Consider the following 72,089-nt stretch of genomic DNA (forward strand, 5'->3'; position numbering starts at 1 on the left):
TGTAGGAAATGCGACTGTTCAACACGTGTCAAAAATGTCCAATAATGCCCAACATCGCAACTCCCCAGAAAACCATATTCACCCAAGAAAAATGATCCTCGAATCGTCATTTATACTCCCGTCACATCCTCTGCTGAAATATTTTAAAAATACAATGCAGATTTGTTTGAGAACTTGACAAGCATTGTTTTGTTAGCACTGTGCAGATGGATTTTGATATTTTGACATATTTACCTTAATTTTAAACTGTAAATACTGTACAATCTATTGTAATTGGGTTGTAATATTAAAATATGTTAGCTGAGGATGCAAAGGGGTGAAAGGGAAAGGTCAGAGGGTATAGTAACAACAAGGTTAGGATTGGTGGAGGTGGTAGGGGTGTTGATGGTTTTTCTCTGTAGAGGATGATTGAGTTTTTTATCCTTCTCTGAAGTGAGAAACTGGAAGAGTTGGGAGTTGAGAGATCTGATGAGGTTAGTTATAGAAGGAAGTTGATGTGGAGCTGTTAGCTGTAAGAATTCCTTAATTTCTTTGATGTTGTCATCAAAGATAAACTGCAGTCAGCAAAGATAAAAAGAAAATTATCTTTGCATACTGCCCTGTCTTTCTAACACCTGAAGAAGGCTCCACGGCCAACACATTGTGTTTCCTTTCTTCTCTTTTCAGCATGGAATAACCCTTTACTTGTTCCTTTGCAGCCTACGAATGCTGACGCAGCTATTCACCTGATATTTAAATTTCCTATAATCACAAATATGAATGTCCACTGTAGGTATTTTTTTCCATGATTATTTATTCTGTCATTGAAGCATATTTTATGTCATACCGAAGTGTCATAATCACTGAATTTTTTTTTTTCATTTAGAAAGTAAGAAAATGATAAATCACTATGAATTGCATTTAGCCTGTTCTGATCTAGATTTTCTATATACTTTAACATGCCATGTTCACAATGTCACAACTCAGAAATGCAACAGTGAAGTGTTGTAATTACCAATGTACATAGTGTCGGAACATTGAGATGTTTTGGTAATGAGGAAGGAGGGACATGCCATGTTCACAGGGTCATATTTAAAAAAATGGCACAGTAAAATTTCCTAAAGTTCAGGATTTTGATAGTCTGTTCCATTGTCTCTCACACCTCAGTGTCAGAATTTTTAGATGTTTTTATAACCAGGGGGTAGGTTTATAGCAAGAAGCAGAAAGTGCCATCACCCGTTGCTCATCCTCGGTTAACCATATATTCTCATATGCCATGTTCTAAATGTCCCATTTATATTAAAAAGTTCTTGTAAAATGCAAGATTTTAAGACTTTTTATGATCAGAAGGCAAGGTCGTGGTAAATATGCAGAAAGTGCCTGTGAACTTATGTTTTGCCTTCGTCTTATTGACTTATTGTGTTTGTGTTATTGTGAGTTTTGAAAATTGGTTTACAATTTTCTGAAATGTGTTTCACACAGAAATGTTATTTGGATAGTCACTACTTACATATTCCCATTTACTGAGGATAAATACAGTAATCCATCCCGATTAGTACTTTTATAAATTACTGTAAAGAGCCATCTACAGGCGAAAGGCAGCATAACATCACAGCAGCAGCATTTAAGGCAGAAGAAGAAGCTGGCGAATAAGAAGCCAGCTTCAGCCTCGTTAATGCAATACCATTGGGTGAGGTGGAAAAATATTTCTTGCTCTGAATCCTAACATTTTTATAGGAGGTGTTCTAGTACTTCTTGCCTCAGATAAAACTGCCAATACATCACTTATTTCTACTCCATCAATAGCAGCAGTGTTATCGGTACTGAGTCCTAAATGTACGTCCTGTCATCATATAAAATGTCGAAAGTTTTGACTGCATTCAACTGATCAAATTTCTCTTCGATGACAGTTATAATTTAATCAAAAATACATCAGAAACAAATTTGCACTGTTTTGTTTTTATCCAGAAGAGCATCATCATGAGACTCAAAACATACCTGTTTTTTCTTCTTTCCAGGAGGAAGGATTGTTCAGATGCAAATATTGGTCCAAAATCAATGTACTCTCCTATCACTGTTGCTTCTTTAAATCCTTCATTTGAACGTTGATATTGAGGGATGATATTGTACAAATTTTGGTTTTCTTTTAAAGCAAATTTTATTAAAATATGAGCCTCTGTTATAGTTGTCTTGGAAGTTTTGCAAGGTATAATAGACCCCCTTGTGCCCTCAGCTAAAATATGATAAAATACAACAAAATGTATTTACATAGAACAGCATTTATGGTTACATGTATATTAAAATTAGGATAAATATACAAAAGTATTAAAATACAAATGTACAGTCCTAACATAATCATGCTGTCCAACTGTCTTTTTTGCTTGTCAAGTTCTCCAACAAATCTGTGTCATAATTTTAAATATTCTAAATAAGGATGCAACGAGAGCATAAATTAATTTTTCTGCCAGCCGTTCGAAGATCAAAGTCCATGGATAAATATGATGTCCTTGAATGTTGGTCATTATTGGCCATTCCCAGTGATATTGACTTACGTACTTAATTGTTAAACAAAAACATTCACATTTCCTGCAAATATCAAGTGGGTTAAGGTTTTGCTAAGAAATCCGAATAAGTAGAGATGAGGTTTACATTGCAATAATGAGAAGTGCATTTCTGGGTGGGCTCAAACCACTAACCTTTCAATTAACAGAGATTCACGTGTGTCCCTTTTCTCCATTTGCAAGCTTCTGATTAAAAAAAAGAAAATAATGCCTCTTTCTTACCAGCCTGCGATATACAATGCAAGATTTGTATTTCAGCTTTCACAGGCTGTATGAATTTCATGAAAAGCAAGTTGTTCCAGAAAGAAAATGAAAACTTGCATTAAACAAAATGAAGCTGCACATAATCATCCATAGTGATACATTTTGTAAGACAAGACAGGAAGAAAGGCACCGCTGGGATTTGAACGCAGAATCTCCTGTTTAAGAGGAAGCATGTTAACCAAATCAGCCAAAGTGCCATCAGTATATCAACACTGTGTCTGCGTCAGTGATTGCAGCTGACTGTCACTGGAGCACAGTTCATCGTGAACAAGTCAGCCTGCATAATGAGGGGGAAGAGACTGACCTCTGTGATGCAGTATCGACCAATACTAACCTTCTCTCCAACTGTTCTCTGCTGCATTCTGGATTAGCAGGTAAATATTGGTTTCCATGAATGTGTAGGGGTTTTGTGGATTTACTGGGACAATTATTAATTGTAGCAGTAAGTCACAAAATGATTCTTTGATGGCTATTAGAAAACCGACCTCGCGGGTTAACTCATTAACGCACACACACAGATACTAATACACTTATTAATACATAAAATGTGCATATAAACATAACAGATCTTAAGAGTGTGGGTTAGCAGAATACAAAAGTTATATATTAAATCATGAAGAGTTCCAAACCAAGAGGGACATACATTCAGTATACCATTCATTTAGACTGTTTCGTAAATGAACTGGGATTACAACTTCTACACTAGATACTCAAAAGCAAGTACATCACTCATAGGTATTAGATTGATATCAATTGTGGTTGAGGTAACAATTGAATTCTCGAGCTGTAATGCAGAATGTTGAATACTCATCCGATCTGTGTGGATTCAGATCTCCCGCGGACACAAAGAAGCAGTGGCAGGCTGTTGCTGTGTGCAATCGGCGCTCTCTGGCTCGGTGCCAGGCAGTGGCCGGTGCGGCTGGCGAGAAGGAGAGGAGGGAAAGATTCCTGCTGCGATGCGCTGCTGATGCTCTTTGAAGACCGGCGAGTTAGTGTTGGCTGAAACTAGCAGAGCTTGTGCACATGGAAAGTGACTGCGGGTCCAAGCCAGTCACACTCTTTAGATGGGAAGAAGACCAGTTCGTTCCCGATGTAGCGCTAGTCCTGAATCCTGAGATTCAGCTGTCGACAGTTCCGACCGTAGTTCACTCGTTGATCAGGCGAGCTTTGGCGGTGGAGTACCGGTGGTTCACGAGGCTGTCAGCTAGGCTAACCTGGGGCAGATCTTTTTGTTATGCATGGGCAACCTCTGTTCTCGACTCTTAGAACAAAGTTAAGTCCTGGCACTCGGACACACTGGCCGTCACGTGATTGTCCGAGCTGAGTCTGAGAATGTCCTGGAGGGGCACCTTCTGGGCATTGTGCTGCCTGTTTTATCTGGAGGAACTACGGTAGTTCAGTGGCTAAAAGTTCCGCAGGCATTCGAGACCCATGTGGAGTTACCCTGCCCTACCAGTTCCTGATTGGCTGATTGAGGTGGAGGATGAGTAACAATGACCTCTGACCTTAGGGTTGTAAACCTTGGGATGAGACTCTCCCATGGAATCTCCCAGACAGTAAGGCGCCAGAGATGACCATTTATTAGGGTGGCTGGTGAATCTCAGCCTTGGGAGCTGTTCCTTATCAGGAAACTCTATCAGCTAGAAAAACACCTTAAATGTGAACCAGATGGAATGGCCTCTCTGTATCCAGCTGCACTGAGATGAGGGAGAGAGGGACTGGCAAGGGAGCAGCAAACTTAATTCCTGTATTTTAAATAAGCCTTGCCTCTACAGAAGTGTCCTTAGAAGAAAAACATCTTCTATGATAGTGGTACAGTCCATCACGCCCCTCCTATAGCCTTTCAAAGAGAAAAAAAACTGACAACAAAGTATGTCTATGTGTGGTAATCAACCAGGTCTTACAAACATTCTTAAACCCTTCCACCTCCTTTCATTGCAAATGATTTGTACATGTTAGAAGGTTAATTTTGGCTTCTGATATTATGGTGGATTAAGAGTCCTAGAATCTTTGTAGAAGTACAAAGATGAAAGAAAGGGCAGTGTAATCATGGCCAAGAGAAGGCAAATGTTGGACTATCTGCTTGGAGTGAATGGAGCAAAACGTAGGCAACTTCTTGAGCAGAACCTGCTTCATCCTTCAGACTGGGGTTTCTGAAGATCTGTACATTTGAACTTTCAAAGTGACTAAAGTAAAGGAGTGTTCCCTTTTTACCACATAATTCTCACAGATCAACACTAACAGAGAGCCTATTTCCAGCCAGGATTCAATCACTGTCTCTCAGGCATCCCAGCAGTGGATTTCATGACTTCAGAAAGCCATCTTCACCAGTGGAGAACTCAATGCTCTGAGGTTTACTGGCAGAGTCTCACACTGGGTAATGTTAGATGTTGATAAATAATGTCCTATGGAATTCTACTATTGATAAATTCTACTATGGAACTGCGATGTGTCCTGAAAAAATCTTCTATGATAGTGGTACAGTCCAGCACAGCCTTTAAAAGAGAAAAAAAAACTGACAACAACAAGGTAAGTCTGTGGTGTAATCAACTAGGTCTTGCAAACATACTTAACCTCTTCCAGCTACCAACATTACAAATGCTGTTTACACATTAGATGGTTATTTTTGGCTTATGATATTATGGTGGATAAAGAGCCCTGGAATCTTTGTAGAAGGACAAAAGACGGAAAGAAAGGGCAGTGTAACCATGGCCAAGAGAAGGGAAATGTTGGGGAGAGCTTTTTTCATACACTTTTTATCAGTTTTTCCAGCCCAACAAAGATCAACATATATGAGCAGGCGTCCTGTGCCAAATCCAATCTGCCTTCCTTCCAAGCATACAGGAATGTGAGTGAATTAAATATTGACATATGAAAATACACAAAAATATGCAATCACACATATGCAGTTTGAGCAAACATAAGACAATAACCAAGTACCACAAACTACCAGGCATCTAGTATCATTAGCAGTTCAGGTGGGGAGCTGTGTCAGCATGTGTAGGCTGCAAAGGAACAAGTAATAGGTCTATTCCATGCTTAAAAGAAAAGAAAGAAAACACAACATTTCAGCCGTGGAGCCCTCACACCTGAAGAAGGCTCCACGGCCGAAACGTTGTGTTTTCTTTCTTCTCTTTTCATCTAGTGTCATTAGCCTTTTAACAGTTCCTGTCAAAATAAAATAGAAATGGATAACATTCTAGAGAGAGTTTGAAATACCAAGGTACAATTTAAACCATATTTCTTCCACTACAACCACAATATTTTGGAGAGATCGCTGAACCTCACTGTTCTGGCATGTCCGTTAGCCTCCGTCCTGCTTCAGCAATGAATGCAGCGGGGCACATTCTGAGGGAGATGCGGTCAATCAGGTGGCAGGAAAACCACGCTATGCTTTTTTTTGAGATCATGAAAAGGACAGGAAGCCATGTATATGTGTGCAGCTGGATATGTATTTGCAGGTGGCGTAGCAAATTCTGCTGAAGCCCCACTGCCTGGTGTGGACGGTAGCTGTGCATGTTGCAGCAGAATTGTGCATGTGAGATCAAGAGGGCATGTCATGTGTTTCAGCACTTCACTCCCTTCCGGTAGCTCGTGATTCCCTGAGTCCAAAAAATTTGTAAGTTCTTTAGATAACCTGTGGACTGATCTTTCACGATGAAGAATTCCTTAAGAAGAATAGATCTCGGCCCACCGTCCCAATGCCTCCGTCTCAAAACAGCAACCTCCCACTGCCCTTAGTCTGCAAGTCTTAGTCTTCGTTACCTATTGTACGAACTGAAATTTTGTGCTCATCAATTTAACGCTCTTTCCACGCCTTGCGCTCTCTGTGCCTCGCATATTTGTGGAGCTGTCTGCTCTTCTTTCTGTTGAAGTACTCAAGTTACGGGGCATCCTGCAGACTATGATGTGCTCACTGGCAGCTTTCAAGATTTGAAGGGAAACTACGAGCTTGATGGCTCAAGTCGAACGAATGTGATTGTTAAGCAATTGATGATCAAAAGCACGTCTTCTAACAATTTGTGAGAGTATTATCAGCACTGTTTTTACTCCGATATACTTTTCACTTGCTAAGCTGACAAATCGGACGAGAAAATGCCGGAGACGCACTCAGTGCAGACTGAGGTTGGGAAGGAGGCGTGGCCCTTCAATGCTTGACAACTGAAGGACGTTCTCTCCGCAACGGAGGAGCACCTGTCAGAAGTCGCAGAGGCTAAAGGAGAGCGCCTGGCTCCCGGTGCTCCAAACTCAGACCTGGAGGATGCGGGCATCGATCCCGCTACCTCTCGCACGCTAAGCGAGCGCTCTACCATTTGAGCTAATCCCCCTTGCTTCAGGCTTCTCTGCATCATGTCTTACCGCCTCTGCCCCTCTACAGGGCACCGCCCACTGCCCTTGGTCTGCAAGGCAGTCCTTTCAAGTGCGATGACGACGCTGGGACCTTCGTTGCCTATTGTACGTGCTGAACTTTTGTGCTCATCAATTCAATGCTCTTTCCATCAACTTATCTTGTCTTTTGACGCTTCGTGTTTTGCGTTCCTTTGACTATCGCCATATCGGATGACTGCAAACACTGAAGTTCTTGCTTACGGAGTGTGGAACATTGTTTTCAAGTGATCGCTGTTCTGCCATGTTGACGCCGAGTGAATCTTTCTTTGGCAACATGGGCAGGCTGATAGCAGCGCAAATTTCTTGACTTATTTCTGAATGTGAATGTTGTTTAGAAAAGGGATTTGGCGTTGCTTCTCCCCCGTGTAAAGGTCACGCATTCCAGACGTGGTTATGAGCGAACAGTTGCCGCAAGTGTCTGAAAAGAGCAAGAGAGGAAGTGGCCCTGCCCCGAAACTCACAACTTTCTGATGATGAGGTTATGAGGATGCGAGAGGTCCCTCATTTGTAAGGAATCCACAGTAACAGCTGCTGCCCTGTAGTCGTTGGTGCAGTGGGTGACTAAGCAGAACACCAGATGATATTAGAACGTTCCTGAAAATAGTGGAAATAATATCCTCAGTCAGAAATGAACTTGCATCAGTCGCTTGAATTTTATTGTAATATTTCCCTAAAATTGCTTTAAAGACACACCAGAAATATACACAGTGAAGTTTAATTAATTCTTGTTTATTAATCAGTGCAATTTAACAATGTATTTTAATGTCTATAAGATTCGATATTTCAGCTAATAGATGTAGAGCCTTAATATGCAATAGTGAATTTTCAGAATTCCTGGGGAGCAACAAGAACAAAAATTAAATACATATTTAAATTCAGTGTATGTCTTAAATGTGATCTGGCCCCTCTGACTGTTAATTTAATAGATTTGTTTAGATTTTCATTAGGATGGTACTCTACACTTTTGAGAGTGAAAAGGGATAGGATTTGGGGATTCCGAGCATAACGTTTGTAGGCCAGTGTAAGGACATGTCCTCTTTTTAAAAGTCATTATTTAAGACAGTTCTGAACAGTCTCACTTCTCTCACTCACTCACAAAGTCAGAGGAGCAGATTGTTTCAGGTCATTTTAGTTCACTGTAGTTACAGAGGTCTCTCCTGTGTAGCATTTTTGACTTATAAGTAAAACAGAAATTATATTTGCAAATTAATTGTATTTGCAGCTCTAAAAAGATAAACTTCAGAGACTTCTGTAACAGACCTTTTCAGGTCATTTTAGTTCAGTGTTGCTTCTCTGACCTTGGGAATGAGTCTTAGGAAATTCAGAACAGCGTGTTGCTCGCCTCTCACTTGCTCTGCGGACCAGTCCAGTAGGAGCTGCACAGTCACTATGACGTGTGCAGTCCTACACCGCCTTGATATCAACAGGATGAGCCTCCTCTTCCGTCTGCAAGACTATCAGCACTCTGGCTGTATATTACTGGACCACAGCCACAGGACAGAGAAGGGGCAGTGTTCCTAAGAACTTTCATGAATAATCACTTTTAAAAAGACATAGAAGGTTCTTTTCTTGAACGTACGCTTACATTTGCCACCACAACTTAATTCTCTGTACCCCTAAATCCCCAATATCCCCACTTTCCTTTCAAGTGTAGAGTCCTGGCACCCTTTCAAAGTGCTAGGCGGTGCAGTCGGTTACAAAATAAAAGAAATTCCTTTATTTAGGCATCGTCATTCCCCGACATTTCCTTGGCCCAGTGTACAACATTGGACACACACCTTCGGAAATGTCTAAGAGGACACATTTTGTGGATATCAGAGATGAACCGCTGTTAATAAAGACCCTGGCCTTCACAAGCACTTGAATATTCATTCAACCTCTGGGTGAAGCCATTTCCAATTGGGGCTCCTTCTGGCCAGTACCTATTCCTACAAGTAACTCCAGTCATTGGGATGCTGGAATGACAGATGACCCAACTGGTGATGTGCTTGCGTGAGCCTCAGTTAACTGGTGTAATGGGATACCAGATTACAGCGAACAATAGTCTGCAACTTTATTTCTTCTGCCACCTGGAGATAATCAGGGACTTTACCAAGCTCCCTCGGTAACAACAACATAGTGAGAGCTATTACAGCAATCTACAGCTAGTCCATATTAGGAAAGCAGGACGAATGACCAGAGACAGTTCATCACATCCTTTTACAGAATACATTTGGTTACAAAACAGATCATGACCCTTCTGCCCTTTCTATTTCCACATAGGATCCAAGAACAGTGTAAGATTGCAAGGCTTAAGGGGTTGTTTCAGACCTTGCACAGGGAAATGTAAATATAATTAATATTCATATATTTAGAGGTCTCAGGTTTTGCAGTCTTATTTTCCAATAATAGAAAAACACAGAGACAGCAGTTAATTAGTACAAGTACACATCTCATTTCATTTCAAGTACACCTGTACTTCACCGGGTGCCAACAGCGTCCGAAAGCGATGGTCGAATGGGGATTGATTTCTGTTGTTGTGGTACGTGTTGCCAACTAAAGTTCAAATGCTTTCTACAATCTTTGGCTGCACGTGGATCATGTAGGTCAAAGAAATGTGTCATGACTGAGGATGCCTCTTCTTCGTGTCTTCGAACAGCTTCCAGTCCATTTCGTCCAGCAGCCAGCCCGGCGGAAGAACATACTGGATTCTAGGGAGCCACGCGATGGCCCTTACACAGGCGACGACCAGGCAGGAAGAAGGTTTCAGCAGATGAGACACGGGTCTGGAGATGTCCACCTTCACCAGGTTACTCAGGCGCCCCAGACAGTGGAACAATTCCTGCCAACCTCTTTCTGTGGTGTTGATGCTGTGATCTATAATGAATTTATGAAGTCCAAGGAAATGGCCATTTTGAGTTGCCTTTGCTAAAAAAAATATTTATATTTATTTATTACATGGAATAAGATAACATAAGATCACTTTATTAGCCATATACAATTTCTTGCATTAGGAATTTGTCTTTTCGCATACCACAGCTTGCCTTCCATGAGACAGACAGACAGAGAGAATCTTGGGGTCAGAGCCCAGGATCAGCCATTGTACAGCGCCTCTGGAGCAGTTGGGGTCAAGGGCCTTGCTCAGGGGCCCAACAGAGTAGGATTCCTCTGCCAGCCACGGGATTTGGACCAGCAACCTTCCAGCCACAGGCAAAGTTCCTTAGCCACAGAGCCACCACTCTGTCCATAGGTTGAATACAGTTGTGGTATCGCAGCTGTAGGTAAGGACAGCTAATCAAGCATTTTAATTCATTTGAATGTCATTTCCAGGAACGTTTCAAAACAGTAGTATCAACCAAGATAATGTTTTCCTGATAGATAGGTTTAAACAATATTATTTTTTGAGAATACTAATACTACTAAGTTTATATATATTTCTAATAAAAAAACTTCAATTGCATTGAAAAATAAAATGCACTTTTGTTAGAAATAGAACTACTGTTTTATTACAACACAGTCCTAAATTAATAGGATAACAATTCTGGCATGAAGCTTATCAAAAATGAGAAAAAGCTCTATTTTATGATTTCCTATGCCTGATTAAAATAACTAAAAAAACTCACTTTATTTAGATATTTTGAATGTTTTATAAACAAACATAGAATGTATCCTAAGCAATGTATTTGAAAAATTACATGGAAAACAAAACATATGATAAAGTAGAGAGTACTGTTTCTGAGCTGGGATATTCTGGTATTCCTAACCAGAATATCCAACACAGGGTCGCAGGGGAGCTGGAGCCTATCCTGGCAAGTAACAGGCGTAGGGCAGGATACACCCTGGATGGCACACCAGTCCATTACAGGGCAGACGGACACACACTCACAAACAGCAGGGCTAATTAACCTACCAGCATGTGGGTGGAAGCCCACATCAACACAGAGAGAACATACAAACGCCACACAGAGAGCATCTTAGGAACTGAACCCAGGGCCCCAGCACTGACAGGTTTGATTTAGCTCTTATTTTTACACCATTTGAAAATCATACAGTAGACTTGTCATAACAAGCACTTATTCTGTTGTAGATCTATTCTAAACATAAAGGATCTCTGTACAACTTACCAAATGTGACAAGACTGTCATCTTTCAAACAGGAGTGCATTCAAAGGGACCTCAAGCATGGCAGAGTTTGACAAACTTTAATAATCATCTCAGCTGCCTTTTTAATGCCTTTTCCAAACGGCAGATGCAAGACTTCAAGGTTTTTAAGTTTCTGCAGTGCACAAGGTGAGAACACAGATAATTAGCAGCACTTATTTACTCATCTCTTTTTGGGACGGCCTATCCCTTCAGGACATTCAGTCTCTTTACTATACATACTGTACAAATATGCAAGAGGGGAGTGAGTCAAGACAAACTTGAGGTTCTTGTCTGGACCGCATTTCCCAGAATGCTGTGGGGTGTGAGCTGCTGCCCGCTGTCACAAGACCTGCTGGTGGAAGATTATTGGTCAGGTGTCAGATCACAAAGAAGGAAGCTCAAGCTTCCAAAAGTCAGTTGCTTTGCTTTCTGCCATTTGAAGTGAAATGGAAATCTAATAAGTAAATTGATTCTTAAAATGTAGAGAGCTTTAGGAAAATATATAACAAAGTACGCACTGTTTAGGTTACTTTAGAAGACAATGTACCAAAACAATATATGCTGTCTAGGTCATTAGATTAGCCGAAAGTAACTGATAAGCTTTGAAAAACAAATCTAGTGGTGCTTCTTCTTTCGTTTTTATGATGTAATCTGTTTTGTCTTAGGGAAAGGGGAAGTGTTAGAAGGGACAAAATGCTGAGCTTTCTCTTACAGCGCAACATCTTATAAAAACCCTGTACTGCTTGTAACAAATTGAGTCTCTGATGCACTTTGCAGAGTGGCAACAGGGCTCCCAATATTGCAATATTGAAATAAAGACCTTACTCAGGTAAGAACTCTCTCTCGTGGCTTCCTTGATAGGTATATTTCCATGACAATTTGGGGGCTCGTCCGGGATCACAAACCTGAGCGCGGATGGCTGCTGAAACTCCATCCGGACCCGGACAATTTTAGCAAATTGGATGAACCTAGGGGGATAAACTGTTTATCCTTCCAGAGACGCATCTGGAGAATTGGCAGCTGTCTGACGTCAGTAAATGATCCTTAAAAAATTAATAGTTTGAAAAGCGAGCCACAGGGGTATTCTCTTCGATGAGTCAGGGACTTATAACGGGTCTGGGACCCGGCAAGTCTGGGACTCGTGAAATGAACATATCTTAACACAGACGTGTGGTGTTTGCTCTGCGGAGTAGTTAATGTGATAAGGTTCAAGAAAGGCACCGTTCGGTAAAAATGGGACCGACCAGACGGCAGATCCTCTGCTAGGCTTTGTGCATCTGAGGGACCAAGAGAAAGACACAGAGGACAGAGCTGCAAGGTTCTGGAAGTGTTTAGTATGAAGAGACTCAGGGAAACACATGTTTTTTGTGAAGAGTCACAGAGAGAGAGAGAGAGAGACTGGAGTTAAGAGTTGTTCAGTTCTTTGAGGATGGCAATTAGCTTAGCTGCCCACTCCTGATAGTGAGGGACTGAAAAAGAGCTAGGTTTTTACTTTGGAGTTTGTTTTTTATTTCCCTGCATTATAAATAACCAGTGCTGTTTCTGAGCCTAATGTCTGTATTTGCGCATGTCTGTTTCTCTGCATTAGCCTGTGTTTAAAGACTGTTACAACAAGTCCAATGGACAGTCAAATGTTTTCATCATTTGGTTTTCCATCACAGGGCACATATAGATGCCAGCTGTAGATACTTAAATGTTTTATAGACACACATGCAATACAATATCTGTGCGATGTATTTAAAAAAACTGATAATTCTGTCAACCAAATTCATCCATCCATTTTCTAGCCATGTTATCCAGTACAGAGCTGCATGGCAGCTGAAGTCTATCCCAGCAAGAAACACGTGCCTGGCAGATACATCCTGGATGTATCTAGATGTGCACATACCTATATAACCTACCACTGTGGGAGGACTGTGGGAGGAGACCAGAGCATCTGAAAGAAACCCACACTAAACCGGAGAGAACATGCAAACTCCCCACAGACAGAACCCTGGTCCGGAATTAAACCCAGGGCTCCAGAACTGCTAATGCAATGACAGGCAATGCCAATGTCCCAGCAATACACCCCAGGGAGCCACCGTGCCACCCATGGACAGAGCAAGCTAATTGGTTTTAGGTCAACACAATCATGCCCAACATCCCAAAGAAATTGGAGCTGAATTGCAGAGCAAACAATCATTTTGCCTATATTAAAAAAGTCAAAGAACTTAAGATCAAATCATAAATATGTTACAGTCACATTGTCACTAAGACGAGCCGTTCACATGAAAGCTTCAATAACTCACTGAGAAGTGCCTGGCTTTTTAGAAGTTAGTTTCCACCTACTGAAAGCTGGCGTTACTTCACACAGTGTCAAACACTTCATCACACAGCTTCAGCACTTTCAGATTTGTTAATCTCCCAAGCTCTACAACTGAGAAAAAAACAAAACATTACAATTAACAGAGATCACAACGACAACTGTTAGAGTGATTGTTTACTTGATAAAAGACCTCTTACCTTTTCTCTTCTCTTATGTCCAGAAATAGAATACCTTCTGTACAGGTTGATCTGTGAAAAGGTTGTGCAAGGCAAATCAACCTAAAATCACAATTTATTTTACCTTTATTCACACACTGTAAAATCCGTCCTCCAAGTGAAAAACAAGTGGTCAGACGCTCTGAACAGTAATTGCAAATGAAAATGAAATAATAGAAACACTGGCTGGACATCTTCAGAATGAACAGTGAAATGTGAACCAAAGAGGACAGAAGGAGACTATGAGAGTGCAGAACAAGATACCCAGGCATGTTGTTGAGGATAATGCCCTGGATTCAAGTGTTTCGTAGCAAAAGCAGTTAACTAGTCATGCAAGTAACAGTCTTATATTTCTAGTTGATTTGGGATGAGCTGTAGACTTTTGTTTTTTTGACATGATTTTGTCAGTAATACGTGAAAAAGTCTAGGCCGGGGTGACTAGTTTTGATAACCTCTGTAAAACCCGCTGGTGTGGATAAGAACTGCTAGAACAACAATCTGGAATATGATGCATCAGAACACGGCACAGACTCATTGGCAGAAGGAAATGGCTCACCAAAACCTGAGAACCGGTAAACGCTTTGCAGCCCAGTCTGAGCTCCCGCAGGCTAGCGCAAGGCAGGGGGCTGATGATGCCTTCCTATGCAGGACAGGAGTCACTTTCCAATACAAAGCTGGACAAGAGTGGGAAATGCACGAAAAGTTGAAACAGAAACAAAAAACCAAAAACCACCCATCAGCAGCTTCATACTGTTACTGGTGCAGACGATGACTGGCCACTCCTCCTGAAAACCACAGCCTCTGGTTCTTTCACCAAGAAGGGCAGTGCAATCACGTTGCAATAATACAGAAGGAGTTTTCCCAATGTTGTAACAGAAAGAATAAGGTTCTGGATTACAAGACGAAGTTAATTGCATGCAAGGAAAAATAAAGCCGAAGTCTTGTTTCCCACAAGAAACAACAAAACCGAAATATTGTTCAAAGTGCTGGTACAAACTTTAGGTTTATATATCCTTTCCTTTCCGCTTCTGACATCGCTCGTTATTATGGTAAAGAGGGGAGGTCACGTGTTTGGCCAGTTCACAGCTTTTTGGCCAAATGATCAGGGATTAAGTCCCCAGGGGGTTCCCTAGCTCTCCTAGCTTGCATCTGGAATCCTTATCAGTTAACCCCCTTTCCTGCCATAAACTTCAGCTTGTTGTTTAGAAGTCTAATCTTCATACAGAAAGGACTTAAAATTAACCCCGTCTTCACATCTTACTTCATTCCCCCCTTATAAAATATGGCATACTGATGGCCCCACACCTCATCATCATACACACATTCTTTTCACATTTTTTTCTACACACATCTATTAGAGGCCTCAACCTGAATTCTCCCTCTTCCCCAATAGAGGTTTCACAGGGGTCTCAGACTCCTGCTCTCCCAGTGCCGCTCATCTGGCATCTGCACGGGTGTTACCTTGAGTTACTGGAATTCTTTATTTATCGTGTTATTTACACCTTACTTCAACTACTTCAGTCGGCAGCTGTAAAACTACAAATCAGTTCAGAGACAAAGGTCTTCCTTTCCTACCATAAACTCCTGTTGCTTAGAAGTCTAATCTTCAAGCAGAAAGGACTTAATTTAACCCCCATCTTTACTTTTACTTCACCAATAATAATTACTGTATATTGATTTGACCTCAGCATTGGCCTTACCTTGATTCATTTTGGTATTGGTATTCTTAATTTATCTGCTTGGGCCTTTTCAAACAATGCTGTGACAACTCCCAAAGTGCGCTCTATTCCTTCGGCCTTTCACTTTCCATCAGCACTTTTGTAAGACTTACATTTTGGTTATTTGTAAGCTTTAATGTAGCTTCTACTTGGCACATACTGTCGAATTTATAAAGGGAAGTTTGTAGTTGATTACATAAATGAGTTTGGAAATTTAAGATGGAATGCAGTTAAGGCAGATATTTAGATTCATGCAGCAATATTTTTTGCATTCGTATTGCTCCAAGGAACACATCTGTGCGGTCATGTTAAGTGTTTTTAAAGACAAAATGGTTTGATGTTTTAGAAGAAAATGCAGTCCAAACACTCATATTTGTTTGCTCTGGCACAATATTTTTGGAATCATGTTTTGATCAGCTTCCCAGTCTTGGTCAGGAGTAGCCATTCATTCCAACAGATCTTTGTTAGTCTGACTCATCCATCCATCCCTTTTTCTAACCACTTATTCCAGTTCAGGGTTAGGGTTAGCCTTGTAGCGCAGTGGCCCTGGGTTCACTTTCAGTGCTGTCTGCATGGAGTTTGCATGTTTTCCCTGTGCTCATGTGGGTTTCCTCCAGGTGATGCAGTTTCCTCCCACAGTCCACTGGCAGTGCTGGTAGGTGAACAGACTCCGATCTGAGTGTGCATGTATGTTTGTATCTGTCTGCTCTGCAGTGGGCTGGCATCCCATCCAGGGTGTATCCTGCCTTACCCCTGTTGCTTGCTAGATAGGTTCTGGCTTCCTCACGACCCTGTAGTGTATAAAGCACTTTAGAAAATGGATGGATGGATGGATTAACCTGATATTACCTAATATAGTGTCTTCCTGTTGTATGGTAATATTCAAGTACAGTTGCCTTAGAGTAACCACCTTGCTGAATCCAACTGGTAGGGCACACAAAATTCCTGGAGATGGACCCAGTACTAATTTCAGTTCCTCCAGTTTTGAAAATGTGTCCATTTGACGGAGTAGTAATTCTGGAAAATTAGAAAAGGCGGTTTATTCATTAAACTCTAAACTACTAACAGCCAACTTTCTGTAGTAAAACCGTGTTCAATATTCGTGATTTCGCTTCTTTGCACAAAAGTGTTATAAGGTTATACAATGTTATAAGGCACAGCTGCGTTAACATGACTTAACATGATTCTGGAGCAGTGCATCCTGGGTAATGCTTCAATTGTTCAGTTTCCTTCAGGAAAGCGTTAGAAGTGGCTTGTATGTGGACCTGTTACCAGAGCAGTGCCTGTGCGCGACTCAGTGTTGTGTTGCCAGATAAAAGAAATATTATTAAAACAAATATCTTCCATGAATCCCTAAACTATCAGTTTCAATTTACTTTCCTGTCAGTTATTCCTGTGAGGTAATAAGCGTCATTACAAGGCGATAGTGCTGCATTTTTGAACAATAATAAAAATAAGATCTAAAAGGAAAGAAAATGCACACAACAATGAAAAGAAAAACTTAGTCCAGTACATGGTAATCTGTTATATAGCAGTGATCTTATTAGTTTGCACATACAATAATTAGAATTATAGGGAGGACGGAATGCTTTTCTGAAGTTTTCAGAACTAATTTTCTTTAAAAATACTAATAACTAATATCACTTATTTCTGATATAGTTATAACAAAAATAATTATGGTTTTGTGAACTGTGGAACCACACATTATTTTCCCGCAAGGCATTAAGTTCCATGTTTGAAAATTCACCATCTGAGGAGACCTCAAGGCACCTAACCCTCATAAATACCAAAGTGTTACTGTACACTGTACTAGTACACTAGAGGGCACAAGTGAATTTCAAATTGGCTTCTTTACGAAAGCAGCTGTAGGTGTGTGGAACATGCTGCTCAGTGATAGTGTTGAAGCCGATACCCTGACATCATTCAAGACAGCTAGATGAGGTCCTCCAGTCAGGAAGGGAGGCACTCCTTTACACAAAGGGATGTGGGAGCATGGAACAAGCTAAATATCCAAGTTGTTTCACAAATGGAAACTACAGGGAAGTACATTTAAAAATGAGCATGGGAGACAATAGCTCACACAAAGGGTGGTGGGATAGTTTTCTTTCAGGAAACAAATGGATGACATCCTGGGATCAATTCAGTACTAGCTACCAAATAAAAAAAGGTCAGAAAGCTGTTGTAGTGTGCTCTCATGAGGCACCAGTTCTGTAGGGGTTTGGGCATTTACTGGGACAATTATTAATTGTGGCAGTAAATCACAAAATGATTCTTTTTATGGCCTTAGAATCCAACCATGCGGTATAACTCAAACAACGCACACACACAGGTACTAATACACTAAAATACATTTATTAATACATAGAAGGTGCATGTAAATCTAACAGATCTTATCGTGAGGGTTAGCAGAATACAAAAGGTATATATTCATTCAGTTACAAAGAGTTACACATATCAAGAGGACATACGTTCAGTATATCATTCATTTAGACCGTTTCTTGAATGAACTTGGTTACAACTTCTACATTAGATACTCAAAACAAGTACATAACTCTTAGGAATTAAATTGATATCAACTGGTTGGGATAACAATTGAATTCTCGAGCAGTAATGCAGTGAAGTTGAATACTCATCCAATCTCTGGGGATTCAGATCTCCCCCGGACAAAGAAACAGTTGCAGGCTTGTTGCTGTCCAATCCGTGCTCTCTGGCTAGGTGCCAAGCGGTGCTCGGTGCGGCTGGAGAGATTCCTGCTGCGCTGCTCTCTGAAGACCGAGCTAGTTAGTGTTGGCTTTAACTAGCAAAGTTTGTGCACAGGAGAAAACTGACTGTGGGTCCCAGCTGGTCAGGAAGAAGAACGGTTCGTTCCTGATGAAGCGCTAGTTCTGAATACTGATTCAGCTGTCCACAGTTCCGACCTGTTCACGAGGCTTGCTGCTGATGCTAACCTCGGGTGGGTCCTCTGGTTACTCTCTGGCAACCTCCGCTCTCGACTCTTAGAACAAGGAAAGTTCTGGCACTCGGACACACTGGCCGTTACATGGTGGTCCGGGCTGAGTCTCAGGATGGTCAGGAGGCGTGCTGCGAGAATGTCCTGCACTTCCCAACTGTTCTGGCCTGCGGGCCGTCCTGTCCTGGAATCATTCGCACCCCTGGAATTGTTCTTTTTGGAATTCTTCTTCAGGCCCTCTGTGTTGCCTGTTTTTACCTGGAGGAACTTCAGGTCCTTCATTGGCTGAAAGTTTAATGGGCATCAGAGACCCACGTGGGTTACTCGGCCCTACCAGTTCCTGATTGGTTGATCAAGGTGAGATGTGAGTAACTCACCCCTGACACTTAGGAATGCAGTCCAGATGTCCATCTGGCACTCCCTAGACAGATAGGCGCCAATGGATGACCATTGATCATGATAGCCAGGCTTAGCTAAGTGCATCCCCATTTGGGAGCTGTCCCTTATCAAAGAAACCTTAAATCAGCCTGCATGAATAGCTTATCTGTGGCTGCACCACAGAGATGAAGAGAGAGATGGGGCCTCACTGGCAAGAGAGCGCAAAACTTAATTCCTGTATTTTAATAAGCCTTGCCGCTACAGGTGTAACAGTAATAGTATCATGAAATCTTTATTCCTCCCTGCAGTCTCACTCTCTAACAATGTAAAATAAATGCATTATGACATTATCCATAAACAAATATTTCTGGTAGTAGCTGATACATTAATGCTGCACACTGGTATCTTTCCGGGAGTTAATAGGATGTGCATATAAACTGTGCATCATGTGATACCTGTCAGTTACACCTTCAACAGGCTGACAGGGTTAGCTTGAGAATACCAGCAGAGTTAGAAGATGAGTGTTAGTTGTTGTGAAGCAGGGTTATGAAGTGGTGTAGCTTCTTCTACACTCTGTTGTGTTAAATCCTGCTTGACCTTAAAATGCCTTTTGTCTTGTGTTTTTGTGTGTGTGAATTACCTGAGTCAGGGTAGTGTCAGCAGGGTCTTGTCACAGTAGATGAGTGTATATACAGTGCCTTCAGAAAGTATTCACCCACTGGAATTTTGTCGCATTTTGTTCCCATTACACCTCCACATTTTAACATTTTTTTCCTCGTTTTAAGAACACTAAATTCAACACATTTATGAATCAAAAATATTTTTTATTCAAGAACATTTGTTTTTCAAAATGAAAGATTTACATTTCTCATTTACAAAAGTATTGTATTACAAGAGATTGTTTGTGTCTGCAGTTTCTCCCATTTCAGCCAAAAAGCTCTGCAACTCTGTCAGTGTTGGAGCTGGCCACTTTTGGTCACTTTTCTGACAATCACCATTCTTGTCCGGTTGCTCAATTTGGTAGGAGGGCCTGATCTTAGTAGTGTCTGGGTTTTGCCATGTTTTTTCTATTTAGTTACAATGGGATTTAACGGTGCTCCTAGGAAGGTTCAAAACTTTGCCAATCTTTTTATAACCTTCTCCAGTTTTTTTTCCTCCTAACAACTTCATCTCAAAGTTCCAAAGGTAGCTCCTTGGTCTTCATGACAGCAGGACTGATCTGATCTGCTGTTTTAGTGAGACCTCACAGTCAGTGATACCTATTGTGCAATCAAGCAATTGAACACCGGTGAATTTGAAATGAACACAGGTGTACCTTGTTAATGTATTTAGTGTGATCTCTCAAGATAATTGACCCAAATTACGTTGTTGAAACAAAGGGAGTGAATACTTATCAATTAAGTAATTTTCCATTTTTATTTTTAATAGATGTCTTCAGAATTATAAATACTTAATTTCATTTGAACATTATAGAGAATTGCTTCTACAGGAGTGGAAAAAAACATTTAAATATGATTTAATTTGACTTTGCAACACAGCAGAATGAGAAATAAACAATGGGGTGTGAGTACTTTCTGAAGGCACTGTATATATAGCTTGTCCTGTCTGCAGTTGCATTGAAAAAAAAATTGAAGTATTACTAACGGTGCCAAAATAGATTTTCTTATTAAAAGAGATTCATACAGTATCTTATTCTTTATTATTTACCCTTTATTGCATAAATATTTATTGTATTTGATATATATGCTCTCTTATCCACATAAATTAAACTCTGTGACAAGAACTATTTCTGTTTTAGTCAACTGTAAATAAGAGTATAGTCAAAATTTAACTGACCAGACGAACTCAAAATTGGGTGACTACAAAGTGACTATGACTAATAGACATTTTGGGAACAAGTAAAGGTTTGTTCCATGCTGAAAAGAGAAGAAAATAAATGTCTCGGCTGTGGAGCCTTCTTCGGATGTCACATGCTGACGCATCTACCCACTTGAACTAAAAGACATTTTAGTTGACTTGACTTAGACTATGATTAAATAAAAAACCTGGTGACTAAATTGGTGTTTTTAAGTCACCTGACTGGAACTCTTCCCACACTGACTGTAGCTGAATGGTCTGTCTCCTGTGTGAATGCGCTGGTGCTTTTTTAAGTCATGCGATTGAATAAAACTCTTCCCACACTGACTGCAGATAAACGGTCTCTCTCCTGTGTGAATGCGCTGGTGGGCTTTTAAGCTACGTGACTGACTAAAACTCTTCCCACACTGACTGCAGCTGAATGGTCTCTCTCCTGTGTGAATGCGCTGGTGCTTTTTTAAGTCATGCGATTGAATAAAACTCTTCCCACACTGACTGCAGCTGAACGGTCTCTCTCCTGTGTGAATGCGCTGGTGGGCTATTAAGCTACTTGACTGACTAAAACTCTTCCCTTACTGACCACAGCTGAATGGTCTCTCTCCTGTGTGAATGCGCTGGTGGGTTATTAAGCTACTTGACCGACTAAAACTCTTTCCACACTGACAGCAGCTGAACGGTCTCTCTCCTGTGTGAATGCGCTGGTGTGATTGTAAGTGGCTTTTCAGACTAAAACTCTTCCCACACTGACTGCAACTGAATGCTCTCTCTCCTGTGTGAATGCGCCGGTGGGCTATTAAGCTACTTGACTGACTAAAACTCTTCCCACACTGACTGCAGCCGAATGGTCTCTCTCCTGTGTGAATGCGCTGGTGGGTTATTAAATTACTTGACTGACTAAAAGTCTTCCCACACTGACTGCAGGTGAACAGTCTCTCTCCTGTGTGAATGCGCTGGTGGGTTATTAAGTTACATGACCGACTAAAACTCTTCCCACACTGACTGCAGCAGAATGGTCTCTCTCCTGTGTGAATGTGCTGGTGGGATTTTAAGGCATGTGACTGACTAAAAATCTTCCCACACTGACTGCAGCTGAACGGTCTCTCTCCTGTGTGAATGTGCTGATGTTGTTTTAAGAGGTGCAAGTGACTAAAACTGTTCCCACAATGACTACATCTGAAAGGTCTCTCTCCCGTGTGAATATGCTGGTGTCTTTTAAAGTCACTTGACTGAATAAAACTCTTCCCACACTGACTGCAGCTGAATGGTCTCTCTCCTGTGTGAAGGTGCTGGTAGGGCTTTGAAATGCTAGAATAACAGAAACGCTGCTCCTCCCTGTGCCATAATGGCAGTTTGTCCACTCCATCTGAGCAAGGCCTTGAGTGATTCTTCCTCATCCTCTGATTGTACTGGGGTCTCTTATTCTGCCAATGCTCCATGGAATGGTCTTGCTCTGTGTGCTGAGATTTGTTTTCTCCACCATGTCCTTCAGTGTGCTGCTCAGCAGTGTGAATCATCCGGGGCTCCTTCTCCAGCTCTCTGAGACTAAAACTGTCTAGTTCATTCAGTTGTTCCCCTCTTTGCCCAAGAACAGACCTACTCTCCAGTTCATTAAAACTTTTAACAATTTTCTCAGTAACCAGATTATTAAACCTGTGTGTAAAGCCATCAGATACTAAGGGATCATATGATTGTTTGAGTCTCTGCAATGACAGTCTCTCCACTTGAACAGAACAAGGCCTAATTATCAAGCCCTGTAGGAGCTGCTGTTGCTCCTCCCTGTACTGACTCCTCTCTGTGTGCTGTGACTCAGTACTGTTCTCTTCACCAGGTACATCAGTCTGCTGCTCTGCAGCGTCAATCAACTTGGACTTCATGTCCTGTTCTGTAAGATTTAAAACATCCAGTTCTTCACTGTGCTCTCGTACAGAGACACAGCCCAGTTCATTACAACCTTGTGTAATATTGTTCGAGTCCAGATTATTAATCTTCTCTATAAAATCATCACATACTAAGAGCCTAGGTGTCTCAATCTCAGGCTCTGTCTTCATCATGGGCACAGAGTCCAGATCCTCGACACTCTGTCTGCTCTCTGTGTGCTGCTCACTGAGTGTCTCTTTCCCTTCTGCGACAGTGAGCTCTCTCTCCTGCACCAAACTGGAGCCCCACTCCTCCTCACTGTGCTGCTGTTCAAGAGGAGCCATTTCCCCAGCGTCAGAGAGAGCACTGGTCTCTGTGCCTGTAAATACAGGAAAAGAAAACAAGAACTTTATAATAATAAAAAACTTTATTTTATATAGCACCTTTAAAGGTGGCTTCTCAAAGCACTTTACAGAAGGCCAACAACAAAAAATACACAATATAAGCATGATAGATAGATAGATAGATAGATAGATAGATAGATAGATAGATAGATAGATAGATAGATAGATAGATAGATAGATAGATAGATACTTTATTGATCCCGTGAGGGAAATTGCAGTGCAACAGCAGCTTAACACACACAACACAGCCACAATGTAACGAATTATATAATAATAGTACAATACATACAATACAATACAAGAGTTACTCACAGTCCAGACGCACAAGAACAAACTAGAACAGAACAGTACACAGAAAATCATATCACACTCATATCACACATATGGATATAAATATAGATGTAACTGTAGATATAAATATAAATGTATTGCACAGGTCCCTGGCATATATTGCACAGAAAGTGGTTGTAAACGGGAAAAAGAAAAAGAAAAAGAAGAAGAAGAGAACAGATGTAGCAGTAGATGTGTAGATGCGTTTAATCCAGATACAGGTCACTGTCGATGTTGCCTCTGCCAAGACGCAAGGTGGATGCGTTGTACAGTCTTATGGCAGACGGCAAGAATGACCTCCTGTAGCGCTCCCTGTTGCACCGTGGATGAATCAGTCTATTGCTGTACGTGCTCTTCATTCCTGCAAGCCTGTCATAGAGGGGATGGGAGAAGTTGTCCATGATGGCCTCTAGTTTGGACATCATTCTCCTCTCAGCCACTACCTCCAAGGAGTCCAGGTCAGACCCAATGACAGAGCTTGCTCTCCTGATGAGCTTGTTCAGCCTTTTGGAATCTACTGCTCTAATCCCCGAGCCCCAGCACACCACTGCGTAGAAAATGGCACTCGCTACCACCGACTGATAGAACATGTGTAGCATCTTACTACACACATTGAAGGACCTGAGCCTCCTCAAGAAGTAGAGTCGGCTCTGTCCCTTCTTATAGATGGCCTCGGTGTTCTTAGACCATTCCAGTCTATCGTCGATGTGCACTCCCAGGTACTTGTACGAGTCCACCATCTCCACGCCACTCCCATGGATGTAGACAGGAGTAGGTTTGACCTTTTTCCTCCTGAAATCTACCACCAGTTCCTTTGTCTTTGTAACATTCAGTTCCAAGTGGTTTACCCCACACCACTCCACAAAGCTGCTGACCAGTCCTCTGTACTCCTCCTCCTGCTCACCCTTGATACATCCCACAATTGCAGAGTCATCTGAGAACTTCTGCAGGTGGCATGACTCTGAGTTGTACTTAAAGTCCGAAGTATAGAGGGTGAAGAGGAATGGAGAAAGAACTGTCCCTTGAGGTGCCCCTGTGTTACTCACTACCTGTTCAGACACACAGTTCTGAAGTCTCACAGACTGTGGTCTGCCTGTCAGGTAGTCAGTGATCCACGAGGTCGTGGAGGCATCGACTTGCATCTCTTCCAGCTTCCTCCTTAGAAGTAAGGGCTGGATGGTATTGAAGGCACTGGAGAAGTCGAAAAACATGATCCTTACAGTGTTGCCAGCCCTGTCCAGGTGTGAGTAGGCCCTTTGCAGCATGTAGATGATCGCATCCTCCACACCAACACTGGGCTGGTAGGCAAACTGTAGGGTGTCCAGTGATGAGCTGACCAGGGGTCTCAGGTGGGATAAGACCAGCCTTTCCAGTGTCTTCATGATGTGAGAAGTCAGTGCAACTGGTCTGTAGTCGTTGAGGACAGAGGGGCGCCCTTTCTTTGGTACCGGGACCAGGCATGATGTCTTCCAGAGCACCGGGACTCTTTCCAAGCGCAGGCTCAGGTTGAACAGTTGCTGGAGCACTCCGCTCAGCTGATCAGCACAGGCCCTCAGAACTCTGGGACAGATGTTATCTGGTCCTGCGGCCTTACCCTCGTGCAGCCTCTTCAGCTCCTTCTTCACCTGGTCAGTTGTGATGGTCAGCCTGGCCTGGGGGTTGGTGCTCATAGTGCTTTTAGTGCTGCAGGTGTTAATGGCGGAGGTGTTGGAGAGTGGCAGCTGTGGGGGATGGGTGGGTGAGTAGCCGTCGGGGGTTGTGGCTGTAGGCGGCCATGTTTGTGGGGGGATGGAGGAGGTATTGGGCAGTCGCAGCTGTGAAGGGTTAGGGAGCGTGTGGCTGTGGGGGGATGGGTGTTGCGCCACAGAGGACCCAGAATCAAACCTGTTAAAGAACTGGTTCAACTCGTTGGCCATCTCCAGGTTCCCCTCTGTTGCACCCCCAGCCTGTTTGAAGCCAGTGATCTCTCTCATACTGCTCCATACATCTCTCACCCTATTCCTTTGCAGCTTATCCTCTACCCTCCTCCTGTAGGCGTCCTTGCTCTCTCTTAACTTCTGCTTTAGCTCCCTCTGTACACGCTTGACCTCTTCCTTATCTCCCCTCCTAAAGGCTCTCTTCTTGTCATTCAGAAGAGCCTTCAGGTCGCTGGTAATCCAGGGTTTGTTATTGGAAAAGCAGTGTACGTCTTTGGTGGGGATGGTGTTGTCTACGCAGAAGTTAATATAGTCAGTGACACAGTCCACCATGCTGTCTATGTCGTCCCCATGTGGTTCGCACAGCACATCCCAGTCGGTGGCCTCCAAAGCACCACGAAGATCCTCCATAGCCTCCAGAGACCATCTCCTCACAGTCCTCATGGTCGCAGGTTGGCGCTGGACAATAGGCGTGTATATTGGTGTGAGCAAGACAAGGTTGTGATCTGATCTGCCAAGGGGGGGAAGGGCTGTGGAACTATATGCATCCTTAGCATTGGCATATAATAAGTCCAGTGTTTTGTTTTCTCTGGTCGGGCACTTAACAAACTGGTGGAAAGTAGGCAGAGTGGTGGAAATGGATACGTGGTTAAAGTCCCCTGAAATAGCTATAAAAGCGCTTGGGTGCTTTGTTTGTAGCCTGGCTGTGACTGTGTTTATGACGTCACACGCTACCTCTGCATTTGCCGTAGGTGGGATGTAAACAACAACAAAGATGGCACATGTAAACTCCCGCGGCAGATAGTACGGACGCAGTCCTACGGCTACCAGTTCGATGTCCGGGTTGCAGACTCGCTCCTTAACATGAGTATGTCCAGGATTACACCATCTGTTGTTTACAAGCACCGCGAGCCCCCCTCCTTTCCTCTTACCGCTCTCGGTGTTTCAATATAGTTGAGAATATAGTTAGATGAGTCAGTAGATGGTGGTACTAAGTCCAGTAGGAGCAGAGGGGTAAAGAACAGATAAATAAAGGCTCTTCTGAAGAAGAAGGTTTTGAGTCTGGATTTGAAGAAGCTTAGAGAAAGTGACTCTGATATCCTTGGGGAGAAAGTTCTAGAGCTTGGGGCAAAACAGGAGAAGGCCATGTCACCCACAGAGTGTAGAAGGACTGGGGGACAAATAGTTGAACACAATTAGAAGAGCGAAGGTTGTGAGGTGGGGAGTAGGGCGATAACTCAGACAGGTACTGAGGTGCCAAGCCATAGAGAGCCTTATAGGTAAGCAGGAGGATTGTTAAGCATCACGAAACTTGACAGGAAGCCAGTGCAAGGACTCCAGGATAGGAGTAATGTGAATACTTGCACTAGACAAACTGGAAATTACAGCATATTAACACTGCACTGACAGAGATGGGTAAATACAGACACACTGACTGGACACTGCAGCATATTAGCACTGCACTGAAAGGGGTTAATATAGACATGCTGACTGGACACTACAGTACATTAACACTGCACTGAGAGAGAAAGGGGTTAATACAGACACTGACTGGACACTACAGTACATTAACACTGCACTAAGAGAGGGGTTCATACAGACACACTGACTGGACACTACAGTACATTAACACTGCACTAAGAGAGGGGTTCATACAGACACACTGACTGGACACTACAGTACTTTAACACTGCACTGAGACGGAGGCATTTATACAGCCATGGACTGCTCAGAGAAGGGGGGTAAATACAGACAGACTGACAGACAGGACACTACAGTACATTAGCACTGCACTGAGAGAGAGCGGTTAATACAGACACACTGACTGGACACTACAGAAGATTAACACTGCACTGAGTGACAGGTTAATACAGACATGCTGACTGGACACTACAGTACATTAACACTGCATTGAGAAAGAGAGGGATTAATACAGACACACTGACTGCATATTATAGTACTTTAAAACTGCACGGAGAGAGGTGGGTTAATACATAGACACTGACTGGACACTACAGTACATTAACACTACACTGAGACAGAGAGGGGTTAATACAAACACACTGACTGGACACTCCAGTATATTAACACTGCACTGAGAGAGAGAGGGGTTGATTCACACACACTGACTGCACACTACAATATATTAACACTGCACTGAGATAGAGGGGTTAATACAGACACACTGACTGGACAATACAGTACATTAACACTGCACTGAGAGAGAGGGGGGTTAATACATACATACTGACTGGACACTACAGTACTTTGTAACACTGCACTGAGAGGGGGGGGGGGTTAATACAAACACACTGACTGGACACTACAGCACATTAACACTACACTGAGAGAGAGTGTTCAATCAATCTTTATTGACAGAAAAAATAAACAAAGTATGAATCTTGATTCTTAGAACCCCACCTTAAGAATTATTAAAATAAAATCATAATTGGAATATTAATTTTTTATTCACAATCCTGCACGTTTCCAAAACACCAACGCTTTTCAAATGTTCCACAGTCATTATGAGATAATATAAAACATATATTTTAACGACATCCTGCTCTTCACCAACCCTTCAAACATCCTCACCAAGTCTACAGACCCGGAACCAGAGATCTTATTTTTCAGAGTCTTGTAGATGGTGAGTTTGGCCTGGCCCAGTAGAAAGTTGGCGAGGAGGGTCTGAGTTTTTTGTTTTTTCGTATGACCCACCCCGAACATGAAAATAATGTAATTAAAGGCCAGGCCAAGGTTGATGAAGAGCCAAATCAACACGGCAAACATGGGCGACAGGTGGGGGCAGGCACTGTAGTAGTGGAACACCGTCTCCCTCTGAGCGCAGAAGGGACAGGCCCCTTTTGTTGAGGGGAAATCTGTAGAGGCTACCCCAGGCAGGCCGGACACCATCTGGCACCCCCAGATGAGCCCTCCAGGGAGTGTCAGGGAGTGCAGACAGCTGGGCCTGGTGTCTAGATGTTACAACTAGTCTATACAGACACTTCCCCTCAACACCAGCCAGAGACCTCTCCTATGAAGCAAGGGACTCAAGGAGAGATCCTGTCGGCCCGGGACTGAGTGCAGGAGACACTAGCAGACCAGGGAAAGGAGGCTGTGTGGTTGGAAGGTGGCGTTCCTCAAACAGACCCTGGACTAGCAGCATCTCCTCAAGAGGCAGAGCAGAGCAGAGCAAAGCTGACTAAGAAACCCGTCCACACACCGCCGCGAGTGTAGTCCCAGAGCGTCACATGCCCACTCCATGCTGCGCCAGCAGTCCTGATCCACGTCAAGCAGGTGGTGGAGTTGTGTGACGTTGGCGCGGACCAGTCTGCCGGTAAAGTCCAAGGAGCGGCCCAGTTCTGTGTCCATTCACGGATTGTGTACTAGTGGCTCTCAGAGTGTCCAGTATAGACTGGGCCGCTCCTCCTCTCTCCGCACGTGCAGATGCCGCCAGGCTTTCAGGAGACTCCGCTGGAAAGGCTGCAGTGGAGACAGGTCAACCCTGCTGGTGTCCATCAGGAAGAGAACAGAGTCGATCCCGAGGTGTCCTGCTAGACGCAACAGGGTGAAGGTCAGCTCCCTCCAGGACAGCGAGGCCGGGACATACAGCAGCTTCTGTACTGCCTGCATACGAAAGGCGTCCACCCGGCTCCGGATGTCAACGAGTCCTTGTCCTCCGTCCTCTCTGGGCAAATAGAGGACACCCCTCCACAGCCAGTGCAGTCCATCCCAGAAGAAGTCGAGAAGCGTGGCCTGCAGCTCCTCGATCAGTCCAGCTGGTGGCTCCAGGCACAGCAGGCAATGCCACAACATTGAAGCCACCAGGGTGTTGACAATCAGAACCCGGCCTCTGTAGGAGATCAGGGAGAGCAGCCAGCGCCAGCGGTCCAGGCGACCTTTCACTTTTTCGAGGAGCCCCTCCCAGTTCTTCCTCACACTGGCCTTGTCCCCCAGGTACAACCCCAGGTATTTGAGTCCTCCTCTGGTCCAGCTGAACCTCTCTGGCAAGACTGGGGGACCCGTCTCGCTCCACTCTCCCAAGAGTAGGGCGCTACTCTTGGCCCAGTTTACTTTTGCTGATGATAGCCACTGGAAATCATTCAAAGTTGTCTGTAGCGCCCTGACATCCTGTTCTCCTCCGACCACGACCATGATGTCATCAGCGTATGCCAACATCTTGACAGTAGAATCGAGGCAGCCCGGGATGGACAGCCCCTTGATGACCCGGCGCAGCTGATGTAGCAGAGGTTCAATGGCAAGGGAGTAGAGCATTCCTGAGAGTGAACTGCCCTGCCTGACTCCCCTCCGCACTGGAAACGGAGCAATCAGCCCTCCGTTGACCTTTAGCACACTGAAGATGTCACTGTACAGCACCTGAATCATGGCAACAAAGACAGAGCTGAATCCGAAAAACCTCATGGTTCTCCACAAATACTGATGTTCAACCCTATCAAAGGCCTTTTCCTGGTCTAACGAAATGAGACCAGTATCTAAACCCAATAGTCTGGAGGTGGCCACAACATCTCGAATCAGAAATATATTATCAAAGATTGTCCTTCTGGGTACACAGTACGATTGTTCGGACTGCACCACTGATCCCAGCACCACCCTCAGCCTGTTGGCCAGAGCTTTGGACAGGATTTTATCATCCACACACAGCAGGGCAACAGGTCTCCAGTTCTTAATGTCACACAGGTCCCCTTTCTTAGGCAGCAGGGTGACAACAGCTCTCCTGCAGCTCAGTGGCAGGTCCCCGTGCTCCAGACTTTCCGAGAACACATCCAGCAGGTCAGGTCCCAGCACGGCCCAGAAGGCACAGTAGAATTTGGCCGGCAAGCCATCAAGGCCAGGGGTCATACCATTACTCAAGACACTGAGTGCAGTGGAGAGCTCCTCCAGGGATAGAGGCCTCTCCGGCCATGCCCCCTCCTCTTCGGGGACCTGTGGAAGGTCTTCAAGGAACCTGCGTGTGCAGACCGAGTCCTCACTTGCCTCGCTGGAGAAGAGCGTCTTGTAGAACTGCACGGTCCTCTCCTGGATCTGCCCAGCCTCGTGCAGCCTCGCCCGGTTTCTTCTCTAGGCCAAAGAAGTAGCGAGTCGGGGCGTCTACCTGTGATGCACTCTGAACCCTAGATTTTATTAGAGCTCCCTGTACTTTTGTGTCCAGAAGGCCAATGAGTGATTCTTTTTGAGTGTGGAGGTTATCAATTAGCCTCCTGTCTGCACAACACTCCAGAGCCTGGTGGAGCTCCAGAATGTCTCTCTCCAGAGCCTTCATGGACTCACGGATACCTCTCGTGACAATTCCAGTGTACTGCTGGCGGAACTGGCGAATCTGCACCTTCCCAGTATCCCACTACTGCCTCAGGGAGACAAAGTGGGCTTTCTGACTCCTCCACTGCTACCAGAAGAACACAAGGCAGTCACAGAAGTGAGCATCGTCAAGCAGTTGGGTATTAAAGTGCCAGTAGGCACTGCGGGACCTCACTGATGGGACGACGACTGTGCAGATGGTGAGACAGTGGTCCGACAGGCCCACTGGACAGATGGGAGTACTGCTTGACGATGCTGTAATGATGTTACGGCAGTAGATGCGGTCCAGCCTGGCCAGAGAGAGGGTGTTCCCTCAGACCTGGGCCCAGGTGTACTGCCTCGTGTCCCCATGACATCTCCTCCAGATGTCAGTGAGGTCAGATTTGACAAGGATCCTGCGCAGCTCCCTGGCCGACAGGCCATGTGGCTCTCCGTGATTCCTGCATAATTCCTGTCCAGTGTGCTGCTCTCTGTGCAGTTAAAATCATCCCCCAGGAAGACCAGCTCTTCAGGCTGGCAGGTCACCAGCGCATTTTCAAGCTCCCTGAAGAAGGTGACCCTCTCTCCGCCGTCTGTGGATGCGTAAATGTTAATAAAAACAAAGGTTTTCTTCCTGTAAACTACTCGCATGAGTAACAGGCGACCTTTCACAACCTCATGGACGGCGATAGAGAGGGGCTTCAACCCCACAGAGAACAGCACCGTGACCCCCGCGCTCACAGGGGACCCATGATTGTACACAATGTCCCCCTGCCACTCCCGCTGCCAGGCAATGATGTTGGAGCTGTCGGTGTGGGTCTCCTGCAGGAACGTCACCTGCAGGCTGTTTTCTTTGATGACCTCCAACACCGCAGCTCGCTTCAAAGCCCTCCGGCACCCATTGGTGTTCAAACTCCCTATTCTAATGCCGCACATGTTTGCGGAAAAGAAAAAAAGAAACAACATAAAACACGAACAGACACATAGCACACAGATGGATAGTGATGTGATGTAAGAGACGGGACTCATTCGTGCTGAGGTGCATTCCGCGGTCCTGCCCTGATCTTACCCAATAAGCTCTTCAGGCACCGTCTCTCTTGATCGCTGAAGTCATTCGCACCTGAGCCTTTTCAGATGGTGCGTCGCGGAGAGGACAAAGAGCTCAGTGTCGGGAAAAAAGTCCTCGACCACAGTTCCCCTCTTACCTTGAATCTTCTCTAAGAACTCCCTGATGCTCTGGAAACTGTAGCCTACTCTGCAGCTCTGCCGGGCCGAGGAGCCCGAGGCGAGAGAGGAGTCTGTGAAGCCGCCCTCGTCATCGTCGCTCCCGGACTCCGAGGAGCTCCGGGCGGCGGCGGCGTGGACACTCCAGCGCGTCCTTACTCTCCCAGTGTCGGAGTCACTCGCGGCCCCCGGGCCGGCGACAGAGCCGCCCTCCACCGAGCTCTCTGTGCTGTGCTTTTTCTGCACCGCACTCTGCACAGATTTCTCGTGCGCTTTCTCCACTGTGTCTTAAAACCATCGTCTATTTTTCCGGATGTTAATTCATTTCCTCCCCACACTGTGTCTACAGTTTTCGCTGGCACTTGTGACGAGTTTTCCTCCGTCGGTGTCACTGCCTGCTCTCTCCCTGACTCTCCTGAGCAGCTGGGCTCTGCAGCTCCCCTGCTCCGCCAGCACTCGTATCTTGCTCCCCGGTGTGGGGAGCTCCTATCTAAGGGCTGAGGTGGGCCACTCTTCGCTATCTGTTCTCCTGCATGGGACACCACCAGCTCGGGCTCACCTGCCCCCTCCAGCGATCTCCTCTCCTGCACCCCGGCCGTGGGCTCTGCCTCCCTGCTGCCTCCCTGCACTGCTCCACTCCCCGCTGCCTGACGCTGTCTCCTGGCCTCCTGTGCACCCTGGGGCTGAGGCTCCCTGCCCATCTCGTCCTCCACCTCCGGGCAATTCTTCACCACATGCCCCTCGCTCCCGCACCTGAAGCACTTCGTCGATTCCAAAGTCACGAATGCAACATAATCACAGGTGTCAATCCGAAATTTAAGATCCACATTGATCTCTTCCATGGGGTTTTTTAAGATGCCCTGCAGCCCAGAGGGACCCTCCTGATCGGAGAGACCACCTGTCCGTAACGGGACAGCTCCCTCTACAGCAGCTCGTTCCTCATGAACGGAGGCACATTGGAGAGGGTGATCCTCCAAGCTGGGGCCGCGAGCGGCAGCACCGGGGTGAAGGTGCCGTCCAGGACGACCCCTTTACCACCAGGGCATTTGCCAGATCAATAGATTGCAGGAAAATAACTATCCCTCCACTCATGCGGGAAGCGGACTTGATGTTCCTGCAGCCCACAACCTCCCCGACCGCAAGAACGCACCTCTCCAGCGGTTCATACAGACACACTGACTGGACGCTACAGTACATTAACACTACACTGCAATCAGAGAAAGGGGTTAATACAGACACACTGACTGGACACTCCAGTACATTTACAATGCACTGAGAGGGGGGGGGTTAATACAGACACACTGACTGGACACTACAGTACATTAACACTGCACTGAGAGAGAGGGGTTAATACAGACACACTGACTGGACACTCCAGTATATTAACACTGCACTGAGAGAGAGGGGTAAATACAGACACACTGACTGACTGGACACTCCAGTACATTAACACTACACTGAGAGAGGAGGGTTAGTACGACACACTGACTGCACACTCCAGTACATTAACACTGCACTGAGAGAGAGGGGTTAATACAGACACACTGACTGGACACTACAGTACATTAACACTGCACTGAGAGAGGGGGGGGGTTAATACAGACACACTGACTGGACACTACAGTACATGAACACTGCACTGAGAGAGAGGGGGGGGGTTAATACAGACACACTGTCTGGACACTACAGTACATGAACACTGCACTGAGAGAGAGAGGGCTTGATACAGACACACTGACTAGACACTACAGTACATTAACACTTTATGCAGACAAGGACAAACTGGAAATTGCAGCATATTAACACTGCACTGACAGAGTAGGGTAGTCAAGAGGAGTGAATCACCTGCGACTTGCGCCGTTCGTAAGTGTGAATTTTGTGAAACGGAACAGATTTATTGTTTTGCCCTTCCACAACGAAAACGTCTCCCTTTGCAGGTTTTTGGTTAAAGAAAAAAAAATGCTGTCATATTCTTCCCAGCTGGCAGTATTTATTCTGCACCATAAGCAAGATTTGTATTTCATATTTCGCAAATTGTATGAATTTCTCGAAAAACACGTTGTTCCAAGAAAGGAAATAAATACTTCCAGTAACAAAATCAAGCCATATGTGATTGTCCTTAATGATACATTCTGTATGACAAGACAGGAAGAAAGGCACCTCAGGATTTCGGACACAGGATCTCCTGTATATTGAGAGAAGTTTAAACCATCTGTCAGTTTATATGTCCAAGGAGCTCAATTTGCATTCCATGTACAACAGCGTGTCCTCTACACCCGCCACTGAAGCACAGCACAGGCTCAGCATCTTGACATCTCCCTAACAGAGACACGCAGAGACCTTTTGGTGGGCAGTGGCTCAAAAGGGGAGAAGAGACCATTTCTGGAGCAGGATTTGTTACGTTGGAGTATTCTGGACACAAATCAGTGCCCGCTTGTATTTCTGTGTTTTTTTTAATTTTACAGAAAGTTTAAATGCGACTTTGAAGGCATTATAATTCACAACCTTGGCAAAAAATGGTTGTCCATAATTGTTGATTATGTTTGATTAACAGACAAAATATGACAACCCCTCTACTGAGCATATACTTTATTTTCCTGATGTAACACATCTTAACAAGAGGGCAAAGTAAATATAATAATTAGCATATAATTGCATACAATACCAAATGCAATCTCTTTCCATCTTAAGAGCAAGGGTTCACATGATACATCAATTCAATTTTTTTTTTCCCAAAAAAGTGTCTATTGTGGGACAAATACTGCTTGAGCAGCCTCTGTTCCTCAACCACCCGGCTCAGGTCTCGATGGAGTAGATGTTTGTATGAGGCTGAATTGTCTTAGTTCAGGGATCTTCTTTACGAAATAAAGGATGGCTTTCTACCTGCTCAAGCTATTGTCGACACTGTGCGGGAGGTTGACGATTAGCTGTCTGGCAGTTAGATCCGCCAGGACTTTGAGCAACTCAAACTCAGCCTCCTGGACAGCTGGCTGGAGAAGCTGTGACCGGTGCATGGCTCAGGGAGATGACAGTGAAGTGGGGGGACCATGGGGTGAGCCTCCTGGGGTGCACCACCATCGTGTTCCACAGGCTGGTTGTGGCAAAGCAGTTCAGGGCACCGGTCTTGGAGGTGGTTTGGGGAAAAATCTTTCCCCACTTCGAGCCGGCATGGCTGTGGGTATGTCTGAGGCTGCCTTTCCTGCCCCAGAGGTTGAAGCAGCTCGACAATTTCATCCAACATAATTGCATTTTATGAAAATGGTGCTGCAGCACCTTCTGTATGTCTGTTGTGTCCCACAGCTTGTGAGAAGAAGAGAAAGACCCCTATCTCTTTTGCCTTCCGTTACTCCCACTCGGGGGTCTTTCCACTGACTCTGTGAGGGGCAGGTGTGTCCAGTAGATTATCGAGTGGAAGTTAGGGATGTTGGAGATGCAGCTCCTTGCATTCACAACAAGAGTCACCAGCAGCAGCAGCAGTAGTGCCTGCAGCTTTCCATTCTGTAGTGGTTTCGCCTAAACGAAAGGTTTCCCAAGCGGAAACAAACCACCTTTTTTCGCATGCTTCTCAACTGCATAAAGGTCCCTAGCGACAGGCCATCTTTTCTCAATGTATTTCTGGTGTTTCATGGCATCTCGTACCAAATGCACTTTCCTTCTGTACACGGAGCTGATCACTTGAAATTTGGCTGTGCAGAGAGACCAAGATGAGCTTTGTCGACTCCAAAGCAGCTCCTTTGTAAAACGCTGTTTGTTCACATCACTTATGTGGGGCTTATACACGGTGGTCTCTAAAGGTCTTTGCTACCTGATAGTGGGGCATTGCAGTAGTCTAACCTGCTGTATGCAAGAGCATGCATTAATTTCTCTGTGTCTTGAGTGGAGAGAAACTGCCTTAGTTTTGCAATTTTTCTCAACTGTAGGAAGTATGTTTTGATACTCTTTTAACATGAGAGTCAAACGAGAGCCTTGCGTCTAATATGGTTATGTGCTGAGTCTTTGAGGCAAATTTTTGAATGCTCTGAGTAAAGTGCTGAAGTTATAGTAGTCCTATCAGTATTGTTGCCACCAAACAACAGAACCTGTTTTATCAGAGTTGAGGAACAAAATGTTTTCACACATCCAAGTCTTTACTTCATTAATGCAATTAGATACTTTATTGATCCCTCACGGGATCAATAAAGTATCTATTAAATAAAGTGATAATAGACGAGTTGTTGTTAGGTGTAAACAAAATGTTTATTTGAGTGTCATCAGCATATGAATGAAAGTTAATATTATGTTTTCGTATTATCTTACCTAGCAGCAGCATGTACAGAGAGAACAATATTGGCCCCAGCACTGATCCCTGTGGTACCCCAAATTGACATTGAGGAACCAGTTCAATTATTAGATATTGGAACATTTAAAAAGCATCAGATATTTTTTTCTTGATATTGCATTTATACTTTATGTTACTCTTTTCTATATATTAACTGTAGAAGTCCTTCCCAATTTTTTTCAAATATCACAATTTGTAGGCATGGAACTAAGGCATGTTATATCAGAATTTATTTTACCTTCATTTACACATTATAACACTCAACCTCTAAGTAAATAACAAATGCTCAAACATTTCGAACAGTAATTATAAATCCTCTCAGTCAATAACTTTGGAAAATCAAGTTAGAAACACTTAATCTCTGTCTGTAATAGATTCTTGTAAATCTTGGATTTTAAATAAGTCTACTGTAGCTGAATATATTTCATGTAAAAGCAGAAATGTTGCACATCCTTAATCTCTTTAATTACCTCTCTGCTACATAAGGCATCTCAGAGAAAAGTATTAAGGGGGTGGTATAAAGAATCTCCACTTAATCTCAATCTCATCTCTACTTAATTGGATTTCTTAGCAAAATCTTAACCCACTTGATATTTGCAAGAAATGTGATTGTTTTTGTTAAACAATTGAGTACGTACTGTACAGCCTTTAATATGCGATAGTGAATTTTCCCGTATTCTGGGGAGGGAAGAGAACTGAAATTAAGGAAATACATATTTAAAGGGGGTGAAAGTCTTAAATGTGTTCTTTCATATCTGGGCGTTTGAATAGATTTGTTGTATAATTTATTGTGATTCCACTCCATACTTGTGTTTCTCAGGAGAAAGTAGTAACATTGGGGATTTGAGGGTACAGAAAATACATTGTACTATATGGGAAAATGTAAGGTTATGTTAAAAAAGAAACTTTTCAGCACCCTTTTGAACGTGATTATTAGACACCTGTTGAATCTCAACCGGGGTTTCTTGAGACATCATTCAGCGAGCAAAGCCTCCCTCTGGACTCCGCACTGAGTTGAAAGCTATGCGAGCTGCTCACTGCTTGTTCTGTACTGTTACCAGAAATCAAGATAAATCATGTCAGACATTTTTCCATCTTTAATGTGACCTTGCAACCAACAAAATTCAAGAGAAAACAGATAATTATTATAAAAAATAATTGAAATTTAAAAACCTACCATCACGGACGTCCAAAAGGACTAACCGTGGAGTGCAGGAGAGCGGAAAAAGACCCATATGCGTAGCGGCGGAACGGGGAGTTAGCCCGGGCTCATTCGTGCAAAGAGTTCAGGAGTGCCGTATAGAAACCTATGCCCTCAGGTAGCGGACGTGGGGCGACCTGGTGCTAGGCGGGTCTCAGGACATCTGAACGTCAATGCTGAGCTAGGGCAGAGTGCAAGACCCGAAAATATATAGCCCCAGAGAGAGAGAAATACCGGAAGGACAGCAAATAACCGGAAATGAGAGACAGGACAGAGAAGGAGCACCCTCTGGCTGCAGAGGGCGTGACACCTACAACACTCTGGTTGCATAAGTGTGCACACCCTTTTATTATGGGGGCTGTAGCTGTGTTCAGAGTTAACCAATCACATTCAAAATCATGTCTAAAGTTAAGTAGCATACACCTGCCATTAATGAAAGTGATTCTGATTAACCCCAAATAAAAATCAGGTGTTCTTGTAGGACTTCCTTGAAACTTTAGTGGTTGAAGTCTACTGGAATAGCCATGGTCCTCAAGGAGATGATTAAAAATATAAGGGATCTAATTGTTGAAAGGTACTGATCAGGAGAGGGGTATAAAAGAATATCAAAGGCATTGGATGTACCATGGAGCCCTGTGAAGATTATCATCAAATGTGGCACCACAGGGACATTGACAAGATCAGGACTACCCTCCAAAGTTAATGACGGGACAAGGAGAAAACTTATGAGGGAAGCTACCAAGAGGCCTACAGAAAGCTACAGAGGCCTACAGAGCTGCAGCAATTTTTGGTGGGTATTGGTCACTCCTTGCATGTGACAACAATCTCCCGTATTCTGCACGTCTGGGCTACGGGGTAGGAGGCAAGACAGAAGCCATTTTTCACAAAAAAATAAATCTAAATTTTGCAATAAAATGCATTCAGTCACCCTAAAAAATGTCTTATGGTCTTATAAGACAAAGGGTGAGCCTTTTGGCCTTAAGTTTAAAAGATATGTTTGGTGCAACACAGCCCATCATCACACACCACTTGGTGGTAGAAGCATCATGCTTTGGGGATGCTTTTCTTCAGCTGGGACAGGGGCTCTAGTCAAAATAGATAGGATAATGACTAGCTCCAAATATCAAGATATTTTGGCACAAAACCTGCTGGCCTCTGTCAGAAACCTGTCATCTAGACACTGTTCCCAGAGCTGGATAAGTGACTCCAGATTCTACAGCTCTCTAGCAATAAAGAAAGTCAGGCTACAGAAGTGGAGAAATGGAGAAAATCTCCTCTTCACAATGTGGAAAAATATTACTGAGACGAGTAAATTTCTTGAAGTTCAATACTGTATACAAGTTACCCCTTCCCACCTGGCAAAATTTAAGGGCTTCAGTACGAAAGCTGGCTGAAACAAGCGATCGCTATTATTACACGTTTTTGCAGACCTCACGGTGCTCTACACTGCTCTTTTCTAAACTGAGCTGCTCATTTGGAAACCAAAAGGCAACAGAGAGGCGTTCTTATACTGGGAGCCGAACCCGGGCCACCTGGGTGAAAACCAGGAATCCTAACTGCTAGACCAACGTAGTCATTCTGTGCATAATGCAGGCAAATTGTAGTTCCTGTCTCTATGCCGTGCTTCCTTGAGAGCTAGCTGACAACCAGAGCGCTGCAGAGTCTAAACAGAAGGCCACACCTGCATTCAACATATTTGTCACAGACGTCCAAAGGGACTAACCGTGGAGAGCAGGAGAGCGGAAAAAGACCCATATGCGTAGCGGCGGAACGGGAAAAAGACCCGGGCTCGTTAGTGCAAAGAGTTCAGGAGTGCCGTATAGAAACCTATGCCCTCAGGTAGTGGACAAGGGCCACCTGGTGCTAGGCGGGTCTCAGGACATCCGAACGTCAATGCTGAGCCAGGGCAGAGTGCAAGACCCGGAAATATATAGCCCAAGGGAAAGAGAGGGACCGGAAGGACGACAGGAAGGAAACTAGGGACAGGACAGAGTAGGAGCGCCCTCTGGCTGCAGAGGGCATGACAATAGTCACACCAGGACTTGAACACAGATACACCTGATGAAAATCTTCCCACATTATAAACTTGCAGCCCTGGGTCTCAGTTCGTTTTTGGTAGCCTTAGCCAATCAAAGCCTGTATGGCTCCCAATTATTTACAAAGAATTGTCCAATCACAGTCTCCGCTCTCATTCTTGGTAGTTTTCACCGAATCACTGCCCTCCCTGCTGTCAATTAAGTGGGGAGTTTATCCATTTGTGTGCTGGTTAATCAATCCGGTTTTTCAAACTAGAAGTACCAGAAACTGTGGGCTCCTTGTGTTTCTTTGTCCTTTTTAAAATAGGAACAAAAATAGGAACAAAATCTGGTTTGTTAAATAACTGTTTTTGACATTATTAACTCAGCTTCTCCGGTGCTGTTAGAAATAAATATAAATAGGTATGTGGTATTTTAACAAATCTGGTGTTTGAATCAATTAAGGGGTGGCTCCATCTGCTTTGTAGTTATAAAAGAAATAATAAAAAATGTAAGTGAAGCTTGATATGAGAGTATTCTGTGTTTTTACGAGTTCGGTACTTAATAGACTTTTGGGTTTGGATTTTGAATCATTATTGTCATGTTTAGGGTGGGACCAGCTTCTTTCTTCATAGAAATGTTTACACAATATAAACAAGTAAACCACGTACACTCAGGAAAAAATCTAAATTTCAATTTCTCATCTAGTCTATTTTGATCTTACAGAAGATTGATATTATTGATATATTATCTTATCTGTATTATTGATAGAGCTCATGTATTTGTTGTAGAGTATTTATATTCTTGAGAGAACAACTGTACAACTGTAGTATTAACAGGGACCCTGCATTAAATACTATCTCCATTTTTGTAACTGCTTCAATCAATTCAGAGTAGCGGGGTAGGCAGAGCCTATCCCAGCATTAAATGGGCACAAGACAGGATACGCCCTGAATGGGACACTACAGACACACACTCACACCAGGGCTGGTTTTCCCAGAAGCTGATTAACTAAACCCAAGCGAACAAGGGTACATGCACATACCCAGGGAGCAGATTGAACGCCAGGAACTGAACCCAGCAATGCTAACCACTGCACTGCCTCATCACCCTGACAGAGATTTAATATAGAATAATCCACAACACAAGGCATTGATCTCCCTTCTTCCTTTATTTCTTATCTACACTCTGGTTTATGGATTCTCTCTTCCTGGTGTAGTGACTCCTTTCCTCTTGATTCTCAACTTTATTTCAGTATTTTTTTCAGATCCCTTCTTCTCTTCATTCTAGTCTGGTGAGAAGTCAGGCTCCAAACAATACCTTGAGCAGTTTCTGCAATTTAAAATAATAATAATAATTAATTCTGCTTCTTCTACTAATGATATCACTCCTGCTGCTGCTTACAACAGTAAATTCCCCCCTTATGTTTATAGTACTGATGACACTACTAGTGCTCTGAATAATATCACAGCTGTTTCTACTGCTGCTCCTGCTAAACCTACAGTCTGGACATACCTAGAGGCTGCTCTTCTCCTCCTTCACTCTCTTCTTCTGAGCTTACATTTCTCTCTTCTTTTTCTCCACTTCCCATCTCCTCTTCTCCACCTCCTGCTTCATCTGTTCCATCTCCTTCTATACAGTGTGTCCAATAAGAGTCTGCCCAGGTGAGACTATACAGTGTATCTCGTAAGAGTCTGTCCAGATGAGTTTATACAGTGTGTCCAATAAGAGCCTGTACAGGTGACTCCACACAAGGACAGAGGTTCTGTTCACTTCTCACCTGTCTCTGAGTCTCAGGAACTCTGAAGTTCCTCAAAGGAGGGGGCTCCTCCAGAGGTTGATGGGGGCGGCATGGCACAGTCACCAGGGGTTTCTCTGAGCTCAGATGATTGAGGAGGGAGGGCCCAGGGGCACCGAGGTCCAGGAGAGGGAGGGATGAACATCTTGTTTTCTTTAACAGCCTCGCCCATCTGGATCGTGCGTCTCCTTGGCTGTGGAGACTGAAGACACACAGAAGACCTTTCTGTTCCTGCTGAGTCCTACAACAAGTCAGACTGTCCTAAGACTACTACAAAGATAAAAAATTAACCTGCTATTCACAGACCTCAGCTACAGGGACTCCCAGGTAGTTCTGCAGGATGAGGTCGAGCTCTGCTGCAGACTGGCGGAAGCACTTGTCCACCTCAGAGAAGTCACCCCTGACCTTAGTGTTTTCGAAGTAGGACTTCAGTGTCTCCTTTGCCTCCTCCTAGTCATCCTTCTTCATGATTACTGTGCCCTGGAAGGGAAAATCCTAGGAAAATGGGGAGAGAGAATCAGGCAAGATGTCCTGACCATGTCTGCTGCCGTCAAACCAAACCTCCATTATCAGAGCTCCCATTGTGTTGCCTGTTGTCTTCACTGTTTTAATTTTGGGATTTGGTAAAATTTCTTATCATATCCTCTGTGAAACTTCACTAACTCAGTACCAACTCCTGTACCAGAGAGAGAGAACAAAGACAGTGAATCATCATCATCATACCTCCACAGCGCCAGACAGGAGATGCAACCTAGGGGTGGAACTGTGGTATCTCTAAAGCCAAAAGAGAGGGGGAGGGGGGTCACCCCACTGTTAATAGAGCCAATAGAGAGAGAGAGAGACACCCCACTGTTAATAGAGCCATTAGAGAGAGGGGGAGTAACCCCACTGTTGCCATCGATGACCAAGAGTCTCACCACCCACTCTATGATGCCCCCTAGTGGTGATCTGTAAGCGGTGTGTTTTTCAGCCACCCACTTGAAATAACAGCAGGCTGGTGTCCCAGCCCAGCTCCTGTCTCTCTCCCCTTGGATCTGGGAGATTTCCAGGTTGAGTGGGGTGACGCAGGTATCTTGGAAAGCTGAGGGGGTCAGGAGAGTCGCCCCAGCCCCTGTAAAGCAAATTTTATTAAAATATGAGCCTCTGTTATAGTTGTCTTGGAAGTTTTGCAAGGTATAATAGACCCCCTTGTGCCCTCAGCTAAAATATGATAAAATACAACAAAATGTATTTACATAGAACAGCATTTATGGTTACATGTATATTAAAATTAAGATAAATATACAAAAGTATTAAAATACAAATGTACAGTCCTAACATAATCATGCTGTCCAACTGTCTTTTTTGCTTGTCAAGTTCTCCAACAAATCTGTGTCATAATTTTAAATATTCTAAATAAGGATGCAACGAGAGCATAAATTAATTTTTCTGCCAGCCGTTCGAAGATCAAAGTCCATGGATAAATATGATGTCCTTGAATGTTGGTCATTATTGGCCATTCCCAGTGATATTGACTTACGTACTTAATTGTTAAACAAAAACATTCACATTTCCTGCAAATATCAAGTGGGTTAAGGTTTTGCTAAGAAATCCGAATAAGTAGAGATGAGGTTTACATTGCAATAATGAGAAGTGCATTTCTGGGTGGGCTCAAACCACTAACCTTTCAATTAACAGAGATTCACGTGTGTCCCTTTTCTCCATTTGCAAGCTTCTGATTAAAAAAAAGAAAATAATGCCTCTTTCTTACCAGCCTGCGATATACAATGCAAGATTTGTATTTCAGCTTTCACAGGCTGTATGAATTTCATGAAAAGCAAGTTGTTCCAGAAAGAAAATGAAAACTTGCATTAAACAAAATGAAGCTGCACATAATCATCCATAGTGATACATTTTGTAAGACAAGACAGGAAGAAAGGCACCGCTGGGATTTGAACGCAGAATCTCCTGTTTAAGAGGAAGCATGTTAACCAAATCAGCCAAAGTGCCATCAGTATATCAACACTGTGTCTGAGTCAGTGATTGCAGCTGACTGTCACTGGAGCACAGTTCATCGTGAACAAGTCAGCCTGCATAATGAGGGGGAAGAGACTGACCTCTGTGATGCAGTATCGACCAATACTAACCTTCTCTCCAACTGTTCTCTGCTGCATTCTGGATTAGCAGGTAAATATTGGTTTCCATGAATGTGTAGGGGTTTTGTGGATTTACTGGGACAATTATTAATTGTAGCAGTAAGTCACAAAATGATTCTTTGATGGCTATTAGAAAACCGACCTCGCGGGTTAACTCATTAACGCACACACACAGATACTAATACACTTATTAATACATAAAATGTGCATATAAACATAACAGATCTTAAGAGTGTGGGTTAGCAGAATACAAAAGTTATATATTAAATCATGAAGAGTTCCAAACCAAGAGGGACATACATTCAGTATACCATTCATTTAGACTGTTTCGTAAATGAACTGGGATTACAACTTCTACACTAGATACTCAAAAGCAAGTACATCACTCATAGGTATTAGATTGATATCAATTGTGGTTGAGGTAACAATTGAATTCTCGAGCTGTAATGCAGAATGTTGAATACTCATCCGATCTGTGTGGATTCAGATCTCCCGCGGACACAAAGAAGCAGTGGCAGGCTGTTGCTGTGTGCAATCGGCGCTCTCTGGCTCGGTGCCAGGCAGTGGCCGGTGCGGCTGGCGAGAAGGAGAGGAGGGAAAGATTCCTGCTGCGATGCGCTGCTGATGCTCTTTGAAGACCGGCGAGTTAGTGTTGGCTGAAACTAGCAGAGCTTGTGCACATGGAAAGTGACTGCGGGTCCAAGCCAGTCACACTCTTTAGATGGGAAGAAGACCAGTTCGTTCCCGATGTAGCGCTAGTCCTGAATCCTGAGATTCAGCTGTCGACAGTTCCGACCGTAGTTCACTCGTTGATCAGGCGAGCTTTGGCGGTGGAGTACCGGTGGTTCACGAGGCTGTCAGCTAGGCTAACCTGGGGCAGATCTTTTTGTTATGCATGGGCAACCTCTGTTCTCGACTCTTAGAACAAAGTTAAGTCCTGGCACTCGGACACACTGGCCGTCACGTGATTGTCCGAGCTGAGTCTGAGAATGTCCTGGAGGGGCACCTTCTGGGCATTGTGCTGCCTGTTTTATCTGGAGGAACTACGGTAGTTCAGTGGCTAAAAGTTCCGCAGGCATTCGAGACCCATGTGGAGTTACCCTGCCCTACCAGTTCCTGATTGGCTGATTGAGGTGGAGGATGAGTAACAATGACCTCTGACCTTAGGGTTGTAAACCTTGGGATGAGACTCTCCCATGGAATCTCCCAGACAGTAAGGCGCCAGAGATGACCATTTATTAGGGTGGCTGGTGAATCTCAGCCTTGGGAGCTGTTCCTTATCAGGAAACTCTATCAGCTAGAAAAACACCTTAAATGTGAACCAGATGGAATGGCCTCTCTGTATCCAGCTGCACTGAGATGAGGGAGAGAGGGACTGGCAAGGGAGCAGCAAACTTAATTCCTGTATTTTAAATAAGCCTTGCCTCTACAGAAGTGTCCTTAGAAGAAAAACATCTTCTATGATAGTGGTACAGTCCATCACGCCCCTCCTATAGCCTTTCAAAGAGAAAAAAAACTGACAACAAAGTATGTCTATGTGTGGTAATCAACCAGGTCTTACAAACATTCTTAAACCCTTCCACCTCCTTTCATTGCAAATGATTTGTACATGTTAGAAGGTTAATTTTGGCTTCTGATATTATGGTGGATTAAGAGTCCTAGAATCTTTGTAGAAGTACAAAGATGAAAGAAAGGGCAGTGTAATCATGGCCAAGAGAAGGCAAATGTTGGACTATCTGCTTGGAGTGAATGGAGCAAAACGTAGGCAACTTCTTGAGCAGAACCTGCTTCATCCTTCAGACTGGGGTTTCTGAAGATCTGTACATTTGAACTTTCAAAGTGACTAAAGTAAAGGAGTGTTCCCTTTTTACCACATAATTCTCACAGATCAACACTAACAGAGAGCCTATTTCCAGCCAGGATTCAATCACTGTCTCTCAGGCATCCCAGCAGTGGATTTCATGACTTCAGAAAGCCATCTTCACCAGTGGAGAACTCAATGCTCTGAGGTTTACTGGCAGAGTCTCACACTGGGTAATGTTAGATGTTGATAAATAATGTCCTATGGAATTCTACTATTGATAAATTCTACTATGGAACTGCGATGTGTCCTGAAAAAATCTTCTATGATAGTGGTACAGTCCAGCACAGCCTTTAAAAGAGAAAAAAAAACTGACAACAACAAGGTAAGTCTGTGGTGTAATCAACTAGGTCTTGCAAACATACTTAACCTCTTCCAGCTACCAACATTACAAATGCTGTTTACACATTAGATGGTTATTTTTGGCTTATGATATTATGGTGGATAAAGAGCCCTGGAGTCTTTGTAGAAGGACAAAAGACGGAAAGAAAGGGCAGTGTAACCATGGCCAAGAGAAGGGAAATGTTGGGGAGAGCTTTTTTCATACACTTTTTATCAGTTTTTCCAGCCCAACAAAGATCAACATATATGAGCAGGCGTCCTGTGCCAAATCCAATCTGCCTTCCTTCCAAGCATACAGGAATGTGAGTGAATTAAATATTGACATATGAAAATACACAAAAATATGCAATCACACATATGCAGTTTGAGCAAACATAAGACAATAACCAAGTACCACAAACTACCAGGCATCTAGTATCATTAGCAGTTCAGGTGGGGAGCTGTGTCAGCATGTGTAGGCTGCAAAGGAACAAGTAATAGGTCTATTCCATGCTTAAAAGAAAAGAAAGAAAACACAACATTTCAGCCGTGGAGCCCTCACACCTGAAGAAGGCTCCACGGCCGAAACGTTGTGTTTTCTTTCTTCTCTTTTCATCTAGTGTCATTAGCCTTTTAACAGTTCCTGTCAAAATAAAATAGAAATGGATAACATTCTAGAGAGAGTTTGAAATACCAAGGTACAATTTAAACCATATTTCTTCCACTACAACCACAATATTTTGGAGAGATCGCTGAACCTCACTGTTCTGGCATGTCCGTTAGCCTCCGTCCTGCTTCAGCAATGAATGCAGCGGGGCACATTCTGAGGGAGATGCGGTCAATCAGGTGGCAGGAAAACCACGCTATGCTTTTTTTTGAGATCCTGAAAAGGACAGGAAGCCATGTATATGTGTGCAGCTGGATATGTATTTGCAGGTGGCGTAGCAAATTCTGCTGAAGCCCCACTGCCTGGTGTGGACGGTAGCTGTGCATGTTGCAGCAGAATTGTGCATGTGAGATCAAGAGGGCATGTCATGTGTTTCAGCACTTCACTCCCTTCCGGTAGCTCGTGATTCCCTGAGTCCAAAAAATTTGTAAGTTCTTTAGATAACCTGTGGACTGATCTTTCACGATGAAGAATTCCTTAAGAAGAATAGATCTCGGCCCACCGTCCCAATGCCTCCGTCTCAAAACAGCAACCTCCCACTGCCCTTAGTCTGCAAGTCTTAGTCTTCGTTACCTATTGTACGAACTGAAATTTTGTGCTCATCAATTTAACGCTCTTTCCACGCCTTGCGCTCTCTGTGCCTCGCATATTTGTGGAGCTGTCTGCTCTTCTTTCTGTTGAAGTACTCAAGTTACGGGGCATCCTGCAGACTATGATGTGCTCACTGGCAGCTTTCAAGATTTGAAGGGAAACTACGAGCTTGATGGCTCAAGTCGAACGAATGTGATTGTTAAGCAATTGATGATCAAAAGCACGTCTTCTAACAATTTGTGAGAGTATTATCAGCACTGTTTTTACTCCGATATACTTTTCACTTGCTAAGCTGACAAATCGGACGAGAAAATGCCGGAGACGCACTCAGTGCAGACTGAGGTTGGGAAGGAGGCGTGGCCCTTCAATGCTTGACAACTGAAGGACGTTCTCTCCGCAACGGAGGAGCACCTGTCAGAAGTCGCAGAGGCTAAAGGAGAGCGCCTGGCTCCCGGTGCTCCAAACTCAGACCTGGAGGATGCGGGCATCGATCCCACTACCTCTCGCATGCTAAGCGAGCGCTCTACCATTTGAGCTAATCCCCCTTGCTTCAGGCTTCTCTGCATCATGTCTTACCGCCTCTGCCCCTCTACAGGGCACCGCCCACTGCCCTTGGTCTGCAAGGCAGTCCTTTCAAGTGCGATGACGACGCTGGGACCTTCGTTGCCTATTGTACGTGCTGAACTTTTGTGCTCATCAATTCAATGCTCTTTCCATCAACTTATCTTGTCTTTTGACGCTTCGTGTTTTGCGTTCCTTTGACTATCGCCATATCGGATGACTGCAAACACTGAAGTTCTTGCTTACGGAGTGTGGAACATTGTTTTCAAGTGATCGCTGTTCTGCCATGTTGACGCCGAGTGAATCTTTCTTTGGCAACATGGGCAGGCTGATAGCAGCGCAAATTTCTTGACTTATTTCTGAATGTGAATGTTGTTTAGAAAAGGGATTTGGCGTTGCTTCTCCCCCGTGTAAAGGTCACGCATTCCAGACGTGGTTATGAGCGAACAGTTGCCGCAAGTGTCTGAAAAGAGCAAGAGAGGAAGTGGCCCTGCCCCGAAACTCACAACTTTCTGATGATGAGGTTATGAGGATGCGAGAGGTCCCTCATTTGTAAGGAATCCACAGTAACAGCTGCTGCCCTGTAGTCGTTGGTGCAGTGGGTGACTAAGCAGAACACCAGATGATATTAGAACGTTCCTGAATATAGTGGAAATAATATCCTCAGTCAGAAATGAACTTGCATCAGTCGCTTGAATTTTATTGTAATATTTCCCTAAAATTGCTTTAAAGACACACCAGAAATATACACAGTGAAGTTTAATTAATTCTTGTTTATTAATCAGTGCAATTTAACAATGTATTTTAATGTCTATAAGATTCGATATTTCAGCTAATAGATGTAGAGCCTTAATATGCAATAGTGAATTTTCAGAATTCCTGGGGAGCAACAAGAACAAAAATTAAATACATATTTAAATTCAGTGTATGTCTTAAATGTGATCTGGCCCCTCTGACTGTTAATTTAATAGATTTGTTTAGATTTTCATTAGGATGGTACTCTACACTTTTGAGAGTGAAAAGGGATAGGATTTGGGGATTCCGAGCATAACGTTTGTAGGCCAGTGTAAGGACATGTCCTCTTTTTAAAAGTCATTATTTAAGACAGTTCTGAACAGTCTCACTTCTCTCAGTCACTCACAAAGTCAGAGGAGCAGATTGTTTCAGGTCATTTTAGTTCACTGTAGTTACAGAGGTCTCTCCTGTGTAGCATTTTTGACTTATAAGTAAAACAGAAATTATATTTGCAAATTAATTGTATTTGCAGCTCTAAAAAGATAAACTTCAGAGACTTCTGTAACAGACCTTTTCAGGTCATTTTAGTTCAGTGTTGCTTCTCTGACCTTGGGAATGAGTCTTAGGAAATTCAGAACAGCGTGTTGCTCGCCTCTCACTTGCTCTGCGGACCAGTCCAGTAGGAGCTGCACAGTCACTATGACGTGTGCAGTCCTACACCGCCTTGATATCAACAGGATGAGCCTCCTCTTCCGTCTGCAAGACTATCAGCACTCTGGCTGTATATTACTGGACCACAGCCACAGGACAGAGAAGGGGCAGTGTTCCTAAGAACTTTCATGAATAATCACTTTTAAAAAGACATAGAAGGTTCTTTTCTTGAACGTACGCTTACATTTGCCACCACAACTTAATTCTCTGTACCCCTAAATCCCCAATATCCCCACTTTCCTTTCAAGTGTAGAGTCCTGGCACCCTTTCAAAGTGCTAGGCGGTGCAGTCGGTTACAAAATAAAAGAAATTCCTTTATTTAGGCATCGTCATTCCCCGACATTTCCTTGGCCCAGTGTACAACATTGGACACACACCTTCGGAAATGTCTAAGAGGACACATTTTGTGGATATCAGAGATGAACCGCTGTTAATAAAGACCCTGGCCTTCACAAGCACTTGAATATTCATTCAACCTCTGGGTGAAGCCATTTCCAATTGGGGCTCCTTCTGGCCAGTACCTATTCCTACAAGTAACTCCAGTCATTGGGATGCTGGAATGACAGATGACCCAACTGGTGATGTGCTTGCGTGAGCCTCAGTTAACTGGTGTAATGGGATACCAGATTACAGCGAACAATAGTCTGCAACTTTATTTCTTCTGCCACCTGGAGATAATCAGGGACTTTACCAAGCTCCCTCGGTAACAACAACATAGTGAGAGCTATTACAGCAATCTACAGCTAGTCCATATTAGGAAAGCAGGACGAATGACCAGAGACAGTTCATCACATCCTTTTACAGAATACATTTGGTTACAAAACAGATCATGACCCTTCTGCCCTTTCTATTTCCACATAGGATCCAAGAACAGTGTAAGATTGCAAGGCTTAAGGGGTTGTTTCAGACCTTGCACAGGGAAATGTAAATATAATTAATATTCATATATTTAGAGGTCTCAGGTTTTGCAGTCTTATTTTCCAATAATAGAAAAACACAGAGACAGCAGTTAATTAGTACAAGTACACATCTCATTTCATTTCAAGTACACCTGTACTTCACCGGGTGCCAACAGCGTCCGAAAGCGATGGTCGAATGGGGATTGATTTCTGTTGTTGTGGTACGTGTTGCCAACTAAAGTTCAAATGCTTTCTACAATCTTTGGCTGCACGTGGATCATGTAGGTCAAAGAAATGTGTCATGACTGAGGATGCCTCTTCTTCGTGTCTTCGAACAGCTTCCAGTCCATTTCGTCCAGCAGCCAGCCCGGCGGAAGAACATACTGGATTCTAGGGAGCCACGCGATGGCCCTTACACAGGCGACGACCAGGCAGGAAGAAGGTTTCAGCAGATGAGACACGGGTCTGGAGATGTCCACCTTCACCAGGTTACTCAGGCGCCCCAGACAGTGGAACAATTCCTGCCAACCTCTTTCTGTGGTGTTGATGCTGTGATCTATAATGAATTTATGAAGTCCAAGGAAATGGCCATTTTGAGTTGCCTTTGCTAAAAAAAATATTTATATTTATTTATTACATGGAATAAGATAACATAAGATCACTTTATTAGCCATATACAATTTCTTGCATTAGGAACTTGTCTTTTCGCATACCACAGCTTGCCTTCCATGAGACAGACAGACAGAGAGAATCTTGGGGTCAGAGCCCAGGATCAGCCATTGTACAGCGCCTCTGGAGCAGTTGGGGTCAAGGGCCTTGCTCAGGGGCCCAACAGAGTAGGATTCCTCTGCCAGCCACGGGATTTGGACCAGCAACCTTCCAGCCACAGGCAAAGTTCCTTAGCCACAGAGCCACCACTCTGTCCATAGGTTGAATACAGTTGTGGTATCGCAGCTGTAGGTAAGGACAGCTAATCAAGCATTTTAATTCATTTGAATGTCATTTCCAGGAACGTTTCAAAACAGTAGTATCAACCAAGATAATGTTTTCCTGATAGATAGGTTTAAACAATATTATTTTTTGAGAATACTAATACTACTAAGTTTATATATATTTCTAATAAAAAAACTTCAATTGCATTGAAAAATAAAATGCACTTTTGTTAGAAATAGAACTACTGTTTTATTACAACACAGTCCTAAATTAATAGGATAACAATTCTGGCATGAAGCTTATCAAAAATGAGAAAAAGCTCTATTTTATGATTTCCTATGCCTGATTAAAATAACTAAAAACACTCACTTTATTTAGATATTTTGAATGTTTTATAAACAGACATAGAATGTATCCTAAGCAATGTATTTGAAAAATTACGTGGAAAACAAAACATATGATAAAGTAGAGAGTACTGTTTCTGAGCTGGGATATTCTGGTATTCCTAACCAGAATATCCCACACAGGGTCGCAGGGGAGCTGGAGCCTATCCTGGCAAGTAACAGGCGTAGGGCAGGATACACCCTGGATGGCACACCAGTCCATTACAGGGCAGACGGACACACACTCACAAACAGCAGGGCTAATTAACCTACCAGCATGTGGGTGGAAGCCCACATCAACACAGAGAGAACATACAAACGCCACACAGAGAGCATCTTAGGAACTGAACCCAGGGCCCCAGCACTGACAGGTTTGATTTAGCTCTTATTTTTACACCATTTGAAAATCATACAGTAGACTTGTCATAACAAGCACTTATTCTGTTGTAGATCTATTCTAAACATAAAGGATCTCTGTACAACTTACCAAATGTGACAAGACTGTCATCTTTCAAACAGGAGTGCATTCAAAGGGACCTCAAGCATGGCAGAGTTTGACAAACTTTAATAATCATCTCAGCTGCCTTTTTAATGCCTTTTCCAAACGGCAGATGCAAGACTTCAAGGTTTTTAAGTTTCTGCAGTGCACAAGGTGAGAACACAGATAATTAGCAGCACTTATTTACTCATCTCTTTTTGGGACGGCCTATCCCTTCAGGACATTCAGTCTCTTTACTATACATACTGTACAAATATGCAAGAGGGGAGTGAGTCAAGACAAACTTGAGGTTCTTGTCTGGACCGCATTTCCCAGAATGCTGTGGGGTGTGAGCTGCTGCCCGCTGTCACAAGACCTGCTGGTGGAAGATTATTGGTCAGGTGTCAGATCACAAAGAAGGAAGCTCAAGCTTCCAAAAGTCAGTTGCTTTGCTTTCTGCCATTTGAAGTGAAATGGAAATCTAATAAGTAAATTGATTCTTAAAATGTAGAGAGCTTTAGGAAAATATATAACAAAGTACGCACTGTTTAGGTTACTTTAGAAGACAATGTACCAAAACAATATATGCTGTCTAGGTCATTAGATTAGCCGAAAGTAACTGATAAGCTTTGAAAAACAAATCTAGTGGTGCTTCTTCTTTCGTTTTTATGATGTAATCTGTTTTGTCTTAGGGAAAGGGGAAGTGTTAGAAGGGACAAAATGCTGAGCTTTCTCTTACAGCGCAACATCTTATAAAAACCCTGTACTGCTTGTAACAAATTGAGTCTCTGATGCACTTTGCAGAGTGGCAACAGGGCTCCCAATATTGCAATATTGAAATAAAGACCTTACTCAGGTAAGAACTCTCTCTCGTGGCTTCCTTGATAGGTATATTTCCATGACAATTTGGGGGCTCGTCCGGGATCACAAACCTGAGCGCGGATGGCTGCTGAAACTCCATCCGGACCCGGACCTAGGGGGATAAACTGTTTATCCTTCCAGAGACGCATCTGGAGAATTGGCAGCTGTCTGACGTCAGTAAATGATCCTTAAAAAATTAATAGTTTGAAAAGCGAGCCACAGGGGTGTTCTCTTCGATGAGTCAGGGACTTATAACGGGTCTGGGACCCGGCAAGTCTGGGACTCGTGAAATGAACATATCTTAACACAGACGTGTGGTGTTTGCTCTGCGGAGTAGTTAATGTGATAAGGTTCAAGAAAGGCACCGTTCGGTAAAAATGGGACCGACCAGACGGCAGATCCTCTGCTAGGCTTTGTGCATCTGAGGGACCAAGAGAAAGACACAGAGGACAGAGCTGCAAGGTTCTGGAAGTGTTTAGTATGAAGAGACTCAGGGAAACACATGTTTTTTGTGAAGAGTCACAGAGAGAGAGAGAGAGACTGGAGTTAAGAGTTGTTCAGTTCTTTGAGGATGGCAATTAGCTTAGCTGCCCACTCCTGATAGTGAGGGACTGAAAAAGAGCTAGGTTTTTACTTTGGAGTTTGTTTTTTATTTCCCTGCATTATAAATAACCAGTGCTGTTTCTGAGCCTAATGTCTGTATTTGCGCATGTCTGTTTCTCTGCATTAGCCTGTGTTTAAAGACTGTTACAACAAGTCCAATGGACAGTCAAATGTTTTCATCATTTGGTTTTCCATCACAGGGCACATATAGATGCCAGCTGTAGATACTTAAATGTTTTATAGACACACATGCAATACAATATCTGTGCGATGTATTTAAAAAAACTGATAATTCTGTCAACCAAATTCATCCATCCATTTTCTAGCCATGTTATCCAGTACAGAGCTGCATGGCAGCTGAAGTCTATCCCAGCAAGAAACACGTGCCTGGCAGATACATCCTGGATGTATCTAGATGTGCACATACCTATATAACCTACCACTGTGGGAGGACTGTGGGAGGAGACCAGAGCATCTGAAAGAAACCCACACTAAACCGGAGAGAACATGCAAACTCCCCACAGACAGAACCCAGGTCCGGAATTAAACCCAGGGCTCCAGAACTGCTAATGCAATGACAGGCAATGCCAATGTCCCAGCAATACACCCCAGGGAGCCACCGTGCCACCCATGGACAGAGCAAGCTAATTGGTTTTAGGTCAACACAATCATGCCCAACATCCCAAAGAAATTGGAGCTGAATTGCAGAGCAAACAATCATTTTGCCTATATTAAAAAAGTCAAAGAACTTAAGATCAAATCATAAATATGTTACAGTCACATTGTCACTAAGACGAGCCGTTCACATGAAAGCTTCAATAACTCACTGAGAAGTGCCTGGCTTTTTAGAAGTTAGTTTCCACCTACTGAAAGCTGGCGTTACTTCACACAGTGTCAAACACTTCATCACACAGCTTCAGCACTTTCAGATTTGTTAATCTCCCAAGCTCTACAACTGAGAAAAAAACAAAACATTACAATTAACAGAGATCACAACGACAACTGTTAGAGTGATTGTTTACTTGATAAAAGACCTCTTACCTTTTCTCTTCTCTTATGTCCAGAAATAGAATACCTTCTGTACAGGTTGATCTGTGAAAAGGTTGTGCAAGGCAAATCAACCTAAAATCACAATTTATTTTACCTTTATTCACACACTGTAAAATCCGTCCTCCAAGTGAAAAACAAGTGGTCAGACGCTCTGAACAGTAATTGCAAATGAAAATGAAATAATAGAAACACTGGCTGGACATCTTCAGAATGAACAGTGAAATGTGAACCAAAGAGGACAGAAGGAGACTATGAGAGTGCAGAACAAGATACCCAGGCATGTTGTTGAGGATAATGCCCTGGATTCAAGTGTTTCGTAGCAAAAGCAGTTAACTAGTCATGCAAGTAACAGTCTTATATTTCTAGTTGATTTGGGATGAGCTGTAGACTTTTGTTTTTTTGACATGATTTTGTCAGTAATACGTGAAAAAGTCTAGGCCGGGGTGACTAGTTTTGATAACCTCTGTAAAACCCGCTGGTGTGGATAAGAACTGCTAGAACAACAATCTGGAATATGATGCATCAGAACACGGCACAGACTCATTGGCAGAAGGAAATGGCTCACCAAAACCTGAGAACCGGTAAACGCTTTGCAGCCCAGTCTGAGCTCCCGCAGGCTAGCGCAAGGCAGGGGGCTGATGATGCCTTCCTATGCAGGACAGGAGTCACTTTCCAATACAAAGCTGGACAAGAGTGGGAAATGCACGAAAAGTTGAAACAGAAACAAAAAACCAAAAACCACCCATCAGCAGCTTCATACTGTTACTGGTGCAGACGATGACTGGCCACTCCTCCTGAAAACCACAGCCTCTGGTTCTTTCACCAAGAAGGGCAGTGCAATCACGTTGCAATAATACAGAAGGAGTTTTCCCAATGTTGTAACAGAAAGAATAAGGTTCTGGATTACAAGACGAAGTTAATTGCATGCAAGGAAAAATAAAGCCGAAGTCTTGTTTCCCACAAGAAACAACAAAACCGAAATATTGTTCAAAGTGCTGGTACAAACTTTAGGTTTATATATCCTTTCCTTTCCGCTTCTGACATCGCTCGTTATTATGGTAAAGAGGGGAGGTCACGTGTTTGGCCAGTTCACAGCTTTTTGGCCAAATGATCAGGGATTAAGTCCCCAGGGGGTTCCCTAGCTCTCCTAGCTTGCATCTGGAATCCTTATCAGTTAACCCCCTTTCCTGCCATAAACTTCAGCTTGTTGTTTAGAAGTCTAATCTTCATACAGAAAGGACTTAAAATTAACCCCGTCTTCACATCTTACTTCATTCCCCCCTTATAAAATATGGCATACTGATGGCCCCACACCTCATCATCATACACACATTCTTTTCACATTTTTTTCTACACACATCTATTAGAGGCCTCAACCTGAATTCTCCCTCTTCCCCAATAGAGGTTTCACAGGGGTCTCAGACTCCTGCTCTCCCAGTGCCGCTCATCTGGCATCTGCACGGGTGTTACCTTGAGTTACTGGAATTCTTTATTTATCGTGTTATTTACACCTTACTTCAACTACTTCAGTCGGCAGCTGTAAAACTACAAATCAGTTCAGAGACAAAGGTCTTCCTTTCCTACCATAAACTCCTGTTGCTTAGAAGTCTAATCTTCAAGCAGAAAGGACTTAATTTAACCCCCATCTTTACTTTTACTTCACCAATAATAATTACTGTATATTGATTTGACCTCAGCATTGGCCTTACCTTGATTCATTTTGGTATTGGTATTCTTAATTTATCTGCTTGGGCCTTTTCAAACAATGCTGTGACAACTCCCAAAGTGCGCTCTATTCCTTCGGCCTTTCACTTTCCATCAGCACTTTTGTAAGACTTACATTTTGGTTATTTGTAAGCTTTAATGTAGCTTCTACTTGGCACATACTGTCGAATTTATAAAGGGAAGTTTGTAGTTGATTACATAAATGAGTTTGGAAATTTAAGATGGAATGCAGTTAAGGCAGATATTTAGATTCATGCAGCAATATTTTTTGCATTCGTATTGCTCCAAGGAACACATCTGTGCGGTCATGTTAAGTGTTTTTAAAGACAAAATGGTTTGATGTTTTAGAAGAAAATGCAGTCCAAACACTCATATTTGTTTGCTCTGGCACAATATTTTTGGAATCATGTTTTGATCAGCTTCCCAGTCTTGGTCAGGAGTAGCCATTCATTCCAACAGATCTTTGTTAGTCTGACTCATCCATCCATCCCTTTTTCTAACCACTTATTCCAGTTCAGGGTTAGGGTTAGCCTTGTAGCGCAGTGGCCCTGGGTTCACTTTCAGTGCTGTCTGCATGGAGTTTGCATGTTTTCCCTGTGCTCATGTGGGTTTCCTCCAGGTGATGCAGTTTCCTCCCACAGTCCACTGGCAGTGCTGGTAGGTGAACAGACTCCGATCTGAGTGTGCATGTATGTTTGTATCTGTCTGCTCTGCAGTGGGCTGGCATCCCATCCAGGGTGTATCCTGCCTTACCCCTGTTGCTTGCTAGATAGGTTCTGGCTTCCTCACGACCCTGTAGTGTATAAAGCACTTTAGAAAATGGATGGATGGATGGATTAACCTGATATTACCTAATATAGTGTCTTCCTGTTGTATGGTAATATTCAAGTACAGTTGCCTTAGAGTAACCACCTTGCTGAATCCAACTGGTAGGGCACACAAAATTCCTGGAGATGGACCCAGTACTAATTTCAGTTCCTCCAGTTTTGAAAATGTGTCCATTTGACGGAGTAGTAATTCTGGAAAATTAGAAAAGGCGGTTTATTCATTAAACTCTAAACTACTAACAGCCAACTTTCTGTAGTAAAACCGTGTTCAATATTCGTGATTTCGCTTCTTTGCACAAAAGTGTTATAAGGTTATACAATGTTATAAGGCACAGCTGCGTTAACATGACTTAACATGATTCTGGAGCAGTGCATCCTGGGTAATGCTTCAATTGTTCAGTTTCCTTCAGGAAAGCGTTAGAAGTGGCTTGTATGTGGACCTGTTACCAGAGCAGTGCCTGTGCGCGACTCAGTGTTGTGTTGCCAGATAAAAGAAATATTATTAAAACAAATATCTTCCATGAATCCCTAAACTATCAGTTTCAATTTACTTTCCTGTCAGTTATTCCTGTGAGGTAATAAGCGTCATTACAAGGCGATAGTGCTGCATTTTTGAACAATAATAAAAATAAGATCTAAAAGGAAAGAAAATGCACACAACAATGAAAAGAAAAACTTAGTCCAGTACATGGTAATCTGTTATATAGCAGTGATCTTATTAGTTTGCACATACAATAATTAGAATTATAGGGAGGACGGAATGCTTTTCTGAAGTTTTCAGAACTAATTTTCTTTAAAAATACTAATAACTAATATCACTTATTTCTGATATAGTTATAACAAAAATAATTATGGTTTTGTGAACTGTGGAACCACACATTATTTTCCCGCAAGGCATTAAGTTCCATGTTTGAAAATTCACCATCTGAGGAGACCTCAAGGCACCTAACCCTCATAAATACCAAAGTGTTACTGTACACTGTACTAGTACACTAGAGGGCACAAGTGAATTTCAAATTGGCTTCTTTACGAAAGCAGCTGTAGGTGTGTGGAACATGCTGCTCAGTGATAGTGTTGAAGCCGATACCCTGACATCATTCAAGACAGCTAGATGAGGTCCTCCAGTCAGGAAGGGAGGCACTCCTTTACACAAAGGGATGTGGGAGCATGGAACAAGCTAAATATCCAAGTTGTTTCACAAATGGAAACTACAGGGAAGTACATTTAAAAATGAGCATGGGAGACAATAGCTCACACAAAGGGTGGTGGGATAGTTTTCTTTCAGGAAACAAATGGATGACATCCTGGGATCAATTCAGTACTAGCTACCAAATAAAAAAAGGTCAGAAAGCTGTTGTAGTGTGCTCTCATGAGGCACCAGTTCTGTAGGGGTTTGGGCATTTACTGGGACAATTATTAATTGTGGCAGTAAATCACAAAATGATTCTTTTTATGGCCTTAGAATCCAACCATGCGGTATAACTCAAACAACGCACACACACAGGTACTAATACACTAAAATACATTTATTAATACATAGAAGGTGCATGTAAATCTAACAGATCTTATCGTGAAGGTTAGCAGAATACAAAAGGTATATATTCATTCAGTAACAAAGAGTTACACATATCAAGAGGACATACGTTCAGTATATCATTCATTTAGACCGTTTCTTGAATGAACTTGGTTACAACTTCTACATTAGATACTCAAAACAAGTACATAACTCTTAGGAATTAAATTGATATCAACTGGTTGGGATAACAATTGAATTCTCGAGCAGTAATGCAGTGAAGTTGAATACTCATCCAATCTCTGGGGATTCAGATCTCCCCCGGACAAAGAAACAGTTGCAGGCTTGTTGCTGTCCAATCCGTGCTCTCTGGCTAGGTGCCAAGCGGTGCTCGGTGCGGCTGGAGAGATTCCTGCTGCGCTGCTCTCTGAAGACCGAGCTAGTTAGTGTTGGCTTTAACTAGCAAAGTTTGTGCACAGGAGAAAACTGACTGTGGGTCCCAGCTGGTCAGGAAGAAGAACGGTTCGTTCCTGATGAAGCGCTAGTTCTGAATACTGATTCAGCTGTCCACAGTTCCGACCTGTTCACGAGGCTTGCTGCTGATGCTAACCTCGGGTGGGTCCTCTGGTTACTCTCTGGCAACCTCCGCTCTCGACTCTTAGAACAAGGAAAGTTCTGGCACTCGGACACACTGGCCGTTACATGGTGGTCCGGGCTGAGTCTCAGGATGGTCAGGAGGCGTGCTGCGAGAATGTCCTGCACTTCCCAACTGTTCTGGCCTGCGGGCCGTCCTGTCCTGGAATCATTCGCACCCCTGGAATTGTTCTTTTTGGAATTCTTCTTCAGGCCCTCTGTGTTGCCTGTTTTTACCTGGAGGAACTTCAGGTCCTTCATTGGCTGAAAGTTTAATGGGCATCAGAGACCCACGTGGGTTACTCGGCCCTACCAGTTCCTGATTGGTTGATCAAGGTGAGATGTGAGTAACTCACCCCTGACACTTAGGAATGCAGTCCAGATGTCCATCTGGCACTCCCTAGACAGATAGGCGCCAATGGATGACCATTGATCATGATAGCCAGGCTTAGCTAAGTGCATCCCCATTTGGGAGCTGTCCCTTATCAAAGAAACCTTAAATCAGCCTGCATGAATAGCTTATCTGTGGCTGCACCACAGAGATGAAGAGAGAGATGGGGCCTCACTGGCAAGAGAGCGCAAAACTTAATTCCTGTATTTTAATAAGCCTTGCCGCTACAGGTGTAACAGTAATAGTATCATGAAATCTTTATTCCTCCCTGCAGTCTCACTCTCTAACAATGTAAAATAAATGCATTATGACATTATCCATAAACAAATATTTCTGGTAGTAGCTGATACATTAATGCTGCACACTGGTATCTTTCCGGGAGTGAATAGGATGTGCATATAAACTGTGCATCATGTGATACCTGTCAGTTACACCTTCAACAGGCTGACAGGGTTAGCTTGAGAATACCAGCAGAGTTAGAAGATGAGTGTTAGTTGTTGTGAAGCAGGGTTATGAAGTGGTGTAGCTTCTTCTACACTCTGTTGTGTTAAATCCTGCTTGACCTTAAAATGCCTTTTGTCTTGTGTTTTTGTGTGTGTGAATTACCTGAGTCAGGGTAGTGTCAGCAGGGTCTTGTCACAGTAGATGAGTGTATATACAGTGCCTTCAGAAAGTATTCACCCACTGGAATTTTGTTGCATTTTGTTCCCATTACACCTCCACATTTTAACATTTTTTTCCTCGTTTTAAGAACACTAAATTCAACACATTTATGAATCAAAAATATTTTTTATTCAAGAACATTTGTTTTTCAAAATGAAAGATTTACATTTCTCATTTACAAAAGTATTGTATTACAAGAGATTGTTTGTGTCTGCAGTTTCTCCCATTTCAGCCAAAAAGCTCTGCAACTCTGTCAGTGTTGGAGCTGGCCACTTTTGGTCACTTTTCTGACAATCACCATTCTTGTCCGGTTGCTCAATTTGGTAGGAGGGCCTGATCTTAGTAGTGTCTGGGTTTTGCCATGTTTTTTCTATTTAGTTACAATGGGATTTAACGGTGCTCCTAGGAAGGTTCAAAACTTTGCCAATCTTTTTATAACCTTCTCCAGTTTTTTTTCCTCCTAACAACTTCATCTCAAAGTTCCAAAGGTAGCTCCTTGGTCTTCATGACAGCAGGACTGATCTGATCTGCTGTTTCAGTGAGACCTCACAGTCAGTGATATCTATTGTGCAATCAAGCAATTGAACACCGGTGAATTTGAAATGAACACAGGTGTACCTTGTTAATGTATTTAGTGTGATCTCTCAAGATAATTGACCCAAATTAGGTTGTTGAAACAAAGGGAGTGAATACTTATCAATTAAGTAATTTTCCATTTTTATTTTTAATAGATGTCTTCAGAATTATAAATACTTAATTTCATTTGAACATTATAAAGAATTGCTTCTACAGGAGTGGAGAAAAACATTTAAATATGATTTAATTTGACTTTGCAACACAGCAGAATGAGAAATAAACAATGGGGTGTGAGTACTTTCTGAAGGCACTGTATATATAGCTTGTCCTGTCTGCAGTTGCATTGAAAAAAAAATTGAAGTATTACTAACGGTGCCAAAATAGATTTTCTTATTAAAAGAGATTCATACAGTGTCTTATTCTTTATTATTTACCCTTTATTGCATAAATATTTCTTGTATTTGATATATATGCTCTCTTATCCACATAAATTAAACTCTGTGACAAGAACTATTTCTGTTTTAGTCAACTGTAAATAAGAGTATAGTCAAAATTTAACTGACCAGACGAACTCAAAATTGGGTGACTACAAAGTGACTATGACTAATAGACATTTTGGGAACAAGTAAAGGTTTGTTCCATGCTGAAAAGAGAAGAAAATAAATGTCTCGGCTGTGGAGCCTTCTTCGGATGTCACATGCTGACGCATCTACCCACTTGAACTAAAAGACATTTTAGTTGAGTTGACTTAGACTATGATTAAATAAAAAACCTGGTGACTAAATTGGTGTTTTTAAGTCACCTGACTGGAACTCTTCCCACACTGACTGTAGCTGAATGGTCTGTCTCCTGTGTGAATGCGCTGGTGCTTTTTTAAGTCATGCGATTGAATAAAACTCTTCCCACACTGACTGCAGATAAACGGTCTCTCTCCTGTGTGAATGCGCTGGTGGGCTTTTAAGCTACGTGACTGACTAAAACTCTTCCCACACTGACTGCAGCTGAATGGTCTCTCTCCTGTGTGAATGCGCTGGTGCTTTTTTAAGTCATGCGATTGAATAAAACTCTTCCCACACTGACTGCAGCTGAACAGTCTCTCTCCTGTGTGAATGCGCTGGTGGGCTATTAAGCTACTTGACTGACTAAAACTCTTCCCACACTGACCACAGCTGAATGGTCTCTCTCCTGTGTGAATGCGCTGGTGGGTTATTAAGCTACTTGACCGACTAAAACTCTTTCCACACTGACTGCAGCTGAACAGTCTCTCTCCTGTGTGAATGCGCTGGTGTGATTGTAAGTGGCTTTTCTGACTAAAACTCTTCCCACACTGACTGCAACTGAATGCTCTCTCTCCTGTGTGAATGCGCCGGTGGGCTATTAAGCTACTTGACTGACTAAAACTCTTCCCACACTGACTGCAGCTGAATGGTCTCTCTCCTGTGTGAATGCGCTGGTGGGTTATTAAATTACTTGACTGACTAAAAGTCTTCCCACACTGACTGCAGGTGAACAGTCTCTCTCCTGTGTGAATGCGCTGGTGGGTTATTAAGTTACATGACCAACTAAAACTCTTCCCACACTGACTGCAGCAGAATGGTCTCTCTCCTGTGTGAATGTGCTGGTGGGATTTTAAGGCATGTGACTGACTAAAACTCTTCCCACACTGACTGCAGCTGAATGGTCTCTCTCCTGTGTGAATGCGCTGGTGGGTTATTAAATTACTTGATTGTCTAAAAGTCTTCCCACACTGACTGCAGCTGAATGGTCTCTCTCCTGTGTGAATGTGCTGATGTTGTTTTAAGAGGTGCAAGTGACTAAAACTCTTCCCACAATGACTACATCTGAAAGGTCTCTCTCCCGTGTGAATACGCTGGTGTCTTTTAAAGTCACTTGACTGAATAAAACTCTTCCCACACTGACTGCAGCTGAATGGTCTCTCTCCTGTGTGAAGGTGCTGGTAGGGCTTTGAAATGCTTGAATAACAGAAACGCTGCTCCTCCCTGTGCCATAATGGCAGTTTGTCCACTCCATCTGAGCAAGGCCTTGAGTGATTCTTCCTCATCCTCTGATTGTACTGGGGTCTCTTATTCTGCCAATGCTCCATGGAATGGTCTTGCTCTGTGTGCTGAGATTTGTTTTCTCCACCATGTCCTTCAGTGTGCTGCTCAGCAGTGTGAATCATCCGGGGCTCCTTCTCCAGCTCTCTGAGACTAAAACTGTCTAGTTCATTCAGTTGTTCCCCTCTTTGCCCAAGAACAGACCTACTCTCCAGTTCATTAAAACTTTTAACAATTTTCTCAGTAACCAGATTATTAAACCTGTGTGTAAAGCCATCAGATACTAAGGGATCATATGATTGTTTGAGACTCTGCAATGACAGTCTCTCCACTTGAACAGAACAAGGCCTAATTATCAAGCCCTGTAGGAGCTGCTGTTGCTCCTCCCTGTACTGACTCCTCTCTGTGTGCTGTGACTCAGTACTGTTCTCTTCACCAGGTACATCAGTCTGCTGCTCTGCAGCGTCAATCAACTTGGACTTCATGTCCTGTTCTGTAAGATTTAAAACATCCAGTTCTTCACTGTGCTCTCGTACAGAGACACAGCCCAGTTCATTACAACCTTGTGTAATATTGTTCGAGTCCAGATTATTAATCTTCTCTATAAAATCATCACATACTAAGAGCCCAGGTGTCTCACTCTCAGGCTCTGTCTTCATCATGGGCACAGAGTCCAGATCCTCGACACTCTGTCTGCTCTCTGTGTGCTGCTCACTGAGTGTCTCTTTCCCTTCTGCGACAGTGAGCTCTCTCTCCTGCACCAAACTGGAGCCCCACTCCTCCTCACTGTGCTGCTGTTCAAGAGGAGCCATTTCCCCAGCGTCAGAGAGAGCACTGGTCTCTGTGCCTGTAAATACAGGAAAAGAAAACAAGAACTTTATAATAATAATAAACTTTATTTTATATAGCACCTTTAAAGGTGGCTTCTCAAAGCACTTTACAGAAGGCCAACAACAAAATATACACAATATAAGCATGATGAGAATATAGTTAGACGAGTCAGTAGATGGTGGTACTAAGTCCAGTAGGAGCAGAGGGGTAAAGAACAGATAAATAAAGGCTCTTCTGAAGAAGGTTTTGAGTCTGGATTTGAAGAAGCTTAGAGAAAGTGACTCTGATATCCTTGGGGAGAAAGTTCTAGAGCTTGGGGCAAAACAGGAGAAGGCCATGTCACCCATAGAGTGTAGAAGGACTGGGGGACAAATAGTTGAACACAATTAGAAGAGCGAAGGTTGTGAGGTGGGGAGTAGGGCGATAACTCAGACAGGTACTGAGGTGCCAAGCCATAGAGAGCCTTATAGGTAAGCAGGAGGATTGTTAAGCATCACGAAACTTGACAGGAAGCCAGTGCAAGGACTCCAGGATAGGAGTAATGTGAATACTTGCACTAGACAAACTGGAAATTACAGCATATTAACACTGCACTGACAGAGATGGGTAAATACAGACACACTGACTGGACACTGCAGCATATTAGCACTGCACTGAAAGGGGTTAATATAGACATGCTGACTGGACACTACAGTACATTAACACTGCACTGAGAGAGAAAGGGGTTAATACAGACACACTGACTGGACACTACAGTACATTAACACTGCACTGAGAGAGGGGTTCATACAGACACACTGACTGGACACTACAGTACTTTAACACTGCACTGAGACGGAGGCATTTATACAGCCATGGACTGCTCAGAGAAGGGGTGTAAATACAGACAGACTGACAGACAGGACACTACAGTACATTAGCACTGCACTGAAAGAGAGCGGTTAATACAGACACACTGACTGGACACTACAGAACATTAACACTGCACTGAGTGACAGGTTAATACAGACATGCTGACTGGACACTACAGTACATTAACACTGCATTGAGAAAGAGAGGGATTAATACAGACACACTGACTGCATATTATAGTACTTTAAAACTGCACAGAGAGAGGTGGGTTAATACATAGACACTGACTGGACACTACAGTACATTAACACTACACTGAGACAGAGAGGGGTTAATACAAACACACTGACTGGACACTCCAGTATATTAACACTGCACTGAGAGAGAGAGGGGTTGATTCACACACACTGACTGCACACTACAATATATTAACACTGCACTGAGAGAGAGGGGTTAATACAGACACACTGACTGGACAATACAGTACATTAACACTGCACTGAGAGAGAGGGGGGTTAATACATACATACTGACTGGACACTACAGTACTTTGTAACACTGCACTGAGAGGGGGGGGGGGTTAATACAAACACACTGACTGGACACAACAGCACATTAACACTACACTGAGAGAGAGTGTTCAATCAATCTTTATTGACAGAAAAAATAAACAAAGTATGAATCTTGATTCTTAGAACCCCACCTTAAGAATTATTAAAATAAAATCATAATTGGAATATTAATTTTTTATTCACAATCCTGCACGTTTCCAAAACACCAACGCTTTTCAAATGTTCCACAGTCATTATGAGATAATATAAAACATATATTTTAACGACATCCTGCTCTTCACCAACCCTTCAAACATCCTCACCAAGTCTAGAGACCTGGAACCAGAGTCTTGTAGATGGTGAGTTTGGCCTGGCCCAGTTGAAAGTTGGCGAGGAGGGTCTGAGTTTTTTGTTTTTTCGTATGACCCACCCCGAACATGAAAATAATGTAATTGAAGGCCAGGCCAAGGTTGATGAAGAGCCAAATCAACACGGCAAACATGGGCGACAGGTGGGGGCAGGCACTGTAGTAGTGGAACACCGTCTCCCTCTGAGCGCAGAAGGGACAGGGCCCTTTTGTTGAGGGGAAATCTGTAGAGGCTACCCCAGGCAGGCCGGACACCATCTGGCACCCCCAGACGAGCCCTCCAGGGAGTGTCAGGGAGTGCAGACAGCTGGGCCTGGTGTCTAGATGTTACAACTAGTCTATACAGACACTTCCCCTCAACACCAGCCAGAGACCTCTCCTCTGAAGCAAGGGACTCAAGGAGAGATCCTGTCGGCCCGGGACTGAGTGCAGGAGACACTAGCAGACCAGGGAAAGGAGGCTGTGTGGTTGGAAGGTGGCGTTCCTCAAACAGACCCTGGACTAGCAGCATCTCCTCAAGAGGCAGAGCAGAGCAGAGCAAAGCTGACTAAGAAACCCGTCCACACACCGCTGCGAGTGTAGTCCCAGAGCGTCACATGCCCACTCCATGCTGCGCCAGCAGTCCTGATCCACGTCAAGCAGGTGGTGGAGTTGTGTGACGTTGGCGCGGACCAGTCTGCCGGTAAAGTCCAAGGAGCGGCCCAGTTCTGTGTCCATTCACGGATTGTGTACTAGTGGCTCTCAGAGTGACCAGTATAGACTGGGCCGCTCCTCCTCTCTCCGCACGTGCAGATGCCGCCAGGCTTTCAGGAGACTACGCTGGAAAGGCTGCAGTGGAGACAGGTCAAGGCTGCAGTGGAGTCGATCCCGAGGTGTCCTGCTAGACGCAACAGGGTGAAGGTCAGCTCCCTCCAGGACAGCAAGGCCGGGCCATACAGCAGCTTCTGTACTGCCTGCATACGAAAGGCGTCCACCCGGCTCCGGATGTCAACGAGTCCTTGTCCTCCGTCCTCTCTGGGCAAATAGAGGACACCCCTCCACAGCCAGTGCAGTCCATCCCAGAAGAAGTCGAGAAGCGTGGCCTGCAGCTCCTCGATCAGTCCAGCTGGTGGCTCCAGGCACAGCAGGCAATGCCACAACATTGAAGCCACCAGGGTGTTGACAAATCAGAACCCGGCCTCTGTAGGAGATCTGGGAGAGCAGCCAGCGCCAGCGGTCCAGGCGACCTTTCACTTTTTCGAGGAGCCCCTCCCAGTTCTTCCTCACACTGGCCTTGTCCCCCAGGTACAACCCCAAGTATTTGAGTCCTCCTCTGGTCCAGCTGAACTTCTCTGGCAAGACTGGGGGACCCGTCTCGCTCCACTCTCCCAGGAGTAGGGCGCTACTCTTGGCCCAGTTTACTTTGGCTGATGATAGCCACTGGAAATCATTCAAAGTTGTCTGTAGCGCCCTGACATCCTGTTCTCCTCCGACCACGACCATGATGTCATCAGCGTATGCCAACATCTTGACAGTAGAATTGGGGCAGCCCGGGATGGACAGCCCCTTGATGACCCGGCGCAGCTGATGTAGCAGAGGTTCAATGGCAAGGGAGTAGAGCATTCCTGAGAGTGCACAGCCCTGCCTGACTCCCCTCCGCACTGGAAACGGAGCAATCAGCCCTCTGTTGACCTTTAGCACACTGAAGATGTCACTGTACAGCACCTGAATCATGGCAACAAAGACAGAGCTGAATCCGAAAAACCTCATGGTTCTCCACAAATACTGATGTTCAACCCTATCAAAGGCCTTTTCCTGGTCTAACGAAATGAGACCAGTATCTAAACCCAATAGTCTGGAGGTGGCCACAACATCTCGAATCAGAAATATATTATCAAAGATTGTCCTTCTGGGTACACAGTACGATTGTTCGGACTGCACCACTGATCCCAGCACCACCCTCAGCCTGTTGGCCAGAGCTTTGGACAGGATTTTATAATCCACACACAGCAGGGCAACAGGTCTCCAGTTCTTAATGTCACACAGGTCCCCTTTCTTAGGCAGCAGGGTGACAACAGCTCTCCTGCAGCTCAGTGGCAGGTCCCCGTGCTCCAGACTTTCCGAGAACACATCCAGCAGGTCAGGTCCCAGCACGGCCCAGAAGGCACAGTAGAATTTGGCCGGCAAGCCATCAAGGCCAGGGGTCATACCATTACTCAAGACACTGAGTGCAGTGGAGAGCTCCTCCAGGGATAGAGGCCTCTCCGGCCATGCCCCCTCCTCTTCGGGGATCTGTGGAAGGTCTTCAAGGAACCTGCGTGTGCAGACCTCACAGAGTCCTCACTTGCCTCGCTGGAGAAGAGCGTCTTGTAGAACTGCATGGTCCTCTCCTGGATCTGCCCAGCCTCGTGCAGCTCCTGCCCTGTCTCCGAGCGCAGGCAGAGGTTCTGCCTGCTCTGGCCCGGTTTCTTCTCTAGGCCCAAGAAGTAGCGAGTCGGGGCGTCTACCTGTGATGCACTCTGAACCCTAGATTTTATTAGAGCTCCCTGTACTTTTGTGTCCAGAAGGCCAATGAGTGATTTTTTTGAGTGTGGAGGTTATCAATTAGCCTTCTGTCTGCACAACACTCCAGAGCCTGGTGGAGCTCCAGAATGTCTCTCTCCAGAGCCTTCATGGACTCACGGATACCTCTCGTGACAATTCCAGTGTACTGCTGGCGGAACTGGCGAATCTGCACCTTCCCAGTATCCCACTACTGCCTCAGGGAGACAAAGTGGGCTTTCTGACTCCTCCACTGCTACCAGAAGAACACGAGGCAGTCACAGAAGTGAGGATCGTCAAGCAGTTGGGTATTAAAGTGCCAGTAGGCACTGCGGGATCTCACTGATGGGACGACGACTGTGCAGATGGTGAGACAGTGGTCCGACAGGCCCACTGGACAGATGGGAGTACTGCTTGACGATGCTGTAATGATGTTTACGGCAGTAGATGCGGTCCAGCCTGGCCAGAGAGAGGGTGTTCCCTCAGACCTGGGCCCAGGTGTACTGCCTCGTGTCCCCATGACATCTCCTCCAGATGTCAGTGAGGTCAGATTTGACAAGGATCCTGCGCAGCTCCCTGGCCGACAGGCCATGTGGCTCTCCGTGATTCCTGCATAATTCCTGTCCAGTGTGCTGCTCTCTGTGCAGTTAAAATCATCCCCCAGGAAGACCAGCTCTTCAGGCTGGCAGGTCACCAGCGCATTTTCAAGCTCCCTGAAGAAGGTGACCCTCTCTCCGCCGTCTGTGGATGCGTAAATGTTAATAAAAACAAAGGTTTTCTTCCTGTAAACTACTTGCATGAGTAACAGGCGACCTTTCACAACCTCATGGACGGCGATAGAGAGGGGCTTCAACCCCACAGAGAACAGCACCGTGACCCCCGCGCTCACAGGGGACCCATGATGGTACACAATGTCCCCCTGCCACTCCCGCTGCCAGGCAATGATGTTGGAGCTGTCGGTGTGGGTCTCCTGCAGGAACGTCACCTGCAGGCTGTTTTCTTTGATGACCTCCAACACCGCAGCTCGCTTCAAAGCCCTCCGGCACCCATTGGTGTTCAAACTCCCTATTCTAATGCCGCCCATGTTTGCGGAAAAGAAAAAAAGAAACAACATAAAACACGAACAGACACATAGCACACAGACGGATAGTGATGTGATGTAAGAGACGGGACACATTCGTGCTGAGGTGCATTCTGCGGTCCTGCCCTGATCTTACCCAATAAGCTCTTCAGGCACCATCTCTCTTGATCGCTGAAGTCATTCGTACCTGAGCCTTTTCAGATGGTGCGTCGCGGAGAGGACAAAGAGCTCAGTGTCGGGAAAAAAGTCCTCGACCACAGTTCCCCTCTTACCTTTAGTCTTCTCTAAGAACTCCCTGATGCTCTGGAAACTGTAGCCTACTCTGCAGCTCTGCCGGGCCGAGGAGCCCGAGGCGAGAGAGGAGTCTGTGAAGCCGCCCTCGTCATCGTCGCTCCCGGACTCCGAGGAGCTCCGGGCGGCGGTGGCGAGGACACTCCAGCGCGTCCTTACTCTCCCAGTGTCGGAGTCACTCGCGGCCCCCGGGCCGGCGACAGAGCCGCCCTCCACCGAGCTCTCTGTGCTGTGCTTTTTCTGCACCGCACTCTGCACAGATTTTTTCGTGCACTTTCTCCACGGTGTCTTAAAACCATCGTCTATTTTTCCGGATGTTAATTCATTTCCTCCCCACACTGTGTCTACAGTTTTCGCTGGCACTTGTGACGAGTTTTCCTCCGTCGGTGTCACTGCCTGCTCTCTCTCTCCCTGACTCTCCTGAGCTGCTGGGCTCTGCAGCTCCCCTGCTCCGCCAGCGCTCGTATCTTGCTCCCCGGTGTGGGGAGCTCCTATCTGAGGGCTGAGGTGGTCCACTCTTCGCTATCTGTTCTCCTGCATGGGACACCACCAGCTCGGGCTCACCTGCCCCCTCCAGCGATCTCCTCTCCTGCACCCCGGCCATGGGCTCTGCCTCCCTGCTGCCTCCCTGCACTGCTCCACTCCCCGCTGCCTGACGCTGTCTCCTGGCCTCCTGTGCACCCTGGGGCTGAGGCTCCCTGCCCATCTCATCCTCCACCTCCGGGCAATTCTTCACCACATGCCCCTCGCTCCCGCACCTGAAGCACTTCGTCGATTCCAAAGTCACGAATGCAACATAACCACAGGTGTCAATCCGAAATTTAAGATCCACATTGATCTCCTCCATGGGGTTTTTTAAGATGCCCTGCAGCCCAGAGGGACCCTCCTGATCAGAGAGACCACCTGTCCGTAATGGGACAGCTCCCTCTACAGCAGCTCGTTCCTCATGAACGGAGGCACATTGGAGAGGGTGATCCTCCAAGCTGGGGCCGCGAGCGGCAGCACCGGGGTGAAGGTGCCGTCCAGGACGACCCCTTTACCACCAGGGCATTTGCCAGATCAATAGATTGCAGGAAAATAACTATCCCTCCACTCATGCGGGAAGCGGACTTGATGTTCCTGCAGCCCACAACCTCCCCGACCGCAAGAACGCACCTCTCCAGCGGTTCATACAGACACACTGACTGGACGCTACAGTACATTAACACTGCACTGAGAGAGGTTCATACAGGCACACTGACTGGAAACTCCAGTACATTAACACTACACTGCAATCAGAGAAAGGGGTTAATACAGACACACTCACTGACTGGACACTACAGTGCATTAACACTGTACTGAGAGAGAGGGGGGTTAATACAGACACACTGACTGGACACTACAGTACATTAACACTGCACTGAGAGAGACGGGTGAATACAGACACACTGACTGGACACTACAGTACTTTAACACTGCACTGAAAAAGGGGTTAATACAGACATGCTGACTGGACACTACAGTACATCAACACTGCACTGAGAGAGGGGGGAGGGTTAATACAGACACACTGACTGGACACTACAGTACATTAACACTGCACTGAGAGAGGGGGGGGTTAATACAGACACACTGACTGGACACTACAGTACATGAACACTGCACTGAGAGAGAGGGGGGGGGTTAATACAGACACACTGTCTGGACACTACAGTACATGAACACTGCACTGAGAGAGAGAGGGCTTGATACAGACACACTGACTAGACACTACAGTACATTAACACTGCACTGGGGGGGTTAATACAGACACACTGACTGGACACTACAGTACATTAACACTACACTGAGACAGAGAGGGTTTAATAAAGACACACTGACTGGACACTACAGTACATTAACACTGCACTGAGAGAGAGAGGGGGGGGGTTAATACAGACACACTGACTGGACACTACAGTACATGAACACTGCACTGAGAGGGAGGGGGGTTAATACAGACACACTGTCTGGACACTACAGTACATGAGCACTGCACTGAGAGAGGGGGGGTTAATACAGACACACTGACTGGACACAACAGTACATTAACACTACACTGAGACAGAGAGGGTTTAATATAGACACACTGACTGGACACTACAGTACATTAACACTGCACTGAAAAAGGGTTTAATACAGACATGCTGACTGGACACTACAGTACATTAACACTGCACTGAGGGGGGGGGTTAATACAGACACACTGACTGGACACTACAGTACATATACAATGCACTGAGAGGGGGGGGTTAATACAGACACTGACTGGACACTACAGTACATTAACACTACACTGAGACAGAGAGGGTTTAATATAGACACACTGACTAGACACTACAGTACATTAACACTTTATACAGACAAGGACAAACTGGAAATTACAGCATATTAACACTGCACTGACAGAGAGGGGTAAATACAGCCATACTGACTGGACACTACAGTACATTAACAATGCACTGAGAGAGGGGGGGGTTAATACAGACACACTGGCTGGACACTACAGTACATTAACACTGCACTGAGAGAGGGGGGGGGGGTTAATACAGACACACTGACTGGACACTCCAGTACATTAACACTGCACTGAGAGAGAGGGGGGGGAGTTAATACAGACACACTGTCTGGACACTACAGTACATGAACACTGCACTGAGAGAGAGAGGGCTTAATACAGACACACTGAATAGACACTACAGTACATTAACACTTTATACAGACAAGGACAAACTGGAAATTACAGCATATTAACACTGCACTGACAGAGAGGGGTAAATACAGCCATACTGACTGGACACTAGAGTACATTAACACTGTACTGAGAGAGGGGTTAATACAGACACACTTACTTCACAGTACAGTACATAAACAATGCACTAAGAGAGAGAGGGATTAATACAGATACAGTGGATTAATATTCCAGAGGAGTTAATACAGACACAGACCTCACCAGTGAGGAAGTTATAGACACTGGTTTTAAACACACACACATACTCTGACTTCATACACGTCACCACACTGACCTGACAACAGTTTCATGTCAATTTCTTCTTTTATTTCTGCAGTGACTTCACAGGGAAGCGTCTGGGTACCCTGATCTCCTCTTGCTCCCGAATCCTCCTCCCAAAGCTGCAATCTCCACTTCAAGCTCTCGTTTTCCTTCTTCAGCTGCGCCATTTCACTCCCGACACTGTCCTCCACACACTGTGTGATTTTAAACACGGCCCCTCTCACCAGGACCTGGGAGACGCTGCGGAGTTTGTCTTCAAACTCGTTCTCAGAGTCAGACATCCTGTTTCCAAAAACTTC

General features: G+C 44.2%; 1 protein-coding gene, 2 non-coding genes and 1 pseudogene across 3 annotated transcripts in view; all 4 read right to left on the bottom strand.

Moving 5' to 3' along the window:
- Window positions 1–7,059: 7,059 nt before the first annotated feature.
- trnaa-agc (transfer RNA alanine (anticodon AGC)) lies at window positions 7,060–7,132 on the bottom strand. Its single transcript has one exon. It is a non-coding gene; the product is annotated as a tRNA-Ala (tRNA).
- Window positions 7,133–9,792: 2,660 nt separating this feature from the next.
- Window positions 9,793–28,613, bottom strand: LOC148811762 (uncharacterized; annotated as a pseudogene).
- Window positions 28,614–47,139: 18,526 nt separating this feature from the next.
- On the bottom strand, window positions 47,140–47,212 carry trnaa-agc (transfer RNA alanine (anticodon AGC)). Its single transcript has one exon. It is a non-coding gene; the product is annotated as a tRNA-Ala (tRNA).
- A 13,419-nt stretch (window positions 47,213–60,631) lies between these two features.
- LOC148811764 (uncharacterized) overlaps window positions 60,632–72,089 on the bottom strand; it is an 11,542-nt gene continuing 84 nt past the window's right edge. The window contains exons 1-2 of the mRNA XM_088908725.1: window positions 71,804–72,089; window positions 60,632–63,113 (exon numbers count right to left, since the gene is read on the bottom strand). The exon at window positions 71,804–72,089 is cut by the window's right edge and continues 84 nt beyond it. Of these exons, the coding sequence (XP_088764851.1) occupies window positions 61,003–63,113; window positions 71,804–72,089 (2,397 nt within the window). The 3' untranslated portion in view covers window positions 60,632–61,002. The remainder of the gene's footprint in view (window positions 63,114–71,803) is intronic.

This window comes from Atractosteus spatula (assembly GCF_055471065.1).
Source record: "Atractosteus spatula isolate fAtrSpa1 chromosome 10 unlocalized genomic scaffold, fAtrSpa1.hap1 SUPER_10_unloc_7, whole genome shotgun sequence".
Classification (NCBI taxonomy): Eukaryota; Metazoa; Chordata; class Actinopteri; order Semionotiformes; family Lepisosteidae; genus Atractosteus; species Atractosteus spatula.